Source organism: Triturus cristatus, chromosome 6 (assembly GCF_964204655.1).
Source record: "Triturus cristatus chromosome 6, aTriCri1.1, whole genome shotgun sequence".
Taxonomy (NCBI): domain Eukaryota; kingdom Metazoa; phylum Chordata; class Amphibia; order Caudata; family Salamandridae; genus Triturus; species Triturus cristatus.
The window spans coordinates 1,855,968,261-1,856,040,349 of NC_140589.1; the positions used below are offsets into that span (position 1 = coordinate 1,855,968,261).

General features: G+C 42.9%; 1 protein-coding gene across 1 annotated transcript; it reads right to left on the bottom strand.

Moving 5' to 3' along the window:
* Positions 1-13,477: 13,477 nt before the first annotated feature.
* On the bottom strand, positions 13,478-50,989 carry LOC146822203 (WAP four-disulfide core domain protein 12-like). The gene is made up of 4 exons (XM_085613332.1): positions 50,852-50,989; positions 48,794-48,940; positions 33,222-33,386; positions 13,478-13,943 (listed from the first exon to the last, which is right to left on the bottom strand). The coding sequence occupies exons 1-3, from the start codon at positions 50,940-50,942 to the stop codon at positions 33,223-33,225; spliced, it is 402 nt and encodes a 133-aa protein (XP_085469458.1). The 5' UTR covers positions 50,943-50,989; the 3' UTR covers positions 13,478-13,943; position 33,222.
* Positions 50,990-72,089: the final 21,100 nt, after the last annotated feature.

Sequence of the window (72,089 nt, forward strand, 5' to 3'; positions counted from 1 at the left end):
AAAGGGGAAATTAGTAGAAAAAATGGAATTAATTTGTTGCCAAACTTTGTCCCAAAAAAGATGAACAGCAGGGCAAATAAACAACATGTGATTAAGATCAGCCACTAAAGCCGAACAGGACCAACAGCTGGACGGGATAGAGGGGTCAATGTGGTGTAGTTTGGATGGGGTAATTAAAAGTCGATTGTATATAAAAAATAGCGTTTGGGTTGTATTTGCCGCTCTAGATGATTTCCTTATTTTGTTCCAAATTTTATCCCAAGTAGTAAGAGGAAAACAATCCTCTAAATCTGATTCCCAGGCACACTCCACAGGAGATTTCATTCGATTAGCAGGCGTATCTCGCAATTTTTTATAAATTTGAGAAGCAGACGGAGAGGAATGCAAAGATGGTAAGGAAATGAGAGAGGAATTGTGTTGAATGGAAGTATCCGTAAGGGTATCAAAAGTAGCTTGAGCCGCCGATTTTAATAGAATATATTTAGGGTGAGAAGAAAGAGGGAGAGAGAAACGATCCTGAAGAACAGAAAAGGGGATAAAAGAACCATCATGAAAGAGTTGATGAGTCCATTTAAGACCTAGAGATAGCCAATCATTCCAAAAGATAGATCTATTTTTAATCTTGATAAGAGAGTTATACCAAATAGGGGATTGTAGAAAACGAGCGCGGTCATCCAGGTTATGCAAAATAATAGGTTGAAAAGTCTTGCAAACATGTTGGAGAATAGGAAGAGAAAATTTCTTTGGAGCTTGTGATAATGAAACAAATTCTTCAAACGTAAAAGGTTGAAAAAAGGAAGTCTCAACCTCTACCCATAGAGGACAAGAAGAGGGGTCAGGAGTATGATCAGAAATGAAAAAAGCAGAATGAGCAAGAAAAAAGGATGTATGATACGACGAAAAATCAGGAAAATTAACACCACCTAAGTGTTTAGGAGATTTAAGTCTAGAGAAGGACATTCTGGCCGTTTTGTTTTGCCATAAAAATTTAGATAAAATGGAATAGATATTCTTGTAATAGAACTTAGGAATGTGAACCGGAAGATTCGACAAAAGAAATAAGACTAAAGGAACCAACATCATCTTGATAGAATCTAGTCTACCCCACCAAGATAAGAACAAAGGATGCCATTGATTCGTAGAGGTAGTGAGAGCAGTAAGTACATTTTTAAAGTTCAAAGCCACTGTGTCCTTAATAGAAGGTGTAAACCAAAGACCAAGGTATTTGATTTTGTTCGGGCTCCAATTAAAGGAAGAAGTTAAGAAATCGGCATGAAAACAAAATTTATTAAGAGGAAGAATTTCGCACTTGTCTACATTAAGCTTATAGCCAGACACTGACGCATAGTTCGAGACTTCTGATAAAAATGCCGGAAGAGATGTATGGGGATTCGAGAGAAATAATAAAATATCATCTGCGTATGCAGAAATCTTTAACTGTGTAGAACCATAAGGGAAACCAGAAATATCAGCGTTCATACGAATTTTAGTTAAAAAGGGTTCTAATGCTAATATAAATAGGAGTGGGGACAGCGGACAACCCTGTCGAACCCCACGGAGAAGCGGAAAGGAAGAGGAAACAAGGCCATTAGCTAGAATAAAGGATCTAGGAGAAGAATAAAGCATTGAGACATAAGAAAGAAATTTAGGGCCGAAACCAAACCAAGAAAGGGAGGAAAAAATAAATTGCCAGTTGACTCTATCAAAAGCTTTCTCAGCGTCCAATGCAATAGCTGCCAATGACGACTTATGAGAGTGCGATTTACTTAAAACATTAAAGAAGAGACGGGTATTATCAGATAAGTGACGTCCTTTGATAAACCCACATTGTTCTTTGGCAATTAATTTTGGGAGAATTTTTTCTAAACGAAGTGCAAGGATCTTGGCAAAAATTTTGTAGTCTAAATTAATTAAGGAAATGGGCCTATAATTCTTACAAAAGGTGTGATCTTTACCATCCTTGGGGAGAAGACAAATAAAGGCCTCCTGAAAGGTACCTTCTGATCTTTGGGATGTTATAAAGGATGAGAATAGTTGGTGAATCCTAGGAAGAAGTAAGGAGGAGAAATGGGAATAAAATTCGATAGTAAACCCATCAGGGCCAGGAGCTTTACCCCTCTTCAGAGTTTGGATAGCCTCCAGAATGTCATTGCGAGTAATGTCAGCCTCTAAAGGGGAAAAATCAACTTCTGAGGAGGACGGTGGGGCAATGGACGATAAATAACGAGTAATTTCGGATACGGCTGGGGAGGATTCCGGAGTATATAGACGCTGATAAAAATCCGTAAATTCGGCCAAAATATCTTCATCTTTATGGACCATAACATTAGAGGAGGTAACAATGGACTCAATTTTAGTACGTTCCTTCCGGACTTTGAGGTATCTAGCTAAAAGATTACCAGCTTTATTTTGGGCAGTATAATACTTAGCACTAGACTTAAGTAAAAATAGATTGGCAGAATCAGTGGAGATCTTATTAAAGGAGAGCTTAGCCTTAATAAGATTATCTAAGTCGGATTGCTTCTTAGAAAGGTAAAAGGAGTGTTCTAATTGTTTAATTTGTGTATTAAGTAACTGGGCCGATTGAGAGGCTTTACGACGTTTACGGGCAACAAAAGTAATAATGAAATCTCTAGAGGCGGCTTTAAATGTGTCCCAAATAAGGGAAGGAGTTAATTGAGGTGAGTCATTTTCTACAAAAAATGAAGAGGCAAAATCCATAAAAGCTGGTGGAAATTGTGGGTCCAGTAAAAGAGAGTTATTAAACCTCCATCTCCTAGTACCTTTCACGGGGGGGAGTAATTCCAGGCTTAAGGAGACTGGAGCATGATCAGAAATTAGGATAGAACCTATGTCTGAGTGAGTAATAAGCTGAGTGAGGGCTTTGGAAATGAAAATATAATCTAACCGGGACTGGGAAGAGTGAGGAGGTGAGTAAAAGGTATACTCTCTAAGAGTAGGATGGCAGAGCCTCCACGAATCAACAAGGGCTCTTTGGGAAATAGTGGAGGTAAACAAAGAATGCATGTGGGAAGGGGAGAATCTAGAATCAGATCTTCTATCCAAAAAGGGGTCTACAACCATATTACAGTCTCCACCCAAAATTAGATAATCATCGGTGACTTGCATAAGTAAGGAGAGAATATGGGGCCAAAAGACTTTATCTGGAACATTAGGAGCATAAATATTAATAATAGTCAAAGGAACTTTATTAATCAACAAAGAAACTGCTACCCACCTACCATCTGTATCATTATCTTGATTGACAAGCTGAACATCTAACTTCTTATGGCATAGAATGGCAACACCATTGCGCTTCCCAGAACCAGGAGAGGCAAACACATGACCAACCCAATTGCGACGCAATTTAGGAATTTCAGTATCTTTAACATGAATTTCTTGTAGTAAAACAATATCCCCTTTTAAATTTTCTACATGAGATAAAACTCTTTGGCGTTTAATAGGTGACCCAAGACCTTTAACATTCCAGGATAAAATATTCAAAGTCATTCACATAGAAGGAGAAAAATGTAAATAAAAGGAAAACAGAAAAGCATAAATAGGGAAAAATTGGATAGTAATCCTTACATTAGTAAAGGAAGGAAAGACAAAGCATTGCAGGGAGAAGAGATAGTATCAAATACAAGAAAGAAAAGCAGATACATAATTTAATAAATACGACCAAGGAACCACCATAAAACACATTATATTGAAAAGGGAAGAAAATCAAAAAATACAGAGATAAATTGAGAATGAAATAGGCATAAACAAATAAGGAAAAAAGATAAAAGATAGATTGAAGGAACTGAATCCCGAGAAAGAGAGAAAAAGAAAGAAAAGAGCAATAGGTAAGAGCAAAAGGAGAAAGAATGAAACAATGATACTGAGAAAAGAAAGAAGGAGTAAGAGAAGAGAATAGAATAAGGAGAAGAAAGCGAGAAAGCAAAAACAACCAATTCCATAAACATAAGAACACAATGGCAAAAGACATACCACAGGAGAACAAGAAAGGATGAGGGTGTTGGAACCACATCAGGGAAATGAAACGCCGAACGGGAAACCACAGGGCAACGACGGCAGGGAGGGCGGCATCCAGGAAAATTGAAGAGGATAACAAACAGGGGCCCAAGTATCCAAAACTAAGGGGGAAAAAGACCAAATACAAATGTTAACGATGTGGAACAATAAAACCATATACAGTAAAACAGCCAACATTCTACCTTTTTCCTACTAATGCAACTGTGAAATCACCAGAGCAAAACGCAATAAATCTCTGCCTGTAATTCCTATTTGCACACAGAGTCATGTTTTCACATTAGTCACAAAACGAAATTTCTTTGCCAATTTGAATGCACACTTACTGCTCTTTTTTTTTGGCAAGTGATAATCACTTTTACAGACTGACACATTATGAATCCACTTTTCAGATTTTTTTAAATGCACATGTCCAAACTGCTTCTTCAGACCACCACCATGTGTATCCTGGGTGACTGCCTACACTCCAGCAAGGGCAACCAGCCTTAGTGATGCTGAATGTCTTTGCATTACAGACTGAAACCTCAAACCCCACTCGCTTGTAAATACTGTGCATGATTATACATGGAAAGGAGCTGGGTGTGTGCTAAGAGTCTGCTTCTGCACCAAAAAATCGCTCCCCCTTTTTCCTACTAATGCAACTGTGAAATCACCAGAGCAAAACGCAATAAATCTCTGCCTGTAATTCCTATTTGCACACAGAGTCATGTTTTCACATTAGTCACAAAACGAAATTTCTTTGCCAATTTGAATGCACACTTACTGCTCTTTTTTTTTGGCAAGTGATAATCACTTTTACAGACTGACACATTATGAATCCACTTTTCAGATTTTTTTAAATGCACATGTCCAGACTGCTTCTTCAGACCACCACCATGTGTATCCTGGGTGACTGCCTACACTCCAGCAAGGGCAACCAGCCTTAGTGATGCTGAATGTCTTTGCATTACAGACTGAAACCTCAAACCCCACTCGCTTGTAAATACTGTGCATGATTATACATGGAAAGGAGCTGGGTGTGTGCTAAGAGTCTGCTTCTGCACCAAAAAATCGCTCCCCCTTTTTCCTATTAATGCAACTGTGAAATCACCAGAGCAAAACGCAATAAATCTCTGCCTGTAATTCCTATTTGCACACAGAGTCATGTTTTCACATTAGTCACAAAACGAAATTTCTTTGCCAATTTGAATGCACACTTACTGCTCTTTTTTTTTGGCAAGTGATAATCACTTTTACAGACTGACACATTATGAATCCACTTTTCAGATTTTTTTAAATGCACATGTCCAAACTGCTTCTTCAGACCACCACCATGTGTATCCTGGGTGACTGCCTACACTCCAGCAAGGGCAACCAGCCTTAGTGATGCTGAATGTCTTTGCATTACAGACTGAAACCTCAAACCCCACTCGCTTGTAAATACTGTGCATGATTATACATGGAAAGGAGCTGGGTGTGTGCTAAGAGTCTGCTTCTGCACCAAAAAATCGCTCCCCCTTTTTCCTACTAATGCAACTGTGAAATCACCAGAGCAAAACGCAATAAATCTCTGCCTGTAATTCCTATTTGCACACAGAGTCATGTTTTCACATTAGTCAATCAACGAAATTTCTTTGCTAATTTGAATGCACACTTACTGCTCTTTTTTTTTGGCAAGTGATAATCACTTTTACAGACTGACACATTATGAATCCACTTTTCAGATTTTTTTAAATGCACATGTCCAGACTGCTTTTTCAGACCACCACCATGTGTATCCTGGGTGACTGCCTACACTCCAGCAAGGGCAACCAGCCTTAGTGATGCTGAATGTCTTTGCATTACAGACTGAAACCTCAAACCCCACTCGCTTGTAAATACTGTGCATGATTATACATGGAAAGGAGCTGGGTGTGTGCTAAGAGTCTGCTTCTGCACCAAAAAATCGCTCCCCCTTTTTCCTACTAATGCAACTGTGAAATCACTGCATTTCCCGAAATAAAATCACCTTAACGGCATGGAAACTCTCCGCTATTCCTCACACCGATAGCTGAGGTATTCCGACGAAGGACATGTCGATTTCTGCGACCCAGAACAGAAGAAAAGAAGCCTGGAAGCTCTCCACTGTCTACGTCGCCGCGGAGCTCCCGAAATCAGCGGCCATCACCAACGGCTCCAAAGCCACGCCCCCCTTCTCATTTCAGTATGATGAACAGCCAGCATCCTAAAATGATGGAAAACACTATTACACACTTTTCTAGATAGACAAGCCAGAGAATGACCCTGCAAACCAGTATTCTCTCTCACTCTGCATGGATCTAGACTTTGAAGCACCTTAATCTTCTGTTTTATACTTTTTTTACTATATTCTCTTAGAAACTCACGAAATTTGTCAATAGATTCCTGACGCACAGTGCAAATACTACTACAATTCCAAGTGTACACTGGGGCTTTAGGACGTCTCCCCATAGCCTCATCTGCCTCCACTTGTACCTCATCTCTTGGAACCATTATCTCCTTCTCCATTATGCAACCATTTTTTACTTCGTAAGCACGACCTCTGGTGTCAACTGCATGCAGCAAACTATTACTTTGAAAATAGCTCTCTTCATTAAAAAAAAGGTTCACTACTTGAACTATGCATCCACTTTCCTAAAAACACTTTACAAAAGTTTGTTCTGTTCACTACTCTTTTCCTTTTGCTATGTGATTTCAGTACATTAACCGTTTTGTCTAATGTACGCATCCTATTCAAAATTAAAATGAATAGTTTCCTTTTTAATTCTAATGCCTTTGCTGCAATGGCTTCAATTTCTTTTTTTCTTTTATAAAACTTACTCTTTTGCTTATATTTCTTCACATCCTTTATCAAATTGGACATAACTCTTCTCTGAAACATTTTTCTACGTATCTCTTTAAACGCTGTTTTTCTATTTATGTAAATCTTTTCAGTTGCAGAAGGTATATTTGCATTAACTAAATTCTCAATTTTTTCCTGTCCTTTTCTTTTCAAAACATTCTTTACAGTACAGACATTTTGTACATTTTTCATTCTTTTGAATATATTTTTTAGAAATTGTTTTTTCTGCTTACCAGAAGATTTTTTCTTTTTCCCAACATGAGCATCTTCTACTAACTTTGGTCCTCCAGTTGTCTTCAAATATAGGTTTTTTTTGTGAGTTTTTTTAACTCTGGATTTTGTAGGCATCTTAAATTTGTTCACTGCTCTTCAGCAATACCTGAAAAAAACAAAAAAAAAATTCCTTTATTTTATTTAAATATATTACTACATTTCTTTTCACAATAGTCACAAAACGAAATTTCTTTGCCAATTTGAATGCACACTCACTGCTCTTTTTTTTTGGCAAGTGATAATCACTTTTACAGACTGACACATTATAAATCCACTTTTCAGATTTTTTTAAATGCACATGTCCAGACTGCTTTTTCAGACCACCACCATGTGTATCCTGGGTGACTGCCTACACTCCAGCAAGGGCAACCAGCCTTAGTGATGCTGAATGTCTTTGCATTACAGACTGAAACCTCAAACCCCACTCGCTTGTAAATACTGTGCATGATTATACATGGAAAGGAGCTGGGTGTGTGCTAAGAGTCTGCTTCTGCACCAAAAAATCGCTCCCCCTTTTTCCTATTAATGCAACTGTGAAATCACCAGAGCAAAACGCAATAAATCTCTGCCTGTAATTCCTATTTGCACACAGAGTCATGTTTTCACATTAGTCACAAAACGAAATTTCTTTGCCAATTTGAATGCACACTTACTGCTCTTTTTTTTTTGGCAAGTGATAATCACTTTTACAGACTGACACATTATGAATCCACTTTTCAGATTTTTTTAAATGCACATGTCCAAACTGCTTCTTCAGACCACCACCATGTGTATCCTGGGTGACTGCCTACACTCCAGCAAGGGCAACCAGCCTTAGTGATGCTGAATGTCTTTGCATTACAGACTGAAACCTCAAACCCCACTCGCTTGTAAATACTGTGCATGATTATACATGGAAAGGAGCTGGGTGTGTGCTAAGAGTCTGCTTCTGCACCAAAAAATCGCTCCCCCTTTTTCCTACTAATGCAACTGTGAAATCACCAGAGCAAAACGCAATAAATCTCTGCCTGTAATTCCTATTTGCACACAGAGTCATGTTTTCACATTAGTCACAAAACGAAATTTCTTTGCCAATTTGAATGCACACTTACTGCTCTTTTTTTTTGGCAAGTGATAATCACTTTTACAGACTGACACATTATGAATCCACTTTTCAGATTTTTTTAAATGCACATGTCCAGACTGCTTCTTCAGACCACCACCATGTGTATCCTGGGTGACTGCCTACACTCCAGCAAGGGCAACCAGCCTTAGTGATGCTGAATGTCTTTGCATTACAGACTGAAACCTCAAACCCCACTCGCTTGTAAATACTGTGCATGATTATACATGGAAAGGAGCTGGGTGTGTGCTAAGAGTCTGCTTCTGCACCAAAAAATCGCTCCCCCTTTTTCCTACTAATGCAACTGTGAAATCACCAGAGCAAAACGCAATAAATCTCTGCCTGTAATTCCTATTTGCACACAGAGTCATGTTTTCACATTAGTCAATCAACGAAATTTCTTTGCTAATTTGAATGCACACTTACTGCTCTTTTTTTTTGGCAAGTGATAATCACTTTTACAGACTGACACATTATGAATCCACTTTTCAGATTTTTTTAAATGCACATGTCCAGACTGCTTTTTCAGACCACCACCATGTGTATCCTGGGTGACTGCCTACACGCCAGCAAGGGCAACCAGCCTTAGTGATGCTGAATGTCTTTGCATTACAGACTGAAACCTCAAACCCCACTCGCTTGTAAATACTGTGCATGATTATACATGGAAAGGAGCTGGGTGTGTGCTAAGAGTCTGCTTCTGCACCAAAAAATCGCTCTCCCTTTTTCCTACTAATGCAAATGTGAAATCACCAGAGCAAAACGCAATAAATCTCTGCCTGTAATTCCTATTTGCACACAGTCATGTTTTCACATTAGTCACAAAACGAAATTTCTTTGCCAATTTGAATGCACACTTACTGCTCTTTTTTTTTTGCAAGTGATAATCACTTTTACAGACTGACACATTATGAATCCACTTTTCAGATTTTTTTAAATGCACATGTCCAGACTGCTTTTTCAGACCACCACCATGTGTATCCTGGGTGACTGCCTACACTCCAGCAAGGGCAACCAGCCTTACTGATGCTGAATGTCTTTGCATTACAGACTGAAACCTCAAACCCCACTCGCTTGTAAATACTGTGCATGATTATACATGGAAAGGAGCTGGGTGTGTGCTAAGAGTCTGCTTCTGCACCAAAAAATCGCTCCCCCTTTTTCCTACTAATGCAAATATAAAATTACCAGAGTTGTACACAATAAATCTCTGCCTATATTTCCCAACATGTGTAACCTGGGTGACTGCCTACATTCCACCAAGGGCAACCAGCCTTAGTGATGCTGAATGTATTTGCATTACTGAGTCCAACCTCAAACCCTTAAACTATTCATTTTTTATACCAATACACCTTAATTTATCGTGAAAACATAGTCCATATTATTTTACATGTTCCTCACATTTAAATTTCTCCCAAAACAGAAAATAATAAACGCAACTTCAACAAAAAGAATTACATTTCTATTATTCATTTCTTAATTTACCATTTACATCCCCTCTCAAACTCTAACCTCACCTTTAAAATGAGTTAGTTGTGAAAGAAATGTGGCACTCAAACAGCAGATTATCAGAGCCAGGATCTCTGTTCTCTACACCTCTCTCCTCTCAGCAGAACCAGATAATGGCAAAGTTTCCCTCTATTTTTCCACACATATACATGTAAGTTTCAAATCTCAGTGCTTCCCCCTTTTTTTCAAATGTAATCACACATTTCTATTGGTTGAAAACCAACCCTTTTCCAAAAGTACCCTGCCCCCAACTTGACTTCTGCCTAGTACCCTTCCCCCAACTTGACTTCTGCCTGCTACCATAGCAACAGCTCATGGAACACTGCTGTGTGGAGTCAGGTCAGAAGTTCGCCACACAATGTTTCAATTCCACAGAGCAAGAGTGCTTGACTTTTCAAACCTAACAGCAAATCCATAGTACTGTTCTTTGGTAACACATTTTTCTGTACCAATACAAAACATGCTTCTATTAATTTACACATACAGACTAGTTTTTATTCTAGAATGGTATGAAACAGCCAATCAGTTCTTTTTGTTTTGAAAAAAATATGTATGCCTCCATTTCCAAACTGTCTTTCTTTTCATATTGCCATTCTACTGAAAGACACCTCCTGAGTGCATCCAGTTCTCCTTTGAAGATGTTCACAGTGTGGATTGTAGGGCACAGCTATGTCTTCTGGAGTGAAAAGTTTGCAGAGAAAACAGGTATGGTGAGAGACCTTGCTTTGCCAAATGTAGACATTAAATGGATTGGTCAGAGAGGGTTAAAGTGGCACCAATTGATGCCATTGGTGAAATCCTTCATGCAAATCCAACACCCTGACCTCATAATAGTGCACTGTGGTGGCAATGACCTAGGCACTTTGACTGGGGTAGGTCTGGAAATGCTTATGAAGGACACCTTTGCACAACTGTTTTCACTTTTCCCTAAAACTGCCTTTGTGTTTTCTAACATATGCCAAAGGCAAAAATGGAACTGGTCCAATCATTTCTGTCCGCAGATTGACAAAGCAAGAAAGCACGTCAACAAATCTGTTTCTGCTTTCCTCCGTGACTATGGTATGGGTTCCATTTACCACAACAACTTGCGTTACGACATGCAAGACATTTATAGAGGAGATGGTGTGCACTTCAATGATGAAGGGAACAGAGTCTTTTTTCTTGAACCTTAGACTCTGCATTGGTACTTACTTGTAGGTACCACAAAAAAATCACTTAATAAACACAACGGCTCTTTTTAGAGCCCCCTAATATCTAAACACTTAAATCTGAATTTCATTTCTTTTTTGTATTTTTTTTTTACCGTACGCTTACCGTAAGCTTACCGTACGCGTACCCCGTGATTTTTTTAAAAATCAATAAATGTTTTCTTTGTACTTTTCTGTCCTTCTTTGACCCCCTTACAAATGTTAGGGGGTCTGTAACTCTCTCCCTTGCCCCCTTTTCAAGATATCACTCTTTTTTACCGGAGTGAAATACACAAAATGGCGGCCGCCGCTTCCTGGTTTCGGCCGATTCGAATGTTTACTAAGATCTAACAGCCAATCAGAATCGGGCTCGCGCACGCCACCGTACGCGTACGGTAAGCTTACGGTAAGCGTACCGTAAGCTGGCTCAGATATGTATATTGATTTAAAGGCTATTTTCTCAGAATCTACTGAACAGATTTACACCAAACCTACAAAAGGCACTTCCTTGACCTGAGGACTACCTCTCTGCCAAATTTCTAGTACTTCTGTTCAGCCGTTCGGGCTGTAGCCCTGTCTAAAGGTCCTATGGAAAAATGCATGGGAAAAACGCGTTTTGGGACCCCCCTTTTATCTCAGCCCCCGCTTGACAAATCCTCCCGAGACTTTCAGGGTAGGAGCGGAGCGTAGCGCCCCACCTATTTTGAGAAATTCGCGAGGATTCGTCGACCGGCGCCAAAGTTATTCAAAATAGAATGTTGCGGATTTCCTATGGAAACAGGGTCCTAACTATAACTACCTACTGGCGACCGCCAGTAGGTAATATATATATATATATATATACACACACACATATATATACATAGTTCAATTTCATCTTAAAACATAATTAAAAAGAACCTCAATCAATGCTCTATTGAAAATAACAATAAAATAACATTAAAAAAACTGTCATTTCATTAAACCCTATGTACAATATTGAAAAATAGAGAGAAGATGAACGGGGTGGAATAGCACTGTACAGTCTTTTTTAGTCACAGGCCCCAATAATTTTGTTTCTAGTCAACTGTGGGACTTAAGTTCTTCCTTCCCCAATGGATGCTCCATTTTCTTGACACATGCTCTTTCCAAACCTAGATCTTCACCATAAAGCAGGTACCTACACAGTATAAAAACAAGCCACCCAGTTGTATCTGATTTGAAAACACTCAGAGCTTCTTTAGGGCGTGAAAAGGAGAGCACGTGACATGCTGGAACAATCCAGGTTTTCCTCAATGTTGCATACAATGGGCAGAAAAATATAAAGTGCTCTAGTGTTTCTTGTCTAGCGTTGCATCGGGGGCATAGCAAGGTTACATATGCATTCTTCCAGTTACCTTTCAGCGCATTTAATGGAAGAACCCCGGATCTAAACTGTATATAAATTGCATGTGCTTGAGGGGGTTCAATTTCATCCATTTTTAATTCAAACTTAAAACAGCTTTTCAAATCTAAAAAACATGTTATTAGCGAACCATTGTTCCTAACTTCAGTACATAAGGAGTCAATATACGCCCAAATTCTCCTTTTTAAAATTGGCCACATTTTTTTTTGTAATAGATTTCAGGTTTTCCCACATATCCCCCAGCCCGAGTTTATAGAGCCAAACCTTTACTTTTTTTAACCATACAAGGCGCCCAGTCTGATTGTGGTAGGTAAAAAGCTCCTCCGTTGCCTCCTTAACGGGAATCTGCTTCTTACTGGTCCAGAGTCTAAACCAGAACATAAGCGCCTTCAGGACGGCAAAATGGGCAATAGATCTTAGACCGAGGTCTAGGCGGAGGGGTATTATTGGCATAGTTCTTGGTAAGTTTGGAGCTACTCGTAAAAATTTATTTTCAGATATTTCTAATTGGTTAAATTGTTCTAGCCCCCACAGTTCTGCCCCATATAGAGCTGCGCCCTTTCCCTTTGCCCGATGAATTTCAAAAATTAGGGAAATTGGATGAAAAGGAGAACTATTAGCTTTCTTAATTATAGCAGAATCTACATGTTGCAGAGAGAGTACACTCGTCCGGATTTGGGGAGTCCAGGACAGGTTTTCACTGACTCTAACCCCCAAGTAATCAAACACCTTGACCTGGTCTAACCTTTGATTATTTAGGCTTAGTTTATTCTTTGTGTATTTGTACAGGTTCAAGACCATAAACCTATACACACACTATACTTATGTTTGTTGCAGAACTCAGGTGGGGAGCAGCCCAGCCTCCTCCGGACTTCAACGGGCGTGGACGAGCCTGCCCTTGGCCCGGGCACGTACCCATGTGCATTTGAGGGTTTCTCTTTACAAAACATCCTAGTCAACGCAGCATGAGTGAGGCAAAGAAAACAATTCTTGACTACAAAAGACCAGAGTTGGTTATAAATTATGGATTACAGTATGTATGAAACATAATATTTTACATAACAAAGGACTTTAATGTGATTCAAAGTGTAATGGTGTAAATGGTGTAAAGTGCAATTTTTTTAATGAACTCAAGAAAATAAAAACTGTAATATTTCAATAACTTTATTTTGTATGCATGATATCATTAATCTTTTTTTTAAAGGGTAAAAAACTTCATAAGGCATAGCATGTACATTAAGTAATACAGTCATAGGGAATTGAGACAATATACTAGATGAAGGATTTACAAAACAAATCACCCGTAAAAGAACAACAAAATAATGTTTGCATAAAATCAATCAATTATCCTTGAGAGTTTATCATATATATTTGATATAGTGGGCCAATCAAAATTATTTGGAAGCTTCAGAATTCTTGGCTATAGTTCATTGCAAGTGGTGAATACAGTAGAGTCAGCTGTAATACCTCAATAATACATTGCTATAAGCTAAGAATGTTGACTCTCTTGTAGAAAGTGGTGAAGGCATTGGATGCAAGGGACTGCAATCACTGTGGGGCCCAGAATAGGTGGTGAGCTTCATTTGAGGCTGGATTCACACTGCTGTGAGGGATCTGGAAAAAAACAAGAACACAGTGAGTGAGACACAAATCATTATATGTGTACTTACAACACATGCTGAGTATACCAATGTAAAACTCTACATACACAGAAGTTTGTTTTAGGCCAGTATCATCAGAATAATCAGCAGGCTTCTTGAAAAGGGACACAATCCTTGTATAACAATAGACTTTGAAAACAGCATTCAATAATTGACTATTTGTGTATGTTTACTTAAAGTTTGTCACAAACCATTTAAACTCTTGAAATAAGATACATAAAATAACAATATACATTAAGGCCCTGATTTATAGATTGGTGGATGGTTACTGCACCATAAAATTTAAGGATATCCCATCCACCTTATTAAAAGTGCCATAGGATATTATTAAGGCTCCCAGTTTTCCTTTTTCCACATTTTTACAGATAAATGCAGGCAGAATCCTGCGTGTTTCCTGTCTCTATTATTTTTACAGTGAAAAAATACAGAAAATTAGACTTCTTTTGAGTGACTCTCCATGCTGTGATTCGTGAATTTCAGACCAATAGCTATACAGATTCACAGCATAGGGAGTTAGAAAAAGGAATGAGATTTCCTAAAATTACTGGAACTATCTAATCAACATATGTTTGTGTTATTATGCTTATAATTTCATGTGAGTATTTTGTTTGATTATATTTGGCTGCATAATGTGCCAAAACCTGTCAGGCATCAAAGTGTGAGTGCATATTTCATAAATGCATGTGGAAATATGTGAAGTATGACTTCATTTGCTCACAAAACACAAAATAATTATGGATACATGCCAATAAGGTGGCCAAAAATAAATGTATAAATACAGATGGAAATGGTAAACAAATACACCCCATAAAATGTGTAGCCTTAGATATAATGCAATGGTACTACGGAGGAAAGGATATCCATCACAGTTGTGAGGGAGTAACTTATCCGCCAACCTCTAAATCATGCAATGTGTCATTTTCTTAAATTTAAACAAACACGTGGACGGACCTGTTTATGAGGTTGGAGAAAGAAGGGGAAGAAGGTTGACGTTTCTGTAATCAGATTTACAGAAGTACCCGAATACCATTAGGTTTTTTAAAAATCTGATTACAGGAAAGTCGGCATTCTTCCCCTTCTTTCTCCACCCTCATAAACAGGTCAGTCCACGCTGTTTGTGTATAGATTATGTTTGGGGATAGGGACATATCCCCCACACTATCCTCGCTCTCTCCTTTGTTTAACTATTTTCTTACATATATAAAAAAACAGGGGGAGGTAAGGGGAAAACTTAACAGACAGGCCCGTCCTCCTACTGATCACGTTCCAAAAAACAAAAGAAGGCTGTTCCATTCTAATGTGAACTAACTCTCCACAGGATGATAAGAAAAAAACTTTTGGTTTCCTTATATAACCCCCACCCACCAGAGTTGCCCCTTGGTGGCATGCTTCATCATTAGGTTCTTCCATTTCCACTGAGGAATGGGGGTGCTGCGACCTAAGAGGTACGCAGGAGCACTGAATAGTATATGATGATGATAGAAGTAAATAGAAGTGAGAGGGTTCCTGTGTATGTGGTTCAAAATACCTGCCTATTAAGTAGGTAAATCCTTTAATCTATCCTCTAGACATTATGATTAAAAAATGTGGAGAAAGTGGGAAGTCTAGGTGGAAATGTACCTGCATTCCTACGGGTCTACATGTTTCAAGCCTATTCCCCAAGGCGTTTCATAAGGACCAAGGAATTAGCTACTTGATTCGACCCCGAAGGTATTGCTCATATATTATTCCAACACACACAATACATGCTAAATACTAAATAGAGATCAATCACACCTGTTTTGTGGCTTAATACCCACTTGGTATTACTTCTTAATGCAGCTAAATGGCCAAAGGTTTGCCTCATGGGTCTTACAGTGGTATGGTACACTTGTAGTCACACTAACGCCAAAGCAGCACCTCGGGTATTAAACCTAGGGGATTCTCCCTCGGCCCTGAAGTTGCTGAGGGAGTTAATTACTTGGTCTCACCTGTTTCACATTTTCCTTGACTCCTTTTAAGAGCTGCCAGATACTTCATCGTGTAATTCTTCTCTGATAAAGAAGACGTAACTCAGAGAAATTTGAAGTTCTCCTCCTAAATACATTTTGTTTAAAAAAAACAGCTCAGGATTTTCTTGGAGTCATATTAAAACAAATATTTAGGGTTGTGGTTTGTGAATTCTGTTAAAGATATGATTACATTCAATTTCACTCCATCATTGAACAAATTAAGATAATTTAGGGCATCATGCCAAAAAAGCTTTTTGAAATGTACAGGAGACACAAGGCGATTTGGTAACTAGAAGTAGCGTGTTTAGGGTGTCTCTTTCACATACCGAATGACAGTGGTATGTTTTAATGTTTAGTGACTGAACTATGGTAAAAAAACCTTTCAATTTTTACTGACTACCGAAACGTAGTGGTAACCATTTGCGAAGGAGAAGGGGACTCCATGGAACCCAATCCCCTTTTAGAATGTTCAACTAAATATTTTTTAAGAAGAGACAGTGGTCCCACGTACCTCTGCCTACTCTTAAAAAATGGAACTTAAGTGTTTCATATTTCGTTTTTGAAATGCATTCTATTTTCCTTTTGAGGAATACGTGAATCATAAAAAAAAGATTGCTTTACTCAAAAGCAATCACAGACATGGTGGCCTGCTGACCCCAGCACTTCACAATCCATGGGATGGTTTTTGATTCCAAATGGGTAGCAAACTGCAATCTATCATATTAACATTCATGAGGTAGGTTGAGTTTTAACCCACTAGGAATCACTAATTTGGCAAGAATCACAATTTGGAAATAGCAATTCATAATTTTTGTACATCTGGCCCTTAATTTCTAGTTTCAACCCTTTTTTGGTAGGGCCATCTAGATTCCATAAAGATGATGTTGATTTCATTATCCTAACACTCTTTCCATGATACCCCTAAACATTCCAATTGCTTTTATTAAGATATAAAAGTCTCTCCTTGTACATTTCTAATAGAATAATAAACAAAATCACTGTTTTAGTTTCCAGAGTAAATCTGTCTAAAGACAATGGAGGGGCTAGTTCTCCTGATTTTAAATTATATCATCAAGGTTCTACAAAGAATCATCTTTGTGGCTCTTAGAATCTGATAACTCTCTTCTCCCATTATAGATTGACATGTGCAAAGCCTTTTTGCCTCTATTCTCCTCTGATTAATTTTTGGAATTGACAAGAAACCATCTAATTTTTCATTAACTATATTTAAATATATCGCTAGTTTGCTTGTAACCATGCTTTTGTCCACGAAAAAATAGTAGGCCTGTTTTTCTTAACTCACCTAATGCTATAATAAACTAATTCAAATCAAGCAAACTTCTATATACTGGCCTACTTTGAGATTACTGAAATAAAAGTGAAAGATAACCTAAGCACCATCAAACATCTTGACCGTATTTAAGGTGCTTCCAAAAAACCATATACTTGAAACTCATTTTAAGCTAAATTCCGGTTTACAAAATACTCTACTGAAAATACCTTCCCATTTCCTCTTAAATCCAGGGTAGACATTATGGGGAATAAAACAAGACATGAAAACTACTAGCTTATTATAAAAAAATTCAGAAAGATTGAACAAAAACTAAAAATATCCATATCCCTTATAATAATTTCATAGTAATGATTTAGAAATATCTCAACCATTTGGAGATTAATATAAACTCTTTACACTTCAGAAAATCTCCTCCCCTACAGATCAATGAAATTTGAGATCATTTCAATTCCTTCAGCAACAAATTTAACAATGATGTTGATTTCAATCCATCGAAAAATATATTTTCTTAGATGAGATTGCCTGAACTGTTTGTTTAATTAAAAAAGGGAAAGCTTCTGAACCAGATAGTATTACCATTGAATTTTATAAATGTTTTCAACTCATATTACCAACATTTGTATCTCTTTTCTTATTTCTCAAATTCTAACATGTTCCAAGGTACTTTTCAAGATGCCTCACTTATTTAATCTCTAAAAGATGAGTGTGATCCTCAATTCTGCAACAATTATTGTGCCATATCCATAGATACCACAGATTATAAAATATTTGCCAAATTATTGCCCTCCATCTGGAACTTCTTTCAGCAAAATAAATTAGTCATGAACAGTCTACACAAACAATTTCATTGGGTGCATCATCTCATTTGGTCTGTTAAGCCGTCATGTTTCCACTTGACGCCATATACTGTATGGGGCAATGGGTCAGCCTACTTCAAGGTGTGCTTTTGGAGGCTTGCATAAAGAGTGCTGAGATATTTCTTTATGTCTTTATGGCAAAGCATTAGAAGTAGATTGTTTTTGGCTGAGGCTTTTTGTATGAGGAGAGACTCTTCGTTGCTGGTCAAAACAATTTAGTCGCTTCTTTCGTTCACTCTGTGCTGCTCGCTGGTGACTTTTACGGACAGTTGCCACTTTTTGAGGTGGTGTGGTAACAGTAGTCCAGAGAAAGGGTGCTGGGGCCTAGATCGGGGATGAGGCTTCTGCACAGGTCATTATGTCTCTGTCTGGTGGGCAATCCCACATTTATCCATTTAATAGAACATTGTCACATGAGCTGTACATTTAGTGATGATTGAACGCTTAGCCCTAAAATGATAGTTCATCTCTTCTAACTGAGTTTCATGGCTTTGTACTGAAGCCTGGATTAGGGCTCTCACTTTTCCACTGGGCAGCGTGTCCATACTTGGTGTGTCATATGAACAGCTGCATGTTTTTGAGATGAGATAATTGTTGTAGCAGAGAAGAAGAGTGTCACATGAAGACATGTGTAGGAGATTACTCTATTTAAAAAACTGGGATGTTGTGTAGGATGTGAGTCCAAGTCGTAAGTGCACACATTTCTTTTTACTGGGAACCAAGTACTGAATCCATTGTAGGGCATGATCCTCTCTGTGTAGTGAAGCAGAGCAGTCCAAGGCATACTCAGAGAAGTGGTGTGGTCTAGAAACCCTGATAAATCATTATCTAGTCAGTGCTTTTTTATTTACTAAGAAGTGCAATTGAATAGATTGAAATACCTTTGGACACCCTCGTAATACTTTACAACTCTAGCGAGCCATAAATTATATAATCACAATACCCCCTACCTAAATTAGACACAATATCATAAAATACGGGGACCAGTATCAATAAGGCAGGCCCATTGGCCGTGTCATGGTTTCGTTATCAACAGGACAGGTCTATTTGTTTTGTCACAGTGTTGCCACACTAGTAAAAGCAAAAAACATTATACTTCATGACAGTAATCTAAAGGGAAATGTACAAACATTCAATACTTTCTATGGTAACATAAAACTTTGCATATTAATCATTAATATTGTCGACACAGCATAATACAAAAAATGTGTAATGAGTCTTTATTTTTACTAAATTGATACTGCAGCTCCAGGACCACCCAATAGAGCTACCCACACTCCAGAACCTATAAGCAAAAGCCCAAATTACAGGAGAGCTTTAAATGGCAGCAAAGCCTCTCCGAAGAGTCAAAATATGATTCCCTAGGAGAATTATGTTGACTTTTGTAGTGGCCACTTCTGGGGGGCTATTCCACTCTCTGCAGCCCAGCACCACACATTTCCAAAACGTTGTTAGATCACCACAAGGAAGCAAGATTTCCATGAAAAATGTCCTTGAAAAGACTTATAGGGCACTGCGGAACCATGTAGGGTAGGGGTCTTAAATGAGCTGCTTCCATGCCATTTGTCTTTTAACTTTGCGACACCAGCGCTTTACTTTTCTCGGGGGGAGTTGGGTGCCTCGGTAGCGTCTGCAAAGGAGGACTCGCTCTGGGCCAATGCTGATTGTCTCAAATGCATTTTCATAACTCCTTGGTGTCCTCACATCACTAATCTCATTTTAGCAAAAACATATCCCAGACAATTCACTGTGGCTCCTGCCATGGAGTAGCCCACTCTGGAGGTATTTGGCAAGTACTCCAGGAATTAATGGGCCACTTGCATGTTTGTCAGTGGTGTCAATGTCACTACTGGTGCTGACACAAAGGAAACTGAAATGGTGCTCCATAAAATTCTGGCCCCTCAGACATTGTTTTTTAGCAGAAGGCCTTTCAGCTTAGTTTGCCAGGCAACACCCAACAGCAACACAATTTGCTGCTCCGCTGTCCCAATAGAGTCATGTTGTGTTTGTCTCCTTGCCTCTCTCTCTCTGTTCCTCTGTTCAGTCTGATGGGCTGCACGTTGGGTATCTGCCAGACTCTCCTGTACATTGACATGTTTGCATGTGGGGATCTGCATGTTCCACTTTTAACACATGGTCTGCAGATGATGTTCAGTGCCACCTCAGTCTGACTCCTGGCAGCTCTCGGCTGCCCTGGTATGCTTCTAAAGATTAGTTCAGCCTTTTCCTATTATTAGGCACAACTAAGAGAAGGCCATACAAGCTACTGCTCCTCCACCACTCTGTTTAATAGAGTTAGCAACAGGGGAGTGCATTACTGTGCACACCTACACCTGTGGGGCAGCCCTGTTGTGGATTACTATGCTACCCCTTCCCCTTAGCTGACTGCTGTAGTCCTAATTCCAGATCTTCATACAGACTGTAGCATTCCCTGCAATAGCACTACAGTGATGTCATATTAAAGTATTCCCTTCACAGGCAATAGTGTCTCAACTTCTTGCACCATATTTCAGTTTTCCCGTCATCACTGTCCCATCTAATGACGCCATACTGCAGCATTTCTTGCACTGACACTAGTTAGTACTTGTTGATGCCACACTGCAGCATTTTTAGCACCAGTGTCTGACCTGTTGCCATACTTCAGTTTTTCCTGCATACATTTCTCACCTGTTGATGACATACTCCAAAATTCCCTGACAGGCATCGCAACTGCCGGTGCCATACTGAAGAATTTCCTGCACCAGCGTCTCACCTGCATGTGACATTCTGCAACATTCCCTGCGCTAGCATTGCAGCTGCTGACATCATACTGCAACATGTGTGCACTGGAGTCAGACCTGCTGGCATCATGTTGCAGGATTCCCTGTACTAGTGTCTCACCTGTTGTTACCTCAGCATTCCCTCATCCCCATCGCACCTGCTGACTTCATACTGCAGCTTTCCCTGCACCTGCTGGCATCATACTTCAGCATTTTCTGCACTAGCCTCATACTTGCTGAAATCATGCTGCAGTATTTCGTCCACTAGCAATGCACCTGCCGACATTATGCTGCAGGATTCCCTGCACTAGCATCACACCTGTTGACATCATACTGCAGCATTCCCTGCACTAGCGTTGCACCTGCTGACATCATCCTGCAGCATTCCGTGCACTAGCATTGCATCTGCTGACATCATACTTCAGCATTCCCTGCACTAGCATCGCACCTGGTGACATCATCCTGCAGCATTCCCTGCACTAGCGTCGCACCTGGTGATATCATCCTGCAGCATTCCCTGCACTAACCTCGCACCTGTTAACATAATGCAGAGTTCCCTCACCAGTGTTGCACCTGCTGACATCATACTGCAGCATTGCCTGCACAAGCCTTGTACTAGCTGACATCATCCTACAGCATTCCGTGAACTGGCATCGCACCTGTTGACATCATCCATCAGCATTCCCTGCACTAGCTTTGCACTTACTGACATCATCCTGCAGCATTCCCTGCACAAGCATGGCATCTGCTGACATCATCCTGCAGCATTCCCTGCACTAGCGTCGCACCTGATGATATCATCCTGCAGCATTCCCTGCACTAACCTCGCACCTGTTAACATAATGCAGAGTTCCCTCACCAGTGTTGCACCTGCTGACATCATACTGCAGCATTCCCTGCACTGCTGACATCAGACTGCAGCATTTCTTGCATCAGCGTTGCACCTGCTGGCATCATACTGCAGCTCTCCCTGCACCTACTAACATCATACTGCAGCATTACCTGCACAAGCCTTGTACTAGCTGACATCATCCTACAGCATTCCGTGAACTGGCATCGCACCTGTTGACATCATCCATCAGCATTCCCTGCACTAGCTTTGCACTTGCTGACATCATCCTGCAGCATTCCCTGCACAAGCATGGCATCTGCTGACATCATCCTGCAGCATTCCCTGCACTAGCGTCGCACCTGGTGATATCATCCTGCAGCATTCCCTGCACTAACCTCGCACCTGTTAACATAATGCAGAGTTCCCTCACCAGTGTTGCACCTGCTGACATCATACTGCAGCATTCCCTGCACTGCTGACATCAGACTGCAGCATTTCTTGCATCAGCGTTGCACCTGCTGACATCATACTGCAGCTCTCCCTGCACCTACTAACATCATACTGCAGCATTACCTGCACAAGCCTTGTACCAGCTGACATCATCCTACAGCATTCCGTGAACTGGCATCACACCTGTTGACATCATCCATCAGCATTCCCTGCACTAGCTTTGCACCTGCTGACATCATCCTGCAGCATTCCCTGCACAAGCATGGCATCTGCTGACATCATACTTCAGCATTCCCTGCAATAGCATGGCACCTGTTCACATCATACTGCAGCATTACCTGCACTAGCGTTGAATCTGCTAACATCATACTGCAGAATTCTCTCAACAGTGTTGCACCTGCTGACATCATACTACAGCATTCCCTGCACTAGCGTCACATCTGCTGACATCATCCTGCAGCATTACCTGCACTAGCGTCACATCTGCTAACATCATACTGCAGAATTCTCTCAACAGTGTTGCACTGCTGACATCATACTACAGCATTCCCTGCACTAGCGTCACATCTGCTGACATCATCCTGCAGCATTACCTGCACTAGCGTCACATCTGCTAACATCATACTGCAGAATTCTCTCAACAGTGTTGCACCTGCTGACATCATACTACAGCATTCCCTGCACTAGCGTCACATCTGCTGACATCATCCTGCAGCATTACCTGCACTAGCGTCACATCTGCTAACATCATACTACAGCATTCCCTGCATTAGTCTCGCACTTGCTTACAGCATATTGCAGCATTCACTGCACTAGAGTCACACGTGCTGTCATCATACTGCAGCATTTGCTGCACTGTTGCTCAGCCCAGAGACCACCTCACCAATTTCGTAATTGAATGCTCCAAATCAGGAGATGGATGGAACATAATTGTTTGAAACTGAACTCAGAGATCCTCTTATTTGCTAAGAGCATATCCTTCTGGTCTCCAAGCTGGTGGCAAACACAAGGAGATGATGGACGGAGTGCTGGAACCTTTCAGACACTCACCCCCAGTCACAGATGTGGGTTGAATTCATCATCATTCTTTGGCTCACTTCGCCACCTCAGTTCAGACCCAGCTATCTGCAAATCAGTCTGACCCTGTGCCTCATGGGAACAGTCCAGCCTGAACTGCCAAGCCAGGTCTTCCCTGAACTGGAAACAAGCATCCTGGGACCGGTTTCTGGGTAACACCCTTCATCAGCCAGGCTAGCTTGAATCAAGTGGCAAAGTGAGTAAGGGACCCATGTCTAGGCATCCCCTGCCATCTTAGGACAAACAAAGCAAACACAAGGAGATGATGGACGGAGCACTGAAACTTTTCAGACACTCACCCCAGTCACAGATCTGGGTTGAATCCATCATCATTCTTTGGCTCACTTCGCCACCTCAGTTCAGACCCAGCTATATGCAAATCAGTCTTGACCCTGTGCATTCCCTGCACTAGTGTCACAACTGCTGACTCCCTACTGCAGCAGCCCCTGCTCTAGCGTCACACCTGCTGACATCATACCACAGCTGTCCCTGCACAAGTGTTGCACTTACTGACATCCTACTTCAGCATTGTCTGTACTAGCATTGCTCCTGCTGACATCATACTGCAGCAGTTCCTGCACTCCCTTTGCACCTGCTGACATTATACTGCAGTGGTCCACCCTGCACGAGTGTCTCACTTGCCACCAAACACATGCAGCCACTGGATCCAGTTACTCCAGATGTCTTTTTTTGCTGTACAGCATGGCACCAAACTTGGTATTTGGAGATGCACATTGAAATAAGACTTGAGGTGAAAGGGTAAATCTGCATCACAAGTGATCCACACCCCTTTTGCACTATACACAACACCTCTTGCGACGTTGCTGCCACATACCAGTCCTGGAGAGATTATAGAGCACACCATACATTCGCTAGTGAACGGACACTCCAGCAGCATCTGTTTTGCAACTGTGCATGAAATGTCTTGTAATGAGGACAGACTCATAGCTCTTTCCTACCTCTACAAACATGAAACTGCCTCTATAACATGCTACCATCCAGGGATGTCAAGAGTCCTTGCCAAAGAGCAGGCATTGCAGCCGGGTGAGAACATTTGAGAGAGAAGTGACCTGTGAGGAAAAGACTGTGCCAGATCACTGACACCAACTTTCCCCTTTTCGTGGCTCCCCAATGCCAATCTTCATCAGAGATGAGCATCTGTCCCTCCAGGTGGCACTGACTGCAGTGGGTGATTGTGCAGAAAATGGACAGAAGAAGATGCTTTACTTACCTTTCTAGAAACCAGTGTGGTGGGTGTCAAAGGTGGGAAAGAATAAGGTCTCTGGCATTCAGGGCTGTAATGCAAGTTGTACCCTCTGGAGCAAGCGTCATTGTCCCATGCTCTGAGGCTGGTTTAAGTGCAGAGAATGGCCTGGACAGAGCTCTGACATGTCAGGTATGCTTTGCTGTAGTAGTAGTAATTTATTCGATCAATAACATGATCATTCAGAAAACATCACATTGAACATACAAAACCAAGAACACTCCTCTCAATCAAAAAGAATAAAACAACATCACGGTACATATATATATACATATATACATATATACATATTCACTGAAAAAACCATAGGTTTCACACAAGTTATAGTTAGCTGTACATTTCACTCGTAAAAAACCAATGAAATTCCCCCGTTATAGTTAGTGCAGGCAACTATAACTCACGCAACCGCAATCCTCTGCTGATGCTAATACTGTATTTAGACACTTATTTGCCCATGTCTTCTTCCATTAAATTTTAGCTATACATATATTACAAATATTTTTTTTTCATAAAGACACATATGTCATCAGCAGAGGATTGCGGTCGCGTGAGTTATAGTTGCCTGCACTAACTATAACGGGGGAATTTCATTGGTTTTTTACGAGTGAAATGTACAGCTAACTATAACTTGTGTGAAACCTATGGTTTTTTCAGTGAATTTGCAAGGGTTTTTAAATGCTAATTCCTAACTATAACGTGTGTGAAACCTATGGTTTTTTCAGTGAATTTGTACGGTTTTTTAAATGCTAAGTTACTTTACGCCATTCGTGGCGTGCGCGCCCAGTTAACGCAGTTCGTTCCGTGCGCGCACGGTGCGCTACGCGCACCGTGCGCGCACAGTGAGCACACGGTGCGCTTCGCGCACCGCGCTCCCACTTTACGCAGTTAGTGCCGTGCACGCACGGTGGTCACGCGGTGCGCTGCGCGCACCGCGTGCCCACGTTACGCGGGATGGGCCATGTACGCACGATGCGCTTCGCGCACCGTGCGCACATGGGGGACATATTATGTGCTTCGTTGTGAAAGGTATTCATTTTTAGTTTCCTTGATTTATATATGCCATGCACAAATGGTGCCCATCGGGCACGATTTGCACACGGGGTGGGGAAAGTGTGGATAATTTTTTTTTTTAAATAATTTTAACCGTACGCGTACGGTAAGCGTAATCGGCGATTTTGCGAAAAAAATTAAACTTGTTTTTTTGGCCTTGGGGGTTGTTGGGGGACACCTATATCGATGCTGGGTGGTTAAGAACTAAATATACTACCCCTTTAGATGTTTTTTGACTTTGTTTATGCTGCCCCCCTCAGAGTGCGAGAGAGAAAATGGCGGCCGCCGCTTCCTGGTTTCGACTAATTTGAATGTTTACTTAGATCGAACAGCCAATCAGAATCGCGCTTGCGCACGTCACCGTACGCGTACGGTAAGCGCACCGTAAGCGCACCGTAAGCTGGCTCAGATATCTATATTGATTTAAAGGCTATTTTCTCAGAATCTACTGAACTGATTTACACCAAACCTACAAAAGGCACTTCCTTGACCTGTAGACTACCTCTCTGCCAAATTTCAAGGAACTCTGTTCAGCCGTTCGGGCTGTAGCTGTGTCTAAAGGTCCTATGGAAAAATGCATGGGAAAAACGCGTTTTGGGACCCCCCTTTTATCTCAGCCCCCGCTTGACGAATCCCCCCGAGACTTTCAGGGTAGGAGCGGAGCGCAGCGCACCACCTATTTTGAAAATGTCGCGAGGATTCGTCGACCGGCGCCAAAGTTATTCAAAATAGAATGTTGCGGTTTTCCTATGGAAACAGGGTCCTAACTATAACTACCTACTGGCGACCGCCAGTAGGTAATACACATAGTTCAATTGCATCTTCAAACATAATTAAAAAGAACCTCAATCATTGAAAATAACAATAAAATATCGTTAAAAAACTGTCATTTCATTAAACCCTATGTACAATGTTGAAAAATAGAGAGAAGATGAACGGGGTGGAATAGCACTGCACAGTCTTTTTTAGTCACAGGCCCCAATACTTTTGTTTCTAATCAACTGTGGGACTTAAGTTCTTCCTTCCCCAATGGATGCCCCATTTTCTTGACATGTGCTCTTTCCAAACCTAGATCTTCACCATAAAGCAGGTACCTACACAGTATAAAAACAAGCCACCCAGTTGTATCTGATTTGACAACACTCAGAGCTTCTTTAGGGCGTGAAAAGGAGAGCACGTGACATGCTGGAACAATCCAGGTTTTCCTCAATGTTGCATACAATGGCCAGAAAAATATAAAGTGCTCTAGTGTTTCTGGTCTAGCGTTGCATCGGGGGCATAGCAAGGTTACATATGCATTCTTCCAGTTACCTTTCAGCGCATTTAATGGAAGAACCCCGGATCTAAACTGTATATAAAGTGCACGTGCTTGCGGGGGTTCAATTTCATCCATTTTTAATTCAAACTTAAAACAGCTTTTCAAATCTAAAAAACATGTTATTAGCGACCCATTGTTCCTAACTTCAGTACATAAGGAGTCAATATACGCCCAAATTCTCCTTTTTAAAATTGGCCACATTTTTTTTTGTAATAGATTTCAGGTTTTCGCACATATCCCCCAGCCCAAGAATATAGAGCCAAACCTTTACTTTTTTAACCATACAAGGCGCCCAGTCTGATTGTGGTAGGTAAAAAGCTCCTCCCTTGCCTTCTTAACGGGAATCTGCGTCTTACTGGTCCAGAGTCTAAAACAGAACATAAGCGCCTTCAGGACGGCAAAATGGGCAATAGATCTTAGACCGAAGTCTAGGCGGAGGGGTATTATTGGCATAGTTCTTGGTAAGTTTAGAGCTACTCCTAAAAATTTATTTTCTGATATTTCTAATTGATTCAATTGTTCTAGCCCCCACAGTTCTGCCCCATATAGAGCTGCGCCCTTTGCCCAATGAATTTCTAAAATTGGGGAAATTGGATGAAAAGGAGAACTATTAGCTTTCCTAATTATAGCATAATCTACATGTTGCAGAGAGAGTACACTCATCCGGATTTGGGGAGTCCAGGACAGGTTTTCACTGACTCTAACCCCCAAGTAATCAAACACCTTCACCTGGTCTAACCTTTGATTATTTAGGCTTAGTTTATTCTTTGTGTATTTGTACGGGTTCAAGACCATAAACTTGGTCTTTCAGCAGTTTATTTCTAGATCCCTTTCTTTGCACGCAGTTACAAATTTAGTACGTTCTTTCCGTATCCCCATTGGGGTTTTAGAAATAAGCAGCGTGTCATCAGCAAATAAAAGACAGGGGATTTGTTTGCCCGCTAGTTTGGGTGGATCCCCACCACAATTGTGGAGATCTTTAATGAGCCCGTTCATATATATGAAGTGAACAAGGTAGGCGCCAAGACACATCCTTGGCATACCCCTTTTAAGACTGGGATATTTTTTGTTAGACTACCATCTATATTCCATCTAACTTTAGCATAGTGTCCAGTGTGTAACCGGACTAGAAGTTGAAGCAGCCCCCCCCCCCCTCCCCCCTCCCCCCCGGGAGACCAAGTTCACTTAAGGCAACCCATAGTTTAGAGCGATCTTTAGAATCAAACGTCGTTTTCAAATCGACGAAAACGACGTACAAGTGGCCATTCAAAATGGTTACCTCTTTCCAAAGTAATAATAAAATCAGAAACACCTGATCTAGGGCACTCGTGAAGGGTCTAAAACCATCCTGCAGATGAGATGGTATACAAAAGTCCTCCATCCAGCCTTGGATGTGCGTTAAAATCATTTTACTAAATATTTTTGGGAAGACATCTATAAGGCTGAAGGGTCTATAATTACCCAGGTTTCCCTTGTCGCCTTTTTTAAATATGGGAATCATTTCAGCGCCTTTCCATGGGTCAGAGATATCCCCCCGCATGTGTGATAGCTGAATATACTGAATGGAGTACAGGGCCCCAGGTAACCTATCAAGCCCTGGCGCCTTCCCTGACTGTAGAGAAGAGATCACATTAACCGTTTCTTCTAATGAAAAATGAACTTCTTCCACACACTGCGCTGTAGGTGGATCCATATTAGATGCTACTATATCATCCACCGCCAGGTGCACTTCCCCCGAGAACAGGCTCTGGAAGTGCTCTACCCACACTTCAGGTTGTATATAAAAATCTGTTTCACTAGTGGGCTGTTTCATACCTTTCGATAGTAAGTGCCAAAATGTCTGGGAGTCCTTCTTTCTTGACGCCTCCACCAGAATGCGCCATATTTCTTCCTCACGTGTCCTTTTGGCCTTCCCCTGAATTTTCTTATAGGCTCTTCTTTCATTGATTATGTCAACCCTTACTCCTTTCTTGACTGCCCTGGAAAGAGCTGATTTGCTTTGTTTGCAGTCTTCATTGTACCATGGAGCTACTTCAACAGTGGTTATTTTGGTGTTACCCTGTCTGCTAACAATAGCCTTTACATTATAGGATAAGCACAAAAAAGTGGACAAAATGGTATCTTCATTTAGGTCCGTATTTCCCAATACTTCTAAGGCCTCAACAACTTTCTTATAGATAGCTGATAGGAACAAATCATCAGATATTATCTGTGGCCATTTAATTCTCCTTTTATTGTTGGAAGTAATAACCGGTAATTGGCTTGTTTGGTGTCGAGGTAAGATAATGCCTGATAGCTCCAAAAACAATGCGTTGTGATCACTATCTTCTCTATCCAGGACAGTCATATCATGAATATTGGACCATAAGTCAAGATCTACCATTATGAAGTCAATTCTGCTCTTAGTACTGCCCCTTTTGAACGTGGTTTTAGCCTCTACATCTGATGAGGTCCACCCATTACAGGCACGAACCCGTTGGTAAGTGTATAGGACAGTACTTGCCGACCAAACTTAGTGATTCTTTTCACTGCTGGTACTTCAAGTTTTTTAATACCTAATACTTGCTCTTCCTCGTGTACCAGATCCTGAATATAATCTATCGGTTCATGGGTCATATTAAAATCACCAGCTACTATAAGTGAATACCCTTTGCTAGAACTATCAAGGAATTCAGTGAGTTTTAGTATGGTATCTGAATCCTTGTTGGGGCTACTGAATCGATTATGAAGATTAATTAACCTCAGGTGCATATTCCTTTTATCTGAGATAATATCCAGACCTAAAATGTTCTGTAATTCAATGTTTAGCTGCTTAATTTTACAGTACAATGTAGTCCTAGCCCAGATCAACAAACCACCCGCAGGTCTGCCAGCTATCGAGTGTCGAGCTTCAATACTAAAAGTAGTGTACCCCACCCTGTAATACTGCTTGATTGCCCAAGTCTCTTGCAGGAGACAAATGTTTTTGTTTGATCTTGGAGCTTTTGCTGGTTTCAGTCTCTGTGGGCCCCAGCCTCTCTTCCTCTTTACAGCAGGTTCCGATGTGGACCCCGAAGTTTTTTTCAAGGTTGCAGCCCTAGTGGATGCTCTTTGAGTGGGGCAAGACAGTGCTGGTTCCTGGGGTATAGAATCCGTAAAGGTTTCTGTTTCTATTTCTATTACTTTATCTAATAGCAGGAGTTGATCGGAGGTGTTGTGTGATGCCGTGCCACCCAAAGAGGATCTTTTCTGGAGGAAAAGCTCCAAAAAAAGGCGGCGTTCCGTCCTTTCAATCTCATGTGCGAGAACTGACTTCATCCTATTTAGAAATTGATCAAGTGTCCCCACAATGATGCCTCCCGGTTGGGCACTCTGTCCCTCTCGCTTGCTCATCTTAGTCAATCTATCAAATGCTGTGCTGCGCTGTCCGGTATTAGTGCCAGAGACGCAAAGTTGTAAATAATGGTAGTCAATTAGAATGACACACTATACTTTGGTTTGTCGCAGAACTCAGGGGGGGAGCAGCCCAGCCTCCTCCGGACTTCGACGGGCGTGGACGAGCATGCCCTTGGCCCGGGCACATACCCATGCACGTCCCATGCCGGCGTCTTGATTTAAATAGCGCACCTGCTCACCAAGGCTGCTGGTCGTTGTGGTCCGTATGGCAAGTTAGCGCGGCTGCGGAGCACCAGAAAACATCAGCAGACAGCTAGAGCGTCTACAATCGCCGCGGGCTGGTGTCTTGAGTTAAATAGCGCACCCGCGCGCTAAGGCTGCTGGTCGTTGTGGTCCGTATGGCAAGTTAGGGTGGCTGCGGGGCACCAGGAAACACCAGGAGACAGTTAGAGCATCTATTTTGCTGTATAAATCAACCAGGTACCACATTTTCTCAGAGTTTACAATCAGTGAGTACATAAATCAGCACAATCGCTGTGAGTGTTTGGCCAACATATCCTGGGTGTCCCAGGATGGGCTTCCAGGAAGTACACCCTCCTTCTCTTGTGTGGTAATCACAGGTGGAGTCTTCAGGTTCTCATCGCCACTATGGAGTCCCAGGTGGTGCAGGATGTGCAGCGTCAAAAACAAGGACTCTGCATAGTCTGTGGATTTGAAATGAAGACAGGTGCACCCAAATCCCTTTTATGTGCTAGTCATCTGACTGATGGATATTACAGCCCTTATGATTACTGGGGCCAGTGTCAGTGAGCTCTGCAGAGGCCATCTTTGGGTGCATGGCTCATCCTGTGATGAGTGCTCTTCCCACCTCTGAGGTCCCTGACATCTCAGTGGCCTTGCAGAAGCACAAATCTGTCCTATGAGATGATCATCTTTTCCTCCTTTCAAGAAAGGTACGGTCTGATGCGAGCCCTCGGACAGACAGAGTGGATGTGTGCTTGGCCACCAGGGGCTTGGTGCAGGCACATCTCCATTGGACGCCATGAATGGAATTGATGAGGATCTTTCATCTTACTTATAAGTCTAAGTCAATCCATAGAGATTCGAAGATTTCAGTGGTCATGGGAAGTGAGCCCCTCTCTGAAGTTTTTATAAAGGGGAAACAAATTACCTAGTTAATGCCCTTTATTCATCTATAGAGTGTACCTCTTCGAGGAAACATGACAATGTAGTTCCTGCCTGCTGAATTCTCAGGGGACTGCTCTCTGCTTGGAGCAGAATGTTTGTCTCAAATTCCTTTAGGGTGCCATTGGCTGGACACCTGGTTGATTTTCAGAGCAAGAGGCATTTTATGTGGATGTTTCCCATCCTAAAGGTTTGGTCAGGCTTCGAGCTTGGATACAGCAGGGACTGTGGCTAACATCATTACCATATATAGTTAATAGGTGGGTCACCTGCCTGATAATTGACATGGAAGAAAGATCCTTTGGGGGAAGAGCAGGGCATCACTACAGCATCAAGGCAGGGCATCACTACTGCATCAAGGCAGGGCATCACTACTGCATCAAGGCAGGGCATCACTACTGCATCAAGGCAGGGCATCACTACTGCATCAAGGCAGGGCATCACTACTGCATAAAGTAAGGAATGGGATGAGTAAAGGGATGAAGGGGTAATGTGTTGAAATGTGCATGTAGGTGTATGTTGTTTGCCTGTGCTAGCATATTAAAGCCATTGGCTTTCCCAATGCTTCATGTTAATATTAATGTCCTACTGTAATGTACCATATGGCCAGCCCACAAGAGGGAGAAATGATCCAGAATCCTTCCCAGGGCATAGCACGTCTTTCCTTGTTGAGGCATGATGGACAACAGTTGTCATGGAGTTGTGTGAGGAATATCAGGGTTTGTGCCCCATGGAAAGCTAATGCATGGTAGGGATCATGGCCGCGTTTTATTCTCCTCCCGCTTATCCCATTCTCTTACTTCTGGAGGCTGTTACTGACACGCTTTATCAACAGCTCTGCAAAGGAATCTAAAAATGACCTAGGCACCTCCAAAAATACAACATCCTACTAGGTCCTGCCCTGACTTTGGATAATTGAAGCCCCTTCCAAACTCCTTCTCTGACTCCAAACACTCCCTAGCATCATGTCATCAGCTCCCTTTACACACCCACCAAGGGACATAAAGTTCAACCTGCAGTGTTTGATGGCAAATGTAAAGCAAGGAAAGTGCCAAGAAGCCACAGCAGGAGCAGCTAAGTACTCACCAACTACAAGAAGCATAAGAAGACAGACCTGAACAAATGCAGACCCCACATCAGGCTAGAGTCACTCCTTCTACAGCTGCGTGTGAGCCCAACCAAGGCCCAGTCTATCACACCATATTCTGATCTCGCCCAGGACTAACCCATCACACTCACGTCTCACTCGGATGCGTCCCAAGGTTCACGATTGTCTCACTCCAATTCCACCCAAAGCTTACCATCATTTCACTCCACTTCCACTCAAAGTTCACTATTGTCTCACTCTAATTCCATACAAGGCTCACTATTGTCTCACTCTGATTTCACCCAAGGCTCACGATTGTCTCACTCAGATTCCACCTAAAGCTTACCATTGTCTCACTCTGATTCCACCCAAGGATCACCCTGTCTCACTTCAATTCCACCGAAATGTCTCCATCATCTCACACTGATTCCATACAAGGCTCACCACCGTCTCATTCCAATTCCGCCCAAAGCTCAACATCGTCTCACTCCATTTCCACCCAAGACTCACTATCATTCCACCCAAAGCTCAACAGTGTCTCACACTGATTCAACCCACAGAGCACCATGGTCTCACTCTGATTCCACCCACGTCTCATCCATTCCACTCCAATCCCATCTCAGCCTCACCCTGACTGACACCACATCATCCTCACACACAAACGGATAAATGACTGGATGTTGGTGACGCACCTCAAAAGGCCCGTACACATTTCCTGCCACAGATTGTCTCGCAGCACTTCTCATATACAGCACAGCTGGAGTCCTCTTCGCAGGCCCCACGGAATTTACTTGGGGAACACCGCATACCATTTTCAACATGAACAAAAGGTGGTGGAGGACAGGAACCAGCATGATCTGAAACCAAAGAAAAGAGGCAAATATTAAAATCTAGATTTTTACAGATTTGTACAGCAGCTTCTATCTCTTGCTTCTCCCGGGCTGTTTTCTCTCAGCCTTTCTTGCCCTACTTCTGCCTGTTAATTTATTGTCTCTACTCCCTCTACCGATTGCCTCTTTTGCTCGTTTCCATCTGTCTCTCCTCATCTGCCCATAATCTCTTTGCACATCTTTCTTCTGCTCTCTTCCTGGTGCAGTTCTTCCCTCTGGTTCTCTACAAGCTCTAGCACTTCCATCCTTTGTCTCCCTCTGACTTTTTACTGAATGCCTCTTCTCTCCATCTATGTTCGCCCATCCATATTGTCCTTGCCTCTCCTCCCACTCCTATATTCTTCTCTTCTTTTTCAGTTCCCCTCCTACCTTTTTCGCTTTGTCTTGTGTTCACTGACTTTCCTTTATTTTTTTTGTTGCTCTATCTTCTCATTGCTATTCTTTCATTTTCCCCTTCCCACTTATCTCTACTTCTCTTCCACCACCCTCTCCTCTTGCTGTGGATCTCTGTGGTCTCCTCTTCTCACTGTCAATGTTCTTACATTCATTGTTCTTTTTGTTTTCCTCTCTTGCCTCTAATTCCTGTTACTGTTATCGCTCGCCCCGTCTTCTCCTTGACTTTTCTCTATGCTCCTTCTTTTGTAGCTTTCTTCTCTAGTCTTCTTGTCTATCTGCCACTTTCCTACTCTGTCCTTGCCACATTTTTATTCCATGTCACTCCTTCCCATGCCACTATTCCTTTTGTATTTCTTTACCCACTTTCAATTTGTTTTATTTTCCTTTCCTCTTTTGTCGGATTGTGAGTCCATTTTTAGGCTGCACCATCAGCAAACCTAAATTATGACTATTTCTTATTGTGCCAAATAAGGGGCAGAGGAATGTTCTATACCTAGGTCAATCAACCAACACCTGCATGCTGCATGATGAGATTGAAGAAATACAATAACAAAAGATACCTGGTGCCTTCTGAGCCCCACACCAGAGGACATCATCACCATCCAAGACAATACGGGTAATAGAAGCATTGCTGTCAGAGACTGGCCTTGATGACATCCATAGAAGTGGCGCTGTCAGTGCCTGGACTGGATGGAATCAATAGAAGTGACGATGTCAGTGCCCGGCCTGGATGGCCTCAATAGGAGTGGTGCTATCAGTATCTGGCCTGGATGGCATCAGTAAAAGTGCCACTGTCAGTGCATGGCCTGGATGAACTCAGTAGGAGTGGCGCTGTCAATGCTTTGGCTAGATGGCATCAATAGAATGGGATTGATAGAAATGGCGCTGCCCGTGCCTGGCCTGGATGGCATTGATAGAAGTGGTGCTGTCAGTTCCTGGAGTGGATGGCATCGATAGAAGTGGTGCTGTCAGTGCCTGGCCTGGATGGCATGGACGGTGGCAGAAAAGATGCTGTACACGTAGTCTATGACGTGAAGATCTGCAGAAAACAGTGTGGCACTGAGCCCAAATGTGCCATCAGTATTGGTGGCTAGCTGACAGAGGTACTAATAGCCACTGGTACACCCAAAATGACTAGGGGCAGGTTTATCATTCGCACTTTGCCCATTGGTTTAACATACAAACTTCCATAAATGTGTCTACCACAAATCCACGTCACTTCCCCTGCAGGAAGTATTCAATCTCTTACCACATGTGGCACAGATAAAGGCTCTATGGAATGTATGTAACTCAGGCTGGGTGTAAAACTCTCCTTCGCTGCAGAGCTGCAGGGCTCTCACGTCCAGTGCAGTCTGTCTACAATATCCACCAGTGGAGAAATGACGTCAATAACTGACGTAAGAGTCTGACCCCGCAATCTTGGCGCTGGATGTCTGAAAGACATATCTATTATTCTCCGCCACATCTGTAGAACTATCTACCCTATGGAGCTTTCACCTTATGGCACTGCGTGATGCAGCTCAATAGGGTCGCGACTGTGGATACTGACTTTTCACTTTGCCCCAAAGTCGAACCGGAAGATTCCAACATCATTACAGAATTCGAGGTCCCGCCCCCAAGTGTTAACCCATTCTAGTGCCCTGTAAACAAAAACAGCCCAAGAAGCCGCTCATGTAAAGTACTGGATTAAAGGAACCAAGCCCCTCTACTGGTCGGTGGAGTCAGACCTGTCCTTACTGGTGACCGCTCACTGGTGACAGCTCATTTCACTGAATGTCACCACCATGCCCACTTCACACGAGTGTACGTCAGAGTAATGCATCAGTGAACTGCATAGAACGCCAAAGGGTAATGGTGTAACAAACTAGGACAAAGAATTAAAATAACTAGTTGTACACAATGCAGTGATTAACTTGTGACATTCATGTGTTACAAATGAGCATTAATGTCATCTCTGTTAGTGTGAGTCCAGCAACTTTCATGACTTCAGTCCCAAGAACTTATGAAAACATCTGGGCTTCTCTCTGTGTGCACGAATGATCTCTGGTGAGCTGACCAGATTAGGAAGTCACGCAGACTGGAATGATTCAAATCACTGGGCTTATTTACAAGAGGCCTGCGCTGTCGCAGCGTCACTTTTTTTGATGCTCTGGTGGCGCAGGCTACTCAATCATATCTATGAGGCCATGCAAAGCCACGTCTTTGCACTGCCTTGCATTACTCGAAGGGGCTTATTTACAAGCGCCTTGCACTGCCGGTACATCACTTATTCCCATATTAAAAGTGACACTCCGCCAGCACAAGGAGCTTGTGAATAATCCCCATAGAGAAAGGCAGGGCAGCCCAAACCTTTACTCTGTGTCAAGGAGGCGTTCCATGGGTGTTGCAGTGGGTGTTCCCATGCGACACCCGTGGATTGTGATGCTGCCACCATGGTGCAAGGGTGCCTGCATTGCAGGGAGGATTGTGTTGGTGCAGGATGGGTCACCTCTCTGCACAAAAAAAAATCATTAATGGTGTTTTGCTCCTTCTATGTGTGCTGCAGAATGCAACACACACGGTAACAGCAAAAATGAAGCAAAATAAAAGTATCTCTCCTCGTTGCGCCACTCTAATGACTCCTTTTTGGCTGCTGCCTCAGATTTACAGATCCTTGTAAAGCTGGGGCAGTGTCCATAAGCAATGTGTGTTGTGTGGCTACGTCCACTGCAACATTTATTGCACTCCTCTTTGCCACAGAAAACTGCGGTGAGGTGGCCCATATTTACAAGGCGGCGTTTAGCAATGCAAAGTGGCTTAGCACCGCTTTTTAAGTATGGAGCAGGGCATTGCGCCACCAGAGCGTTGGAAAAAGTGTCGATCTGGTGGCGCAATGCACGTGTAAATACGACGCCAAATTGTGTGCCGGCACTGGCTGGAAGGAGAGGAATGCCGCGTAAATATGGTGCATTTCTGCCCTTTCAAATTGGTATATGGCAGAGCAGCAATAGACTTGCTGCACTGTCCCAAGCCATGACCCCCACACGTCTCCCATGGAAACATCTGGACAGGCTCATCTCGGAATGTACTTCAAGCATTCTTAGGAGAAAAAAAGCAGCCCACTCGACACACATCTGCCAGAAAAGCGCTGTTTGCTGGCCATATTTGCTGCAAAAAATGTCACCTCTGGACAACGGAAATGCTTCTTTTCACTTGTAGTGAATTTTCACTTTAGAGTCAGTAAATACTTCTGTTTATTTAATAAAACCCTGCTGCCTGCCAGCACTTGCAGTGTGTGTGCTCCCTCTGGTGTGAAAGCAATGCAACTGCTGGCATTAAATAATCCTTACAAATGAGTACAACTATGTTCTTCGATGTTTGCATCCGTGGGGTTATATCGGGCTTCACCAGTTAAAACCACAAACCTGAAATCCTACCTATAAATAAGAATTCAGATTATCCACAGCTACTGTAAAAAATAACTGAAATGAGTTTCATTATATGTAGCAGTCTGCGCTTAATTTGCAAAATAGTGAATGCCGATGCCAAAGCTTTGCTCCGAAGCTCGCCTGTCCTAAGGCTGCGCGGTGCTGATGTCACCTAAGGCCTCTTTAATCCACAATTAGACACTCCCTGTCCTTTTATCTCTCTCTTGCATGTTCCTGTTTTATCCCTTTGTGGTGGGTTTTTCATTTTTCTATTCTTCCTCCTTTACCCTACTTTTGTTTTTCCCCCTCTTGCTCTTGGTCAATGCCTTGTGAGGAGAAATAAGTGCTGGTCCCCAAAAATGAGTGCCGACAGCCCCCACCTGTGACTACCGGCTCAAATTAAGCACTAGTATCAGTAGATATAACTAGGAGGTTCCACCACAATTTTCAACCAACTATAACCCAAAAAACTACCTTATAATGAAGAATCGGATTATCCAAAACTACTGATCCACAATTAACTATAATGAGTACTAGTGGATATAATGAGGAAGTTCCTTATAGTTCCACTACACCAGGGGTCATGGTTCCAATACAGATCCCTACTCAGCAACATTCAACCACTAAAAAACCCAGGTAACCACCTTATGCTGAAGAATCAGATTCTCCATAACTACTGGTAAAAATGAACTATAATGAGTACCAATAGATATAACTATGACATTCCCTAGACTTCTCCTACACCAGGGTTACAATGCATAGTCTACACAGCAACGTTCAGCCGCTAAACAACTCAATTACCCACCATATAATGAAGGGTCAGATTATCCATAGCTCCTGGCAAAAATAAACTATAATGGGTACCTGTTGATATAAATAGGAGGTGCAATACATACTTAAAATGCTCTATAGTGAAATATTTCTTGGTCTCACATGTAATCCAGTCATTTGAGTAATACATATACAAGACTTTCATATCCCCCACACAGAGGGATCAAGAAATGTATACCCAACTCCCTTGTGGACATTTCCTGTGAACCTTCTTTAATGTCTACTATTCTGATCCATCAAAAAAGAACAGATTAGCAACAACCACAGAATGACATTGCAACCCCACACACACTAATATGCGTCACCATTGGATATCCAACATTAGTGTCATCATTGTCACCACAATCCTCTCAAAATGCTCCATGGTCCCTTGAGGTAAGAAAATACCAGTATCTCTCCTCACTGATCACCTCGCTGGACAGCGTGGCCTGACGTCCCACTTAACTTAAGAGACAATCTGTAAAGTATTTGTGCAACACTTAGACAGTAAAACAGTAGAAACGCCATACAAAAAGATACTCTATCAATTTAGAAAAATAGAACTTCATTTAATACATAAAATAAGAACAAAACAACAAAAATCCAATGTGTTGAAGTTGAGATATGAGTTTTTAAAGATTAAATGCAAAAATAGTGCTTAGAAGCAAGAAGCGCGTAAAGACTTAATTGGACACGCCGGACCTGGACAAAGTCAAGAGTTCAGGCCTATCCTGATGGAGCGCAGGCCACACACAGGGACCCACTTAGGTCAACTGAACAAACATACCTTGATCCTGGGGTTGCATCGATAAAGATATGGGATGCAGCCGAGCGACGCTTCGGTGATCCCCAAGTATGATGTGCCAGATTTCTCCACACAGTGACGGCGATGCGATGGTTCCGTGAGTGATGCGCTGGTTACGAAATGCGACAGTTCTTAAGGCCATGAGCCAAGTTTCTCTACACTGTAGGTGATGCTTAGATCATTTCCATGCAGATGCTATGATACATTAGTTCTGAAGCGGCAGTTCCCAGTGCGATGTTGTGGTTCTTAGCATGATGCACCGATCCGGTTCCTGCAACACAGGCAGTGCATCAATTCTGCTCTCGCAGCAGAAGATGCGCTGGTACCGCTGGAGCAAACCCCTAAGCCAACTTCCAAGGGTCCAGGACTGGGGTGCTACCAAATGGCAGGACAGACTCACAAGCAGTAGTGTCCAAGGGTTGGAACAGGAGGGTGGTAAGCATTTTGTGTCCTGAGACTTAGATAACAGGAGGCAAGCCAGAAAAGCCTTAGAGTCACTCTGGGTTCACATGATGCAGGTCCAGTTCATCTCACCCAGGAAAGAGAGAGCAGCAGGCAGCAGGGCTACTAAAGAAGGCAGGATTTCAGCAAACAGCAGCTCCAGCAGAGTGGCAGTCCTTGAGCAGCGGCAAATCTTCCTCTCCCTGGCAGAGCGGCCACAGTTCCAGAAGTGTACTGAAGCTGTAGTGTCAGAGGTCCAGTACTTATACCCAGTTGTGTCTTCGAAATGGTGAGTACTTCAAATAAATATTTGAAGTGCACAGAGCTCCACTTTTCCTGCCTAGGATCCAGACTAAATACAGAGGGGTATGCAGTCCTTTGTGTGTGGGCAGGGCACAGCGTATTCAGGTGTAAGTGTGAGGCTGCCCCCAGCTCCTCCCTCGCAACTTCCCAGGAAGATCCAGCAGTCACACTTAAGAGCCCTTCGTGTGTGTCTGTATGGAGGGAATATACAAATCCCAGCTGTTTCCCAACTCTGACTGAACAGAGACAGGCAGCAGGCACCAAATACTGATTTAAGTAAATGCTAACTTTCCAAAAGTGGCATTTTCTAAAACTGTTATTTAAAATCCAGCTTCACCATAAGTTTTGATTTTAAATTGTGAGTCAAGTGACACCAGACTTAAAAAGTCTATTTCTTCATAATTGGGAATTGCACTTAAAATAAAGTAATAAGGTAATCCAATGATATCCTATTGGAGAGACAGGCCTTGTGATAGTGAAAAATGAAATTGGTAGTTTTTCACTATCAAAACATGTAAAACATGAATGTGCATGTTATGCTTTTAAATACATTGCACTCTGCCCTATAGGTTAGACAGGGCCTACCTAAGGGGTGCCTTATAGGTATAAAAAGGGATGGTTTGGGCCTGGCAAGAGGGTTTCTAGCTAGGTTGATATGGCAGTGTAAAAGGGCACACACAGGCTCTGCAGTGCCAGACCTGTGACATGGTTAAGGGGTTACTTATGTGGGTGGCACAATCAGTGCTGCAGGCCCCCTACTAGCCATTAATTTACGGTCCCAGGGACTTATGTACTGCACTTTACTAGGGACTTATAGGTAAATTAAATAATTGGGGATTAACCAATATCACCACGTTTAGAGGAGAGGGCCCATGTACTTTAGCACTGGCTAGCAGTGTTAAAGTGCTCATGGTCCTAAATGCAGCAAAATGTTTGTGGTGATCCTTCAGAGCGGGCCATTTGCCAGCACTCCCCCACCCCCGCTAGCCTAAAGCCAGAGTAGACTAACCAATACACTGATGGATTTCCCTGCTCGGGGCAATAGAATGTGGACAATTGCCCACTACTGCAGGGCTACTAGCCAGTTCTATGGCTTTCTGAACTCAGTTGGATCCCTCTTTCTATACTCACTGGGGCCACTGAACTGATCCATGGTGAACCCTTTTCCTCACACGTGTACCCCATCTGTGCAGTACCTACATTAATTTACTCACAGACACATCCCAGGTGGGAGACAGTACCACCGTGGCCAACTAAGTGATGCAGCCCGTTCCACTTCTTGAGTCTGACTTCTGTCTCCAACCCAGGGAAAACTCTGTCCACAAGAACAGCAACCAGCAGAGGCCACTGACAACTGTCAATGTCAAGAGCCAGGCCCCAGGCCATCCACTGCTAAGGGGAGGATCTAAGCAGGGTCATTGGGTAAGTGTCGCCTCCAGCCTTAGGGCTGGCAAGGAGTTCCCTATGGGCGCCTGAGGTTTCTCTGAACTCTGTGGTGCCTCAGAATGGTGGGGCCATAACCCGATGCGTCTGGCACCCTACTTCCACTCTACCTCCCACCAGTTTAGGGATTGTACTGGGCAATCAACCAAGGGTTTGTACCTGGAGGCCGAACAGGGGGCAGAGTTGAGTCCTCCCTCACCCCGTCCCTCCATCTGGGATCCTGGACCTTACGTTTGGGAGTGGTACTCCCAGAAAACTGAACCATCAGGGCACTTTTGGCACTGCCCCTCTCATTCCTCCTGACACCGAAGGCAACTCATTCCCCAGAATGCCGTGCATGGGCATCTGGGGACTAACTATGACACTCTGCTGGGTCACCTCCCCACCCCATTCCAGGGATATCAGGGCCATAGGACAGAAGAAGTTCTGAACAATGGGCCTGAGCTTTCCTACACACCTGACCAGTGTATTGTTGTAGGGAGACTAGTTTTTCAGCAACCATGGTCTCCCTCAGAACAGTGACTGGGAGCCCACTCATTTTCATCTGGGGCAAGTGATGACTCATACCCTCAGAGATCACCAATTCACCCGCTGAGTAAGTCCCCCATGGGATCATAGTATGGTCTTTGACCACCTGCCCCTGGGGACTACCTGCCCCTAAGACCACATTGGCCATTCCTGTAGAGGTACCACCAATGAGTGGTTTCTGCGTGTGTCCTATGTGGGAGCCCTCAAAGCAGCGTGATTGAAAATAGGGCACCCTGGCCTCTGACCACTAGAACCACCCCCTTGTTTCTCAGATGGGACTTCCGATGTCTCCCCTCCCCCATACTCTGGGACAGATGTATGACATTACAACGCGTGTCATTACAACGCGTGCAGTTACATCGCATGGGTTACAACGCATGCGATGTTACAACGCTATGCCATTACAATGCAAGTCTTTACATCGACTTGCGCTAGATGGCGTGCTAAAATTAGAAAAGTGTAATTTACTATTCCATCTCCAGTCCACTTAACAGTAGGGAAGGTGTTGGGATAGTAAACTACACTATTTGTAATGTTAGCACGCCATCTAGCGCAAGTCGATGTAAAGACTTGTGTTGTAATGTCATTGCGTTGTAACTTTGCATGCGTTGTAACGCATGCGATGTAAAAGCTGCACGTGGTAAAAACCGCGTTGTAATGGCTGTTCCCCCTCTGGGACGTGTCTGGGTAACTTTTACCTCCCCTTCCTCTGCTGAGGGGAACCAAAACCAGCCTTCTTGTGGTCACTTCCAGATACCTTCTTGGACACTCTGGTGTTAGCCCAGAGGTCCACTTCCTCAGCAAAGCTTCCTGGGGTCAGTCAGATTGCTGTCAACTGGATGCAGGCACAACTCAGGAAAACAGATACTGAGCATGTGCTCTCTCATAATTAAAAGGTACAATCCTTTAAAATCACTAACCTTGCTGCCCCTCACCCAGCCATTCAGTACCTTACTGGAGTAATCAACAACATCTACCCAGGATTGGTTGGAGGACTTCTAACTGCCCCTGAATCTTTGGATGATACTTCTCAGGGGTCAGTCCAAATGTGCAAATTAAAAAAGTTTTAACGGGAATGTACTTGGTCTAATCCCCAACCTCTAATGTCAGATGTGTGTGCCTCCCAAGTACCTGTTATCGTATTCATTTTGTGAATAGTCAGTATTCAAGTTCTTGGAAGAGGACTGCCTTGATTCCCAACATGTCTTGGAGATGATGCAACATCTGGGAGATCTAGTCCTCAAAGTAGAGGGATAACCCTCTGTCTGGGGTGATGATGATGAGGTACATCCCATTCCTAACTCATCATCTTACTTTCCCCGATATCCCTGGGTTTGCGTATTCATGACAACTAGAAGCTTACAGCTCATGTCCTTCTGCAGAGGGAAACAAAATTCCACGGGATCCAGGCCAGTCAACGTAATTCTATGTAATTCAGCAAACATTTTTCACATATTGCCTGATTAAAAGCATTTAAATGAAATTCCAGCCCAATTCTGAGTAATACAATGGATTGAATACCAGTGTTTCACTTTCTTTACACGTACTAACATTGTCATGATTTCCTCCACTGAAGATATAGGATGACACATTTTCAGCTGGTGTTGAGATCGAATTCTACTCTGGTAATGGAGAACCAACGGAAAGGCCATACCCGACATCTGACAGAAACAAAAATGGAAAAAAATGTTCTCCTTTTTTGGGCGATTGAGCTTCCCGGTCAGCAATAACAACAAGCATTTGCAATGCAATAGGTCTCGCATTTACGCAAGTTTAAACTATTGGCATTGTAAATGACAATACCTTTTATTTATGTTTTGGTTTTTTACAACATAAATTAAAGGCATTTCATTTACAATACCATTTACAATACCAATAGCTCCAAAACTCGCAGTTGCGAGACCTATTGCTTTGCAAATGCTTGTTATGTGTATGATGCTGGCACTCAGAAAAACAGCTCCATTCTTCTACCCATCACTGGGCAGTGCTTTAAATGGAAATATAGAAGTGCAAGTACTCATTATTCAGAGTACCTGTTTGCTCCTCAGAAGTGCCGGTACACTTTTGTGAAATGGATTGTAGCAGTGCTAAGTAGTGCAGGTAATGTGGCTACTCAGCTGGAGGCACGCTGAAGCCAGTAGACAGTGCTCGTTACCAGCTGAAGCCCTGGACAGTATGGTGCCCACAAACATCCTGAACCATAGAGCATTAAGCATTCATTTACTATATATTTTTCAGCAGTGTGCACTCGCTGACCAGATAACATTGTGGTCACAAGAGATTTAGACCTTAGCTTATTGTTCCATCTAATGGGTTGCAAAAAAATGCAGAGGATGTTGTGTTTCGTGGATTTATTGGGGTGGCCACCTCTCCCAAGGTCATGATGAACAGTGTCCCTAGTCCTGGATTTTTATATGGTGACCTAAGGCATTATGGGTGTTGTAGTCTTGCTTCGCTTGAACTATCTAGAGACTAACACACATGAAATCAATGATTTGCTGGTGAAACTGGAGGCAGTGACTGTAATAACATGGGATGAGGTGGTCACCATAGTTTTGCTGTGACTTGGATCACTTAGACCAGGGCTAGCAAGGGCAAGAGAGGGATAAGAACTGCTACCCCTTAGTGTCCTTAATAGTCCATGAGTAAATACTCTCCAAAGTCTAAAGCACATTGTATTCACCCATCACTGAGTTTGGCAAGGAACTTTCATAGATCCAAATCCTAATTTTGCAGTCCCCCACCTTCTCCTGGGCACCTGATTCCCTCTTCCTTAAGCAAAGTCTGAACGAAGGACTGCATTACTACTGCCCAAAAAACTTAGGGAGACTGTGCCGCAGACCAGCAAACCTTGCAAAAGTTGCCTAGTAATGTATGTCGTTAGCGGTGGTGTGCACGGAGCCTAAAATAGAAATTACCTCTTTGATTGTAAAAGAGAAAAGGGAGAGGATGCAGAATGTCCCTTGACTACACAACCCATTCTAGTGCCACGCTACTCAAAGTAGGGGAAGGATTTACAAGCACCCTTTCACAGATAGCACCGCCGGCATCGCCATATTGCTCACTTGAGCTGTACTTCTGACTAGCTGTCAGACAAAAGTGCTTGCTGCATGACCTTGGAGTAGTCACCAGTCACTGCCTGAAGAACATGGGGTATTAGTCAGAGTAGCAAATCTGTCATAAGGGCGCGTTACAGACATTCGAGGCCCCCCTCTGCTCCAATGACGAAAAAAAGACATAGGTGTACGCAAAGGAAATTTGGAGTTTTATGACTTTCCACCAACCTCTAAAAGAAGCTGTCAGATAAACAGATGCCCATTTAAACAAGTTTTGGTTTTCATTTTTTGTGCCGTGAAATCGTTTTCAGAGTGAAACATTCTTTCCTCCACCGTCCTTTAACGCATTAGAAGCAGGTCAGGAACTCTGCGGGTCTAAGTAGAAATGTCTGCAGATAACTTACTTAGCGGAGATTCTTACGTGCACATCAAACTCTTCCACAAGCAATATTCAGTGCATGTACTTACCGAGAAATCCATAAGAGGGAGCCATAGCACAGAGAACAGACAGCTATGTCTGCAGTACCAAATTCAAACAGTACGCACTATACCATCCTTCACAAATTAAAATAGGATCCCCTGGGCAGCATCTCAGATTAATTATATAGAAAAAACGTTTTAATTTAATCCAGAAGGAAAAAAGAGCATTATTCATTCTGTTGCAATAGTATCAAAGTATTAACCCCTCGAACAACAAGCGTTGGCCGCGCGCGAGCGGCCGGAGACGCAATATGTGGTGGGGGAGGGGGAGAAGCGGGAGTTGTGTGTGCGCGTGCGTCATCGTGATCGCGATCGCTCTGAAAGCGAAAGTGATCGTGATCGCGATGACGCACGAGTTTTCAAAGTGCTGCTGGCGGCCGGCTTCGCGCGTGCATGATCGCGTGAACGCAAGCGTAAGGCCAGCCAGCAGCACTTTGAAAAGCCCACATACAAAATGTCTCTCCGAGCCAGCGCCCATGCACTGGGCTCAGCAAGACCTAAAAAGAGGAGCCTGGAAATCTGTGTGTCATCGGCTGCTTCATGGAGCTGTGTTATTTTACCAACCTGTCTTGAATTAAGGTAAGAGGCAGGCCCTGCTCCCGCAGTGCTCTTGTGTCCCACAATGCTCCGGGGCATGATGGGAGCCGGTAGCATATGATGGTGCCTTTGCTGCCCTGTACAAGTATCCACAGCCACCACTGGAAGCATTCTGATTGGCTAGCCAGCTCCCACTTCTGTCTGTGGTGCTGAGTTGGCCTGCAGGTTTACCAGTGTCTGATGAGTTTACAGGGACCAGTGCTAACAGCCTTATTACACAAATGGGACATCTATTTATTGCTGTCTCATCATTATGCCCCCTCGTCTTTGACTTGGCCCTTGATTGCACTGCAGGCAAATTACAGCAGTTCAGGCTTTTCTAAGAAGGCATTACACTCTCAGGAGTCCTAAATGCCTTCTGTGAATTCCGAAAGTCTTAAAGTTAGCATTTTTCTCAGTTTAGGAGTAGTAAAATTAGGACTCCTAACTTTAGGACTCCTAAACTGAGAAAAATCCTAACTTTAAGACTTTCGGTATTCACAGAAGGCCTTTAGGAGTCCTAAAGTTAGGACTCCTAACTTCTGTGAATACCGAAATGAGTAAGTGCCTTCTGTGAATACCAAAATGAGTAAGTGCCTTCTGTGAATACCAAAATGGTAGTAAGTTTAGGCTTTTGTCTTAAGTTAGTTCTGTGAATCGGGCCCCGTGTGATGTGTACGTGTTGAGGGATGCCAAGGATGAGTCTGGCTGCGGTGTTCTGTATGGTCTGCTGGTTCTGAGTGTGTGGGTGATGGTCTTTAAGGATTTGGTGGGGATCCATTTGAAGGTTTTGCGAAAGATGCGGAGGGTGTTGAAGCAGGTGGAGGCGACTGAGTTGATCTGTCGGGTCATGGTGAGGGACAAGTTGAGAATTATGCTGAGGTTCTGGGCATGGTCGTGGGGCTCAGGGACTGCCAAGGGTGGTGGTCCACCAGGTGTTGTCCCATGCAGACGGGGAGGGTCAGAGGATGATGACTTCTGTTTTCTCTAAGTTAAGCTTCGGGCAGCTGCTGCTCATCCAGGATGCAATGTCCTTCATTCCTTCCTGAAAGATGAGTCTGGTGGTGGTGGGGTCCTTAGTGAGTGAGTGGATGACCTGGGTGTCGTCAGCGTAGGATACTATGATGAGTCCATTCTGTCTGACGATGGCAGCGAGGGGGGCCATGTAGATGGTGTAGAGCATGGGGCTGAGTGACGATCCTTAGGGTACCCCGCAGTTGATCTCTGTCGATTAGGAGAGGAAGGGGTGCAGCCTGACTCGTTGGGTTCTACGATTGAGGAAGGAGCAGATGCAGTCAAGGGCGGTACCCTGAATGCCGGTGTCGTGGACTTTGGCGGTGGGAGTGCAGTGGGGACGGTGTCTAAGGCTGCAGAAAGGTTGAGTAGGATTAGGGCCGCGGTGTGGCCTTGGTCGAGGAGGGTGCGGATGCTTCTGTAGCAGCGAGTAGGGTGGTCTCATTGCTGTGGTTGCTGCGGAATCTGGATTGGGAGCGGTCGGGGATGGAGTTCTCTTCGATGAATTTCGTTAGTTGAGCGTTGACGATCTTCTCTGTGACTTTGGCAGCAAAAGGGAGGAGAGAGATGGGTCGGTAGTTCTTGAGGTCCGTCGGGTCTGCTGAGGGCTTCTTGAGGAGGCGAATGTACCGGCTTCGAAAGTTGTGTTGATGGTGTGTCATAGCTCAGGAACAATGGCGGCTCTGGCTCTGTGGGAGATGTGTGGAGGGCAGGGGTACATGGGGGTTCCTGAGTGAAAGCCTTTCATGGTCGAGGCAGTGTCTTCGGTGGTGACTGGGGTCCAGGAGGAGATGGTAGGCTGGCTGTCATTAATGGGGGGAGGAGTGGGTTTGGCGTCCGAAGTCGACTAGAATATACGGAATACACAGCTTGGCAGAATGCGGGGAGTGACACGCTGTGTGGGGTAGGTCCTAGTGTAGTTGCTACTCTCCGAGAACAAGCGACCTAAATTGAAGGCCATCCGCTCACCAACTTGTGACATATTCATGTCACAGTCGTCCTTTAATGGGGACTTATTTGAATATTATCAGGCCCTTTACCAAGAGGATGCTAGGTTGGATGAACCTGGGCTTTTGGCAAACTTGTAACTCTGCTGGTCCCCCATCTGGACCCTATTTCCCACCAGAAACTGGTTTCTCCTTTGATGATTGGTGTGGTTTGCCTGGCCCTAGTTCAAACGGCACACAACAAAACTCTGGGGACAGAAGGAATTTCTGTGGAGTCCTACACGACGTATAGAGCTTACTTGCCCACAACTATTGACTCTATTCCAAGCAGCCAAGACAGCTGGAACTCTTCCACCATCAATGAGGTAGGCACTCATAGTGGTGCTCCCCATAAGTGGGAAGAGCCTGTTGGTGGTGCGCCCTTATAGGTCACTCTTGCCGCTCATCACCGATTGAAAGGTGTTGGGGAAGATCATTGCTAATCGCCTGCTTCCATACGTGTCCACTTTGGTCCAAACAGACCTAAATGACTTTATTCTGGGAAGGAACACGTTCCTCAATCTTTGCAGACTGTTCCATAATTATGGAAGAGCAAGGTTTAGAGCCTACGACAGGAGCAGCGCTCTTGTTGGACATCAACACGCCCTTTGATTCCGTCCTATTTCTAGAAGTAGAGAGACGTATGGAGTTAGGGTCAGAACTACTGTGATGGATAGATTTGGTGTACAGTACGGATGGGTAGAGATATTATCTGTCATTTATTGTTACTTCATGTTTATTAATAAGAAAAATCAACTTGAAAAAAAGAAGATAATAAAGAATAGAATGCTTTTGTTCCTTAAACCAATACAAATGTGGTGAATAAGTAGAGTAATACGCACACATTTCGAAGTGCTTTTAAAATCACATTCAAGTGCACTTGGGTTTAATGACACGATTAGATACTTTTTAAGTTCTGTATACCAAGAAATAGATAAGAACATCAGGAGAAAGTAATCAGACTTTGTGTGGCCAATGAAAATGTAATGTTCTGTTACGCTATGTCATGGCTACCTTATGTAATGTTATGTTATCTCATGTCATGTTGTGTTATGCTATCTAGGGAAGCAACAGAGCTCAGTAATTGACTCCTGACCCCCAAGAAGGTAGATTGCTGAAGATACTTTACCTCTCACAGCAGCCAAACATGTTTTCCCACACATGTTGCAGCACTTCTCATTCTTCAGGCACTGTCTGTCGCTCTGGCACTGTGGGGGAGGCAGTGGCCGCTTGCACATGATATTTATGGGGGGGCATGTGCCTGGATGTGGTGCACCTGCAACACACCATCAGGATTGTTAACATTCTGAATTAGAAACACATCCCTCCTGCGCTAACTGCACAATTGTCAAAAGCTGCTCACAGATCTTCACACTGAATTATCCTTATAGATGGTTTGACTCCTTTGGAATTATGAGGATTGAAAAAGCATCAAACATCTTCAGAGAAACTGCACACAGCGGCAGCTTTTCCAAACCACTGCCTTTTGTAAGTCAGATTAAGGTGTCTCACATTGTATCCCCTTCCACTGAATTTCCTGTCATCCTCTCTTCTACTATTCTTGCATTTTCTCTCCCACACTATTCGCTCTAAGACTCCTCACTCTTCATCTCTGCAGTCTACCGCTCTTCCCTATCACTTCTCATTTTATTGTTTTTCACTCTAGTGCTCTTCACTCTACACTGTTCCCAGTACACCTCCTACACTCCACCAATCTTCATTCTATTCTTTTTACTGCTTAATCAATTCATCACAGTTTTTGCCATTGCTTTTTCCTCTACCGTTCTTGCCTCTATCACTTTTCATTCTATCTCCCTTCTTTCTACCACTCTCCCCTCTCTGCCCTGCATTCGCTGGATCCTCAATTCTTTCCTCAGTAACATTCTTTCATTGTTCACATTAGTTGCTGGATTTTCATAGTGGAATCTGATCTTCTTATGCAGCTGGGTTCTTGCAAATATTCCCTTTCACCCTCCATTGGGACCCTTAGACTAGTATCAGGTTGGCCACCAAAGGGTTTATATAACCTACATTTTTCTATAAGAATTTTGTAACACTGAATAGGATTAACCTTAATTTTGTTTCTAAATCCTGACTCCACCCTTTGGAGATTATGGCGCCTTTACATTTGCCTTCACTGTTCCCTTCTTTCTCTCACTTTCCAGCTCTACACCAACAAAATATGCTTTTTTGTTTGGTTTGTGTTTTTTAATTCAGTGGTTTCTAGCCTGGCAAGGACAGGAGAAAGACTACTACTTTATGATCTGTATATGGTGCCTATGAACGGCAGCCAGGGTCTGCAACTGTGTGCAAATGCCTTATGTAAAAGTTGTTTTATGCAGAGGTATCAGACTTCAGATGTGAGCAATGTTGAATGCTGCAGTACGTTCCTTCACACCTAGCAGTGGGTCTGAGAAGACAGTGAGTGGGCATGGAACACTAACTACAGTATCAAGCTCTGAGCTGGCACCCTCCTCCGTACAAAGGAGTGCATCAGAGGAGACCATGAATGGGCGTGCAACAATAACTACAGGGTCACACTCAGAGATAACACCTTCCTCCGCGACTAGCAGTGCGTTAGAGGAGACAGTGAATGGACGTGCAACAATAACTACAGGGTCACACTCAGAGCTAGCACCTTCCTCCACACTTAGCAGTGCATCAGTAGAGACAGTGAGTGAGCAAGGAACAATGACTACAGAGTCACACTCAGAGATAGCACCTTCCTCCACAGAGGAGACAGTGGATGGACATACAACAATAACCAAAGGGTCAAACTCAGAGTGTAAAGATGAGCATGATCAGTGTTTGTACATGTCTAAGAGGAAAGAGGGGACTGAACTTTGTCCAGCCTCCTGGTGCCTAATATTGTGATGGTGCCATTGGTTTTACTTGCACAATTTTCACCTTTACATGTTAGAAGGAGCACCATGAATGCATGCAGCACAACACAGATGTTTCACAGCTGGTGATAACCTTGTACACAATATCATGTCCCACCATGTTACATACACTCTAGTTCCCAGCAGAACACGCTGGAGTAATCCAGCTACAATAGTATCCAGCAGCACGTGCCACCAGGGAACACCACAGTGGTGCAAAGCAGACCCCTGTAGCCCTCCAGAAAAAGACACAATCTCGATCCCTCAGATTTCAGAGGCTGAAGACCCGAGCCCTGTTTACTCACCTGCAGGATAGTCCTCTCCCTCCACTGGGTTCGCCTCGTAGGACCCAAGAAGGGCGACGAGGAGGAAGATGGCACCTGGAGTCTTCATCATGGAGTCTACAGCAATATTTGAATCCCTGCTTTAACTGTGCCTGTGATTTATAGGCTGACACAGGAAGGGAAGGAGGGGGCGTTGATGCTGGTAAAAAAAGATGGGACACCAGCCAAGGATGTTTAAAACCATCCCTTGCACAACCTGCAGCATTGTAGACACTCCCAGGAAACCAGTTTCCTTCATTATTTCGTCCATCCATCAGAGACAGACTCGCTGTTTGACTACTGTATGTAACCTTGGAACTCCCTGAAGGGATTTGATTGTGAAATAAATGGAAGTAATTGCACAATTAACATTTAAGGTTACTGGTGAGAAGATCTATGTGCTGTTACTGGAAAGAGTCTTTCATCAGAGTCCAATATTCCTGTACAGTAGAACATATTGGGGCAGTCTGAGCTGTTAAAAAAAAGATCAGGGCAACACAGGAGTACTGCACCAGGGACCTCCAACCAACATTGACTTGGCCCTTGCGACATCTGGAACTGCTTTTAGGATCCCTGGCAAAATCACTCAAGAAAAGAAGGTAACCAGTAGCTTGATGAGCATTGATTACTTTCTACAGCATCCAATGGAACTGGGACTCTAGGTTCGGTGAAAATAAATTCAGCATTACAATGGGCCCTCTTATAAATTGCCATGTTTCATTATTGTGATAACATGAAAAGATATCAGTTTGATCAAAGCCTTCACCTTTCTGCATCACACAAGTGATAGTGTCTCACAAAAATGAACATAAATTGAAAAAATCAGCAATAAACAATAATTTAATCCAGCACCATATTTCATAAGGAATGTGTTGGGGCTACTGCACAAAACAAATAGTAAGACTACACTCAGGTTTTTAAATCTACATCCAAGTGTAGTTTTACTACTTTTTGGAGTTTTAAACGCACAGTTGTTTCTGGCACAGATTTCCATACAGATTCCTTGGGAAATCACATGATTTTCAAGTTTGCCCTCCATTTCCACTGTATGCAGCTCTCCATGGCAGAGAACTCTACAAAGAGGAAATGGATTCCCTTTGTGCAAATACAATTTTTTGTTTCTTTTTTTACCTGCCACGAAAACATGTTTCTCCTTGGACAACTCTGTTCATTTACACCCCCATCAAATTTGGTGATGAAGCATTTTTCTTTCCACCTTGGAAAGGTATTCACACCAACACGTGGACGGAGGAAAAACAAATCCTTTTCGGGCTGGAAAGAGGATTGATAGGAGCTTGTGATTACACATAGACCTGCTAGTTTCTGGGAGTTTACAAACTTTGTTTCAAGTCAAAACAAGCTTGGAATGCCCAGGAACACCCATGTGCCCATCCCTTGAAAATAATTTATGGATTCAGAAAATCCACACTCACGGTGGAGTTCTCAGGTTCTTTGAAAGGGTTTACGCCAGCCTGGATTCCCTTTGTGAATTTCGGACAAGCATAGGAGAGGTACTTTTGTTCACCATTTATGAAAGTTTCAATGTTGTGAATAGGTCCATTGATGCGCCTGAATTAATACAGGTGGACATATCAATTATTGTTTTTAAAAATCCATTTTTTCCTCTCCATATGATTTATCAATTCATTTCTTGCAAGATATACTCTTTGGGAATCATTAAGTCATGACTGTTTTTTTAATAAATCATTTTAATTGATTTTACAGCAGAATCAAAACTGTACACCACATTCAGTACACAGCAGTATTGCCACCAAAAATCACTAACAAGAAGTCATGCTTTCCATATATTACAGAGATAACCTCCATAAAGAGACTATTCATGTTCTGATCTCAATGGATTATGGTTATACAGGGTCACCTTTTTCCCCCCATACATTTCAATCGGTCCAAATGTTGTAGTACTTCAGAGGGCACTCTTTAGCAAGGGAAATTTGTTTTTCTAGACGCATGCACTAATCTAAGCCTTCCTGCAATTTCCTCAATGTCTGTCAATTTCTCATCTCATCCAAGCAGTTTCTGTCTTGGCAACTAGGAGCCCCATCCACAGACATGCCATTTGATACCTGTTAGAGTCAGGTTCAGTGTTATTGTGGAAGATAACCAAGTTGGTGTCACTAAGTAGCATCAAACCAAACACTGCACTAAGAGTCTTATTATGAGTCTGGTGGTCCACGGACTGCTAGACTCACTGTGGAGATCTCCCGACCGGAGTATTATGACTTGGGTAGCCGGGCAACCCTGAGACCACTGCAAATGCCAGGGAACCGCCATTCCCTGGCAGTTACGGGGCAGTCCAAGGGCACCAATATGCATGGTGGGGCAAGCATTTTCCGTCTTTCCTCATCGTCACACTTTTCATAGCGGTGCGTGCGACTGTCATGAAATGTGTGGCAGTGAGGGAACATGAGGGCCCTACAAGGCCCCCTGGTGCCTCAAGCCATGTGGATGCACACAGGGGGGCACAGCATGTGCCCCCTGTGTGCATGCGCATTAGTACCTGCATTGCATGAACTGCAGCAGTCCATGCCATGCAGTTAACTGCCTTTGAGGTTGACTGTGGGATAAATGCCAATGATTGAACAATCAACATCTACGGGTACTAATGATAAGATCTGTGTGCTGTTGTTGAAAAGAGTCATTTGTCAGAGTCTAGTACTCCTGTGTAAGAGAACACATTGAGTCTGTTAGAACTGATGAAAATAATCATCAGGGCAGCAGAAGATTACAGCATCAAGGATCCTAAAAAGTACAGCACGGACGTGTCCCTTGCGACCCCTGTCACTCTTTTGGAGACCACTGTCAAAATGAGTCAAGAAAAGGAGGTACTTAGTGTCTTGATGAGCAGTTTATTATCTACAGCTTCTACCACTACCAGGGCTCAAATTGGAACTTTGAGCATTGTAAAAATAAATACATTCAGAGATTGCTACAGGCAAATAAATAAATTAAATAAAACACACACACATTGCAAAAAAACTGGGTGTGAGATTCATTATCGCAATTACACGAAAATGTACAAGCTTGAACAAAACTTTCACCTTCATGGTTCACAAAAGTGAAAGTGCCTCGCAAAATAAAAATAGAAATGAATAAGCAACAAAAAATAAATCATGTTATCAGCATAGTTTATAAACAATGTATGGAGCCACATTACAGCACAGTAGGAGAGCTAGCTGTCACCCCGTGGCCTTCCTGCCCCCTTCCACAGGCTCTCAATGACCCCTCAAGTTACAGGTGACCCAAGTGGGACAGAAACACCCACAAATTATTGAAAAAAAACTGTAAAAGGAACCTCCCACAATGCAAGGCCCCACAGCTTAACCACTCATGAATGATTTGTTCTTTGTGGTACCTCTAGGAGGGGCAGGGATGCCAACAACAATCAATTTAATGTTGCTAGAAGCTACAACGAGAGAAGCAGCCCCCATAAATATTTTTTGGAAAACTTACACAAAGTCTGCTGGTTCATTGAATTCTTAACCCCAGGAAAGGTTTTGCACTCCTAATAATATATATAAGAACACCCCTGTATATTGTGAAGTTGCATCTGATATAATGATTATGGAGTTCTGGACCCACTACGGTTCAAATGTGATTTAAGGGTGTCACAGATTCACATATTTGTAACTTAATATGTAGTACATAGCAATGTGTGTAATACATGTAATTTTCCTTTCTACAAGAAAGAGCTGTGCCTTGATAATAATTGCAATGGGATCAGAAAAGCAATAAAAAGAAAGTGGGGTGATTGTTGATTGGCTTTGGCTGTCTGAAGGAAGGGAGAGTTAGACGAACACAGGTTCTCAGTAGGAGTTGGCTGCAGGTGGTGGGTTGGCATAGTTAGGAATGCTAATAAAATTAAACTTTACGTTAACAATGCCCAAGTAACCAATTGACAAACCCAAACATTAACGTGATATAATAGTGATGTATGGTAATATTATCTAACCTTAATTAAAAAAAACCTCACTAATTCACAAAATAAATCCATTGACAACATCACTGATGACATCTCAAATTACATCATTCACGAGAACACTGTTGGGGGCACAAGTTCTAGTTAGGGCAGTAAACTGTAACTGCTGAAATTTTGTTTTTAGTTTAAAGTGTTACATTTTAACTGACATGTTTACGCAACTATAACATAACTTTAGTCTTTGTATTTTTAGTGTATCATTATGTTGACCCTTGCCTCCCATACCAATGGTAACAAGGTACAAAATAGTATATTATAGTTTGCTCATATGCATGTATTGTGTATGCCATGGCACGTTTTAATATGTACTTGTAATGACCTAATATATTTACCAAAACCAATTTGCAAGGGGTTCAATTAGAGCTGCTGTTACGTGCAATCTATGAGGCATTTAAATTGTTTAAATCATGTAAATTGTGTTGTATTGTGCTAAAAAGAATTGAAATTGACATTTTCATTGTAGTGATAGTTGTCTTAATGTATGTTAGTACAGCTGCTCCAAATAACGTGCTATTGGGGTCACATCATTTATATTCCAAATGTGGAAGTTGTAAGGAGTGAACTTGGATAAGAAAGTCTTGCAAGACTGATTATGCAAAAGGGCCCTCTTTCAAACCTAACTGTCAAGGCAGTAGTAATTCATGAACTTGTACACTGATGACAATATCTGGCAGATGTTTAGAACTGGCATCCCTCTTCTCAAAGCTGTGGCAGGGCATCGGCCAAAGTGGAATGAGCCTACAAGCCTCTGGGGGCTCTTTCTTTGCCAGTGCGCAGCAAACCTTAATGTAGAGGATGATCTACCTTGACAGAGTTCTCTTTAGCACCATGTTACCATGTGCAGAAGGGGCAGGCACATAAGGAATATTGGGACCAGACTAAAATTACACAGACACATGACGTATGACTTGGAGAAAACATTTGAGTAAGACTCTCTTGAAAATAAACATAAAAGGTGATTTTAGGAGAAGGTTGATCAGGCAAAGACAGTAAGTTCGAAAGGGACATCAAGTAACCAGTAGCGTCCACTCGTATTGCTAAGTGATGGCGTTGGGGAGAGAGAACAAACAAAAATATACGGAAGTATAAATAAAGATAATAAAACTTACCTGTTCTGATTGCCGCTGCCTTGCTTCCGATCCTTGTGTCCCATTCAGGAACTGCTGCACACTGCACAGGCTCCTAGCTCCCAATCTCAGCACTGCTGACATGCTGGGAATAACAATCCCAGTATGTCAGCAGAGCTGGGATTGGTTTGAGCACCTCGGTTTAGCGCTTAGAAATGGAACTGGGAGCCTGTGTTGGTTTCTCCACCTAGCTGTACAACACAGCTCGAGTGGAGAAAGGCCAAGTGCACATGATGTTTCAGCCATACCCAGAGGGCCAGCCAAACCGTCATGTGCACTTGGCAGTGCCCCCCACTCTCTCCTCCTCCCTGGTGCTGCAGCATCAGTATGGGAGGCCATGCCCCTCCCTCGGATCACAGACTGCAGGGCTAAAAATAAAATGATAATTAAAGTGTTTTTCCTGTCCCTCTGCAGGCTTTTAGCAGGGGGAGGTGATGCACCTCCGCCATAACGGAGGAGCCTCCTGAAGTAACTCCCACAGACACAGGTTCAGTTCAGGAGTTTATTTCCAGCCTCCGCTCTCCACCACAGATGCAATAGAATCTCCACAACAACATTCTAATGTCCAGGGAGAGGGAGGAACCATGGGGGAGGGGGGAGGGGGGGATGAGAGGACTAAATCAAGTCCAACAAGAAGGCTGAGGAACACAGGGAGGAGGAATTACTACACCTAAGATGTAACATATAAGATGCAACACATCAACCCTCCCCCAAAATTTATAACGAATCAACAATGCTTGTAAGATAAAAGGCCGAGACAGAGGTGTAAAATATACCCACAAGAAGAAATTAAAACAAATGAATTATCTGTTCCTAATAAAGTCTAGATGCAAAAACAAATTGATTATCTGTTCATATTAAACTCTTGATGCCAAGCAGGGGCTCTGTGGACTCTTTGGTTATCCGAGCCACTTGGGGTAGGGCTCGGGATAAAATCAGATTTGGATGAGGCTCCCTGGGCATGAGTGTCATTGGTCAGAGGCGCTTTGACTAACCTATCCAATTGAGTGATACAGAAAATCCCAAGTTCAAGTGCTACCGTTGTGGAAGTAGCAACCGCCTGGTAAAAAATCCTAATTGTCAAGCTAAGACAGTAATATGTAAGAAGTGCAACAGAAGAGGCCATCTGGCTAGAGTATGCAATATCTTCAAAAAGAAAGAATTTAGAAAATGATCCAATCCTCAAGAAGAGAAATTCCAAGTAAAAAAAATAATCTTGCAAATTAATAAAAATTCAGAGAGCCAGCATAAGTATCCTATGTGTGAAGTTCAATTAGAATGAAACATAGTCAACATGTTTTGCATACTCATGCTCACCATTTACTTTATTGAACTATTCTGACTATAAATCCTTGGGTCAGGCTAACAAAAATGTGATACTCCCAGCTGATATTTCACCTAGTGGGTACAATAGAGATCCCATACCTATGAACGGCATGATTAAGACACTCATTTCATTTAAAGGACGCACTACGGTTGGCAAGGTGTACATAGTGGAGGAGGGATCTAATCTTCTTGGGTGGCAACACAAAAAAGGAATTGGGAATAAAACTGGATCCCAATAATTCCGAGCAAGTTCTTTTAGTGAACCTACCCAATGGCAATGAACATATAATTGAGGAATTTCCAGAAGTGTTTTCAAGCAAATTGGGTTTACGTAAAGGCTTTCAACATAAGATTAAAATAAAGCCCAACTCTAAGCCTGCTATACATAAAACAAGGCCAATAACTCACCTGATGTGGGACCTATTAAAAAAAGAACTCAATAGGCTTATGGATTTAAGCATCATCCAACCCATAGATTGTTCTGACTGGGTAGCACCCATTGTAATCGCTAAGAAAAATCATTCTGATGACATCAGGCTCTGTGTGGATTTGTGTGATCTTAATGCTAGCATTTGGGTGGAGAGACATCCTTTACCACGCATCCATGAGATGTTGAGCACCATGGGGGAAGCTACATGTTTTAGTGTTTTAGACTTAGCTATGGCTTACCACCAAGTGGAGTTACACCCAGAATCTAGGCATTTAACAGTATTCACTACACCTATGGGCACATACATGTTTCACCGCATGCCATTTGGACTCGCATCAGCTGCTGCGGTTTTAAAAAAAATTATGCAGCAAATACTTGAAGGTGTACAGAAAACACTATGTTTTCAAGATGATTTCCTAATCTATGGTGCCAATACTGATAAACATGACAGAATTCTAAAAGGAGTACTCTCTAGGTTTAAGAATGCTGGTTTAACACTTAAATATAAAAAATGCCAGTTAGGTGTTAGTTTAGTAGAATATTTAGGTCACAATATTTCAAAAGATGGTTTCAAACCCAAGATTTGCCTTTTAGAAGCAATTAAAGATGCACCTGCTCCAGAAAATAAGGATGAGCTGAAGTCCTTTCTGGGACTTGCTGAGTACATGGCAAAGTATGTAAAAAATGTTGCCGACATAACTTCAAATCTCAGAGACCAATGGATAGAGCATCACCAAACATCCTTTCTGAAAATAAAAGATGCTATCCTCACTGCCTGTATCTGTGTGACTTTGAACCCAGCCACAAAACCTTTTTGACTACAGATGCTAGTGACAAAGGCTTAGGAGCCACTCTGTCCCAAATCATAGAACGTAATGAGAAAATAGTGGCTTTTCCATCAAGCATTCTCACTAAATCTGAAAAAAACTATTCTGTAGTGGAAAGAGAAGCCCTCGCCTGTTTTTGGGCTGTTAAACACTTTACATTTTTCCTATGGGGAATACAATTCTGCATATGCACGGACCATAAACTCCTTATTTTTATGTTCAATCCCAAAGGCTCATCTTGCAGTCCCCCATGCATTGCCAGGTGGATGCTAGGGTTAGAAAGCTTTTGTTTCAGAATGGAATACGTAGCAGGCAAGTTAAATTCAGCAGCAGATTTCCTGTCCAGTGCACCATTGAACAAGGAAGAACAATTTGAGACCACAGAATACCCATACTACAAGTCAATCACACAACCATCTCCCCTCAGGAGTGGGGTGAATGCATGACCAGAGATGAAACCTTTCAACAACTCCAAAAATATACTTTAAAGGGGTGGCCCATTTCGAAAGGTGCTGTTTCAGATGACATTAAATATTTTTGGGAGGTTCGCCACGAGCTTAGTGTAAAACAAAACATTTTACTAAGAAACAACAAGATTATTCCTCCTGAACTATTGCACAATAAAATTGTAGACCTGGTGCATGAAGGTCACCTGGGCAGAAGTTTAACGAAAGCCAGACTCAGGGAACGCTACTGGTTCCCTAATATGGACTCCTTAGTAGAATACATAGTCAAGGATTGCAGCATTTGCACAAACAGTGATAAATCCAAATGTACTGGCAAGGTTCCCCTATCACCAGTGTTCGTACCATCTAAACCATGGGAGAAACTTGCATTAACAATATTATCCCCGTGCACTCAAGTTATATTTACAAAATTCAAGAGTTCCTGTTGGCGCCACCTGTGTCACACGGAGTCCAACCGTGTCTTTGAATATGAAGAATATTGTGGAGAGTATCACCTACCCACCAAACAAGTGCGCACTGTACTCAATGAAACACTAAGGTTTCTTCACATATTTCGATTTATTATTTTTTTTGAAAATAATTTCTCCATCGATTAAACTTCAAGTATTGTTAGATCAGTTACATGTTGCATACACACTCATCTTCTGATGAAATGATTCACGTTTGAATTTTCAACTTTATACATCCCCCAATGCATTTCGGGTCAATAAACTCTGACCCTTCTTCAGGGGTCTATAAGAAATGAAAAGAAACAGGACCTTTAGGTTCACTATACAGTTCGATAAACATAATATGCAATCTACAAAAACATGATATGCAGCCAAAACTCAAAATGAAACACGAATAAAAATGAATTGGCAAAGTTAATCCGTATCATAGAAAATCAACATCAAGTTAACTTGAGAGTTTTTTTCATAATAAACACACTATGACATGCGCAGAAGAGAACATATTGACATTTCAACAACCTAGGTATTGTAGATGTAAAGCCTTACAAACATTCATGGAGAATATCTGTGTGCAAAAAACATTGAGCATACACCCTCGATTGAATTCTGTTGCGAACATTTGTAAAACAAACATGTGAAAGACGTATTCAATCGAAATGACTTACGTGGGACCAGTGGGTCTCAGTTACCGTTGGTTCAACCTCTACTGGCGGAATTCTGTTTACGCTCCCATTCAGTGTCGGTTTAAAAAACAAGCAGTCTATAACCACTAATATGTTGTGCCTCTTACCACGTGATGAAGGTAAGCTGCGTACGGTGACGTATTCGCAGGGTAACCAATCCTACTCTTCACTCAACAACGTCTCTCTCACGTGATCGGGGTGACGACGGATACGACTACGGGTGCACGATGTAGTGAACTTTGAGAGGTTAATAAAGTTAAATTATGTGTTGTGGAAAAAACTCCCAAGAATATACACAAGACTGATGTTAGCTCATAAAATGCGTATGGCTCGAGATGTTCAATTCGCGGAACTGATGTTAACTCATAAGATGCGCATGACTCAAGATATTAAGTGTTCACATATATGCACAATTCAATACTAATAAACAAAAGTGAAAATGAAAATGAATAAAATCAAAATGAATGTTGATCTAAAAACGAATTAAATTAACATAGCTCAGAGGATACCGTCAGCCAATGCAGTAGTCTGAAACGTATTATAAAAAGCATGAATATTCAATGCGGTCATTTAGCCCAATGGGATGGGAACAGTTCAATTTTTTGATCCAGAAATATTCTGTTCTTAACCTCTGTTTCATGGGATCCTGGTCTCGGCGTTGTGTGATCGACTCTAATATCGTGAAGCGTAATTGAGATATTTGATGTCGAGCTTCAATCCAATGGCATGCCACAGTAGATTTAGGATTCTTCAATCTGATGTTACTTTTATGCTCTGTAATGCGGAGTTTCACTTTCCGCTCAGTTTGTCCCACATATATTTTGCCACAAGGGCATTTGATAGCGTAAATACAATTGGCCGTATCACATGTACTGGTGTGGTTTAAGTCTATTTGATAACCTTTTGTAGGGTGAGTGAATTTGTTCCCAACAATAACATTACTGAAATGTGTGCAGTTGTGACATTGAAGCATTCCACGCCATTTCATGATGATTCGCTTAGGAGTGTTCAAAAGTTCTTTCAAGTTTTTAGAACGTTGAAATGCAAATGTTATCTTTTCATCGTATAGATCTTTCAACTCTGGTTCCATTTGTATGATTCTCCAATCATAAAATTATTCACATTGCAAAATTCTTAAAGTGCTGTATAGTTGTTACGGTACTTGTTTTCTTCCAGTATTAACAGACATTTAAGGTGCATTCATTTGAAAACAGTCTCCTTTTCCTTTTCTTGCAGAAAACCCCTGATGAAGGGACTTTAAGTCCCGAAATGCATTGGGTACAAGTACCGTAACAACTATACGGCACTTTAAGAATTTTGCAATGTGAATCATTTACCAACATTGTATAATTAAGTTTTTGTATTGAGAATTTAATTCATAAGATATATATGTTTGAACTTGTGTATGATATATAACATCATGTTCTAAAATCGTAATAAATTGAACTGTATGTTTGAACTATCATAAGCAGTGCTGGCTGCAGTCCTAGTCACCTTCACGGGTCCAGGCCACTTTTTGTGTATATCAAACATATGCTCCGTAGGCATAATAGCAACCGTGCACGCATACCATTATACCCTGAAAAAGTTCCCAAACAGAGTGCGCTGTCCACCACACGTCTCATATTATGATACCAAACATGGCACCAAGATTCCTCAATCAGTGGTTGGCGACTGGGTATGTGTCAAGAGTCCCAGATTGGGGGAATGTGCTTCCAAATTTTCCAAACCTATGCAGATTGTGGCAATCAAACACTTTTTAGCCGTTATGGACAATGGCCAACCATGTAGCATGGATAGGTCAGTCAAAGTGCCTCTGACCAATGACACTCATGCCCAGGGAGTCTCATCCAACTCTGCTTTTCTGCCAGGCCCTACCCCCAGTGGCTCGGATAACCAAAGAGTCCGCAGAGACCCTGCTTGGCATCAAGACTTTAATATGAACAGATAATCCATTTGTTTTTGCATCTAGACTCACCGGTATGTGGAACTGATGAAATGACTGAGGAACAGCTGTGCCCATCAGCAAACTATGACAGGCAGCGGCAAGCGGCTGAAGAAACCCGCCTCCCACAGGACATCGAGGAGGTGGGGAAAGCCGAATCACGTGGCGGCAGGTCTGTGAAGGTGGCCGCCAGAAAAGAAGGAGTCATCACGTCCCCCCCTCACGGCTGCCTGGACAACATTGCCTGGAAAGAAGAGATTCCAGCTCCTCGAGGTCGCCACTGAAGAGAAAGCAGTCACCTTCAGAAAATTGGCTTCCTCATGTGAGTTATCCTCCTCACATTCCCCCCTCACAGCTGCCTGGACAGCACTGCCTGGAAAACAAGGGACGCCAGCTTCTCGAGAACGCCACTGAGGAAAAAGTCATCACCCCCAGAAAACCGTCCCCCTCATGGCTGCCTGAACACAGTGGATGCCGGCTCCACTGAGCCACCTCTTAGAAGAAGACAGTTCCCTCACACAGCCTGGAAGAGTGACGTCAGCTCCAGAGATGCATGATTCCGCCAAGCGTGGAAAGCCGTCCACTTTAACAGAGGCACCGTCTACCAGGGAAATCTGTAGCAGGCTCGCCGTAGGGGCAAGATAAGGAGTTCACACTCCGCAGAAGAACCGCTCCCCCAACAGAATAAGAAATGGGCACGACACCCTCCTCAGAGTCTTAGTCCACGACCAACACCTCAAGGCAGTGAGCGCCATGCATACCAAAGGCAGCTGAAGGTGTCTCACAGCGTGAATGCTGCTCACTGGAAGGACATCCCCAAGGAAGGGCGACGAGGGAGAGGCAAGATGAAAAACAGTACCTTAATCAGTTGATCAATCATAATGACGTATGGGTTTAGTTACAGCAGGCGAAGTAGAATTCCAAGAGGGGGGAAGGCTGGTCATCTATCCCCTCACACAGATTGTCACCGGTGAAGCAACTCCCACAGATACAGGTTCAGTTCAGGAGTTTATTTCGAGCCTCCGCTCTCCACCACAGAAGCAATAGAATCTCCACAACAGCATTCTAATGTCCACTCCAGGGACAGTGTGGAACCATGGGAGAGGGGGGGATGAGAGGACTACACCAGGTCCAACAAGAAGGCTGACGAACAGGGGGAGGAGGAATTACTACACCTATGATGTAACATATAAGATGCAACACCTCCCATGCAATTCAGAAAGTTTGGCCGGCAGAGGGTTAAGGTCACGTATCCCAGACATGGCCATTCATTTCTCCCAAATGTCTGACAGCTAATGCCTGTTCATCTCATCTGCTCCAGCTTTCTTTGTCCCCATGGGGTGGTTGGCTACGTAAAAGACTTTCTGCTGGTCTACACACCTGCAGAGGCAAAGAGCCTCTTGACCTGGACCCAGGATCTAGGACCCCGTACTGGCTAGCTTTTGCTATAAGCATGCCAGTTGTGTTGTTATTTAGGACCAGCACTCCCCTTCCCTTAATCGTGGCTAGGAAGACTTTTAGGACCAGACTGACTGCCCAAAGCTTGAATAGGTTAACATGGTGCTGGCTCTCTGCTTAGGCTACAGGCCTATGAATTCCAACTTCCCCAGATGTGCTTTACCACCCAGTAATGATATATCCATTATCACTGTGGCATCCAGGATTGGAGGGGAGGTTTGCCAATAAATAGTCAGGTTGGCACTAATCTACCACCACAAGAGTTATTAGCCATCTCTTCGAAGATCATGACAGTCAGAGAGGCATGTAACATTGTGAGTGAAGGCATCTCACAAAATGTGACGGACTGGTCTCACACACCACCTGGTGTCATGCTTCATCATTGACCAGTCCTTGCCCTCTAAAACCTTCTTTTGATAGAGGGCGGGCATGCACCTGACGACAGGGGCCCCCACTTAGTAGTTTAGAAGTGCATCCCTGTCGTCAGGTGCATGCCCACCCTCTATCAAACGAAGGTTTTAGAGGACGAGGACTGGTCAATGAGGAAGCATGACACCAGGTGGTGTGTGAGACCAGTCAATCACTTTTTGTGAGATGCCTTCACTCACAATGTTATTGTAACTTCAACAGGGTCACTAAACTAGGAACAGCTCTTTTTGTTGTAAACAGTTAGTAGTGGAGGCTGCTAGCTCCTAGAACCCCACGCATCATGGTGTTTCCATGTGATTACAGTCAGAGAGGCATCCCAGGTGCTAGGCCCACTGAAACCTTAGGTTTCCTTGCAGAGTTTGCATGTGACATTTAGCACACAAGTTGAATAGGATGCATGAGGACAGGTGACCAAGAAGCCACAAAACCATCCTCACCAAGACCCAGGACTGAGTCAAATTTGTCAGGGAATGCCTGAAGTGGTGGAACGACCTTAATTTCTACTGTATTTGTGATAAACCCTTTGAAGAGCATCCCTTGTTTGCACTGAGGTGGGACACTGCCTACTTCATTACCTTTAGTAAACTCAAATCTTTAGCTACTACTATATCAGGATTGAAAAACAATTGGACTGTCACCAGTCACCATTCTATCTCCACACACCTAAATACAATGCCTTCGCTACTAACTGCCAAGAGGCTCTCTGCATAACCTACATGGCTCTTCTCTGAACAGGATACCAGCACATCAAACACCGTGGGCCCGATTCACAGAACAAACTTAAGACTAAATCCTAAACTTAGTCCCATTCTGGTATTCACAGAATGCACCTAGTACTTCTGCTATTCACAGAATGAACTTACTACTTTTGCTATTCACAGAATGAACTTAGTACTTTTGCTATTCACAGAATGGATTTACGACTACTAAACTTACGTCCGCACTCGGGCCGGAAATTCCGGCCCGGAGGCGGAGCTTCCGGCCCGGAGGCGGGGCTTCCAGCCCGGAGGCGGAGCTTCCGGGCCGGAGGTGGAGCTTCCGGCCCGGACGTGGGGATTCCGGCCGATTTAGCTATGGCCGAAATCTCCACCTCCGGGCCAGAAGCTCCGCCTCCAGCCCGGAAGCTCCGCCTCCGGGCCGGAAGCTCCACCTCCGGCCCGGAAGCCCCGCCTCCGGGCCGGAAGCTCCGCCTCCGGGCCGGAAGCTCCGCCTCCGGGCCGGAATTTCCGGCCCGAGTGCGGACGTAAGTTTAGGAGTCGTAAATCCATTCTGTGAATAGCAAAAGTACTAAGTTCATTCTGTGAATAGCAAAAGTAGTAAGTTCATTCTGTGAATACCAGAAGTACTAGGTGCATTCTGTGAATACCAGAATGGGACTAAGTTTAGGATTTAGTCTTAAGTTTGTTCTGTGAATCGGGCCCCTAGTTTATTCCTACACACAGTCCTGCACCCTCATCTCTAGCAACTTCCATCTTGTAGTTACTCCTCATTCTGAATCAGCCTGGCCAGAGATTCAGTGACAAAACAACACCACAAATATTGTAGTATATAAATACTGTCAAAAATATTGAGTACAAAAATATTGTTATCCGATACTTATAATGTAAATAACATAAATATAAAAAAAACATTTTTGTAAACTAATATCAAAGACAAATATATAAATTTTTAACATATATATATATATATATATATATATATATATATATATATATATATATATATATATATATATATATATTCACTTAAAAAACCATAGGTTTCACAAATGTTATAGTTAGCTGGACATTTCACTCGAAAAAAAACAATGAAATTCCCCCGTTATAGTTAGTTCAGGCAACTATAACTCACGCGACCGCAATCCACTGCTGATGACGTCAGATATTACATCACTGTATTTAGACAATTATTTACCCATTTATTCTTCCATTAATCTTTAGCTATACATATATTACAAATATTTATTTTACAGAAAGACACATATGTCATCAGTGATGTAATATCTGACGTCATCAGCAGTGGATTGAACTAACTATAACGGGGGAATTTCATTGTTTTTTTTCGAGTGAAATGTCCAGCTAACTATAACATTTGTGAAACCTATGGTTTTTTAAGTGAATTTGCAAGGTTTTTTAAATGCTAATTCCTAACTATAACGTGTGTGAAACCTATGGTTTTTTCAGTGAATTTCAAAGGTTTTTTAAATGCTAATTTATTTATCTTTTTTTTTTATGGCATTTACAGCTTGCGTGCAACATGCGCGCACTGTGCGCGCACCTTTCCGATTTTTTCTCACCCTTCGGGGTCCTTCAGGGACCCCCTGACAAAGGCTAGGGGGTCAGAAACTCTCTACCCTGCCCCCTTTTCACGTTCTTATATGGTTTTCGAAAAAAAAAAAAAATGTTTTTTTCACCCTTGGGGGTCCTTCTGTGACCCCCTGACAAAGGCTAGGGGGTCAGGAACTGTCCACCCTGCCCCCTTTTCACGTTCTCCACCTTTGTTACTCACTGCCTCAGACTGCGAGAGACAAAATGGCGGCCGACACTTCCTGATTTCGACTGATTCGAATGTTTACTGACATCTAACAACCAATCAGAATTTCGCTCGAGCACGTCACCGTGCGCGCACAGTGCAAGCACCATGCGCGCACGGTGCGCGCGTATAGATATTTATATGCTTTTAAATGCTATTTTCTCAGGAAATACTGAACAGATTTACACCAGACCTGCAAAAGGCACTTCCCTGACCTGAGGACTACGTCTCTGCCAAATTTCAAGTAATTCTGTTCAGCCGTTCGGGCTGTACCTTCGACTAAACGTCCTATGGAAAAATGCATGGGGAAAACGCGTTTTGGGACCCCCCTTTTTTATCGGCCCCCGCTTGATGAATCACCCCGAGACTTTCAGGGTAGGAGCTGAGCGGAGCGCCCCATTAGTTTTGAAAATTTCGCGAGGATTCGTCAACTGGCGCCGAAGTTATTCAAAATAGAATTTTCAGATTTCCTATGGAAACACGATCCTAACTATAACTATCTACTGGCGACCGCCAGTAGATAATATATATATATATATAGTTAAATATAGTAAACATTAAATATATTAATTTGAAACAATAATATAATATAATGTAAATGAGATATATTTAAATATTTAAAACATATATGTGTGTATATTTATTTAAACATATATAATGTAAAACTATTATTAAAATAATAATTTTAAATTATAACTTAATTTTTTTGTAAAGCTTAAAAATACAACACATAAATAAATATATAGTCCATTAACGGACACTTATTAGGTATATCTACTATGTATCCCAAATCATGGATATCATAGTATGCAATCAAAATTGTAAATTGGGTATTTATTCATGGTCCCTGTCCCTGTCCCTGTTCACATAAACCATGCCAAGATCTCTTGACAGTGATATTGCCTCATCTTTTCAACATGAAACATCAAAGAGTCAAATTGGAAATTACATTAATATCATCTGTAAATGCAAAAATGACATCTCTTCCATGTTTTGCTTGTAAATAATTGTTTATATATTGATTTCATATTGCTAGCTGCAAATCCTACAATACACCATAATGGCCAGGTTGGATGTTTGGTATATATAGTGGCAATGTTTGGTCGAAATGAGTAGGAAATGGTTTAAAGTGGTGGTTGTTACATGTGGCAGTCCCTGGTTCTTTACTAAATTGGGGGCAGGAGGGCATCGCGGCCCACCCTCAGCACCGGGGACCATCACCTCCCCTGAGCTTTTTAAATATTAATATGGTGTGAGGGGGGCTCCTGTCCCCCCACACTGCCCCAAGGACCACAACCTCTCAGGGGCTTTAATTAATTGTGGGTGGGGGCCTCGTGGCCCCGCACAGCCCCATAGACTGACACCACCCCAGTGCTTTTTTTAAAATTAATATGATGGTGGGGGCTCCTGCCCTCCCCCACACTGCCCCGGGGACCACCACCTCCCATGGCATTTTTTAATTAACATACAGGGGTCCGCAGTGGACCCCTGACCTGGGGACCACCACCTCCTGGGGCAATAAACTTGATGGGAGTGGGGCCAAAAAATGCTTTTTTTTTTAAACAAATTCAGCAGGATTCATGTAGGGTCTGCGAATCCCACAGAAATGTTTTTAAAAACGGAGTGCGATCTCCCGTACTTCATTTTCTTGAAGTCCCCGGGTGGGCCAGGTCCCAGGCGCAATGCTCAATTATAAAGCAGGGGACCACCAACTCCCTTGGGCTTTTAAAAAAAATGTTTGGGGGGGTTCCTGTCCTTCCCACGCAGCCCAGGGGACAGTCACCTCCCAAGGGCTTTATTTTTAATTAATATGGTGTGGGGGGCTCTTGCCCCCCCCACACTAACACTGGGACCACCACCTCCCCGGGGCATTTTTTAATTAACATACTGCGGTCCATAGCAGACCCCTGGCCCTGGAGACCACCACCTCCCAGGGGCTTAAAACTTGATGTGAGGGGTCCCCTAGATGGCCCTGGGCACCGCAACCCCAAGGGCCACTCCAGCAATGTCCCAGGGTACCCACCCCCGGGACATTACAGTTTGATAATGCAGGGTGGGAGCACTGCTCCCACCCTGCCATAGCAAACATCTAAAGGAAAACTGCTCTCGCTTCCATGAAGAGAAGCAGAATTGCTTTTGGGCAGAGGGAGCTGCATGACACTCGCCCCCCGCCCTTTACTTATTTTGTTTTTGTTTAAATGGCAGAGTCGTGTAAAAAGGGGGCATGCCCTCAGCCCACTCTCAGCTATCGGAGTTCTAGTTGGCCTCCAGGGGCCCTCAGGAGGCAAGGGGACTTCATCCCCCAACCAAGAGCGCACCAGGAGGTGCGTTTGGAGAGTGGTGGTCAAAGGGGGCCTGGCCTGCTATGAGAACTTAGAAATCCTGCTATGTGGGATTTTCTGGAGGTAATAGGAGGGGCAGTTGGCCCCCAAGGATATCCTTGGTGTCAACTCCCCCTCCTGTTACCTCCAGTAAGTCCCACACAGTGGGATTGCTCAGAGGTCTTCAGGGGCCATGCCCCCCTTTCTTCACCAGTCTGCAAACGTGCCTCCTGGCACACTACTGGTTGTGAGATGAAGTCCACTTTACTCCTGAGGGACTTTGGGGGCTAAGAAGCCCTCCTGGTACCTTCTGTAAGTCCTACGCTGCAGACTTCCTGATCTCTGGTCGGAGGTCGACCCGCCTTTCTCCACCACGTTGCGAACCCGACTACTAGTTAAAGAAGCATTTGCAATGTAATAGGTTACGAGAATTCGAGCTATTGGCATTGTAAATGTAAAAGTTTTTTACTAATGTTTTTGGGAGTGGAGTGAATGTATGTGGTGTGTAGTGAAATTATGTGGTATGTTGTGCAGTGAAATTATGTGGATAGAAAGTATGTGGTATTTAGTGTATAGGAATTATGTAGAGTGAGGTTATGTGTTATGGAGAGTAATTATGTGGTATGGTAAACTCAATGAGACAAAAAAAAAGAAATAACCACTGAGGAGCACTTCTGGACCTAGTCAGAGGTATGAGCAGGGCTACTGGGATTATTTGGCTGCACCGACCTTTGCACAATTATACATTTTCCACATTTGCCACATAATCCATCACCTGCTACATAACCTGCAGATTTGAACAAAAACAAAACCTTGTTTCCAACTCAAACGGCTCAAATGTTACCAAAAATGCAGCAACAAGTGTTACAGCGTGGTGGACGGCCCTTTGCAAACCTAGAATGGTCACCTGTTACTTATTGCCTCTTTCTGCTTTTCTCTTCCTTCTTTCAGCACCTTCCTTTCTTTTTTGCACTTCTCTTGCCTCTTTTGGTACATCTCTTCCGCTTTCTGCACATCTCTTGCCACTTTCTGCACCACTGTTGCCTCTTTCCGCACCTAACTTGCTTCTTTATGCACCCCTCTTGCTTCTTTCTGCACCCTTCTTCCCTCTTTCTGTACCTCTCTTGCTTCTTTCAGCACCCCTGTTCCCTCTTGCTGAACCTCTCCTGCTTGTTTCTGAACCTCTCTTGCCTCTTTCTGCACTTTTATTGCCTCTTTCTGCACCTCTGTAGCTTCTTTCTGCACTTTTCTTGCCTCTGTCTGCACCACTCTTGCTTCTTTGTGCACCTCTCTTGCCATTTCTGCACCTCTCTTTCCTCTTTCTGCACTCCTCATGACTCTTTATGCACCCCTCATCCTTCTTTCTGCACCTCTGTTGCTTCTTTCTGCATTTTTCTTGTCTCTTTCTGAACTTCCCTAGCTTCTTTCTGCCCCCACTTTCTTCTTTCTCCACCCATCTTCCCCCTTTTTGACTCTCTGTTTCTTCGTTCTGTACTTCTCTTGCCTCTTTCTTGCTTCTTTCTGCAGCCCTCTTGCTTCTTTCTCCACCCCTCCTCCCCCTTTGTGCATCTCTGTTGCTTCTTTCTGCACTTCTCTTCCCTCTTTCTGCAATCCTCTTGCCTCTTACTGCACCTCTATTACGTCTTTCTGCTCTTCTCTTGTTTCTTTTTGCACCTCTCTTGCTTCTTTCTACACCCCTTGTGCCTCTTTCTGCACCCCCTTTTCCCTCTTTATGCACTCCTCTTTCCTCTTTTTGCACCTCTGTTCCTCCTTTCTGAACTACTCTTGTTTCTTTCTACACCTCTCTTGCTTCTTTCTGCACACCTCTTGCCTCTTTCTCCACCCTTCTTCCCCCTTTTTGCATCTCTGTTCCTTCTATCTGCACTTATCTTGCCTCTTTCTAAACCCCATCTCTCTTTCTGCACCTCTGTTGCTTCTTTCTGCAGTTTTCTTGCTTCTTTCTGTACCCCTCTTGCTTCTTTCTGCACCCCTCGTTGCTCTTTTCGAACTCCTCTTCCCTATTTCTGCACCCCTTTTGCCTTTTCTGCACCTAAGTTCCTACTTTCTGTACTTCCTTTGTTTCTTTCTGCACCTCTCTTGCTTATTTTTCTGCACCCCTCTTGCCTATTTTTCTGCACCCCTCTTGCCTCTTTCTCCACCCCTCTTCCCTCTTTCCACATCTCTGTAGTTTCTTTCTGCACTTCTCTTGGCCCTTTCTCTATCCCTCTTACTTCTTTCTGCAACTCTGTTGCTTCTTTCTGCACTTCTTATGCTTCTTTCTGTACCTCTATTGCTTCTTTCTGGAACCCTTGTGCCGCTTTCTGCACCACTCTTTCATCTTTCTGCACCTCTCTTGTCTCTTTCTGCACCTCTGTTCCTTCTTTCTGCACTTGTTTGGTGCTTTCTGTCCTCTCTAGCTTCTTTCTGCACCTCTCTTGCCTCTTTTTCCACCCCTCTCCTCCTTACTGCATCTCTGTTGTTTCTTTCTGCACTTATCTTGCCTCTTTCTGCACCCATCTTGCCTCTTTCTACACCTATGTTGCTTCTTTCTGCTATTATTTTGTCTCTTTCTGTACCCTCTTGCTTCTTCTGCCCCCCTCTTTCTCTACCTCTCTTCCCCCTTTCTGAATCTCGGTTGCTTCTTTCTGCACTTCTCTTGCTTCTATCTGCACCTTGCTTGATTCTTTCTGCACCCACCATGCCTCTTTCTACACCCGTCTTCCATCTTTCTGCACACCTCTTGCCTTTTTCTGCACCTCTTTTCCTTCTTTCTGCACCTCTTTTGTTTATTTCTGCAACTCTCCTGCTTCTTTCTGCACTCTTCGTTCCTCTTTCTGCACCGCTCATCCCTGTTTCTGCACCTCTGTTGCTTCTTTCTGCACCTCTCTTTCCTCTTTCCCCACCCCTCTTACCCCTCCCTGAATATCTGTTGGCACATTAAGTTTATGTCACATAGTTTATTTAACTTTGTACATTAATTAAAGCAACACGTTAAGGCAGTATTTTGTTTATTTTTGTACAACTAATGGCATGTCATATTAATTCTAATGGCCCTGATCATAACCTATTCCCTCCCAAGTCCCACCTTGAGCCTCTAGACTGAGTCCCACACTAATTCCTCCACCCAAATTTCTTTAAATGCAAAACAAATATTATACTCCTGACTTTTGGGGCATGTGAGCATTGGGTAAGGTGTGGCCTAATAAAACATAAAGGCTTGGATTATTGT

Bases quoted from the DNA above. Each gene is read 5' to 3' on its own strand.
- LOC146822203 (XM_085613332.1), bottom strand. From the start codon at position 50,942: ATGATGAAGACTCCAGGTGCCATCTTCCTCCTCGTCGCCCTTCTTGGG. The intron at 48,941-50,851 runs GTGAGTAAACAG...GGTGTGTTGCAG, and splicing joins GGGAGAGGACTATCCTGCAG to GTGCACCACATCCAGGCACA. The intron at 33,387-48,793 runs GTAAAGTATCTT...CTTTGGTTTCAG, and splicing joins ATGTTTGGCTGCTGTGAGAG to ATCATGCTGGTTCCTGTCCT.